The sequence below is a fragment of the Gigantopelta aegis genome, chromosome 7, assembly GCF_016097555.1.
Source record: "Gigantopelta aegis isolate Gae_Host chromosome 7, Gae_host_genome, whole genome shotgun sequence".
NCBI lineage: Eukaryota > Metazoa > Mollusca > Gastropoda > Neomphalida > Peltospiridae > Gigantopelta > Gigantopelta aegis.
This window is the reverse complement of record NC_054705.1, coordinates 25,853,152-25,919,546: the sequence shown is the minus strand read 5'-3', so window position 1 is coordinate 25,919,546 and position 66,395 is coordinate 25,853,152. Positions and strand designations below refer to the sequence as shown.

At 37.5% G+C, this 66,395-nt stretch overlaps 1 protein-coding gene across 3 annotated transcripts; it reads left to right on the top strand.

The window, feature by feature from the left end:
• The first annotated feature begins 22,119 nt into the window (after positions 1-22,119).
• On the top strand, positions 22,120-52,210 carry LOC121377476 (E3 ubiquitin-protein ligase RNF19A-like). 3 transcript variants are annotated; one of them, XM_041505485.1, is made up of 14 exons: positions 22,120-22,814; positions 25,713-25,906; positions 27,229-27,373; positions 29,431-29,593; positions 29,954-30,065; positions 31,477-31,638; positions 41,019-41,265; positions 42,293-42,454; positions 43,027-43,188; positions 43,864-44,025; positions 44,703-44,864; positions 45,534-45,695; positions 46,378-46,542; positions 51,195-52,210. In XM_041505485.1, exons 1-14 carry the CDS (start codon positions 22,165-22,167, stop codon positions 51,880-51,882), a joined length of 3,336 nt encoding a protein of 1,111 aa, XP_041361419.1. In that variant the 5' UTR covers positions 22,120-22,164; the 3' UTR covers positions 51,883-52,210. The 3 variants fall into 3 exon arrangements, with proteins under 3 accessions (XP_041361419.1, XP_041361420.1, XP_041361421.1); XM_041505486.1 differs by lacking the exon at positions 45,534-45,695; XM_041505487.1 differs by lacking the exons at positions 43,864-44,025; positions 44,703-44,864; positions 45,534-45,695.
• Positions 52,211-66,395: the final 14,185 nt, after the last annotated feature.

Below are 66,395 nucleotides of genomic sequence, written 5' to 3'. Positions count from 1 at the left end.
AGATCATTATTTTGAGATAATGGCCGCCGAAGATAAGGTCCTGGAGTTTGGTCACTGGTATCAAAACACCATAGCAACAATATACTTAAAATATAGGTACAGCTATCAAATTTTGCACACATTAAGTTTAAATCATAAACTATATGAATAAAAAGGTTGTGTAGGTTTAGGGTGGTTAAATACGATAAAATTAAATAATTTAATACATAGTAATTTTTTTAATTTTTTATTTGGTGAAAATCATTTTGCAAATTTATGAGCTATATAAGCTCCAAATTATAAATTAAGCAGTAAAATCCAGTAGATAGTAAATTTCTAAAATATCCAGTAGATAGTAAATTTCTAAAATAATAAGTCAAACACAATATACAGAGTGAAACTATTATTATTATAACTTTTAGCTGGTTTTAACATTCCGATTCCAGAGAAAATCCATGGAAGGTTGTGGGGTTTTTTTTTATCGGTTATTTTTTTCCTCTCTTTTTTTTCCTTTATTTTTTTGGTCTTGTTTTGTTTTTTTCCTTGAAAATAACTAACGTCATTTTCCTAAAGTCACATCCTGGGTCACCCAGGAACAAATTTTGGTTTCGAATTCCGTCCCCGTCATCGTGATCGTCCACATCCCAGGAATAATCGGAAGATTACAAAAATCCACTCATTAACCAAATTGCCTCCACTTAAATATAGATTGTTCAGCTCACTGAAAGCTCTAGCAAGAAGGGCGTCTTTTTTACTCACTTTAAGATCATCACAAAGTAAAATAACTGATTGGAATGGTACATAAATTCACATTTAAAAATTGCTCTTCCAACAAAAACCGTAGGCGCAGCCATCTTTGTTTTCTTCCTTTGTGTTTTCCTTCGATGAACCACTGTAAGCTTGAATACTTCGATTACCCAGAAAGCCGCATTGACCTTGTCGGTGACCAATCAAAAGGCGTATATCACTTAGCTAAGATGTCTGCCTAGTAACAAACTAGTTTGTGTATGGTCAGTTTTCGATTCCTATTGGCTTACAGCTAAGTCATTCCAACACGTCACTGAAAGCATGGTGTAGAGGAATTATTTTGGCGCAATTTGATACTAAATATGAAGCTATTCACCAAACGGCTACCGCAATTCAAAGTGGTGAAAATGAACAAAGAACAGCCTAACTCGGACCATTGTTTCGATTCTCTGAATAATAACCTCAACTACAAATCGTAATAAAAAGTATTTAGACATTATTAAATTAAACGAGGGTAGTTTGAAATGATAACTTAAACATGTATGTACTGTTTTCTGTCAAAATCGCAATTTTCACCAGGTAGTGTATTTCTTCACTAATTGCCTCATTACGCAAAATCGACAACTGCGACATGCGACTGATTTCGCCAGAGCGGGTCACATATGGTCATTCTGACACTGTTTTTAGAGGAAACCCGCTGTCACCACATAGGCTACTCTTTTTACGACAGGCAGCAAGGGATCTTTTATTTGCGCTTCCCACAGGCAGGATAGCACAAACCATGGCCTTTGTTGAACCAGTTATGGATCACTGGTCGGTGCAAGTGGTTTACACCTACCCATTGAGCCTTGCGGAGCACTCACTCAGGGTTTGGAGTCGGTATCTCGATTAAAAATCCCATGCCTCGACTGGGATCCGAACCCAGTACCTACCAGCCTGTAGACCGATGGCCTGCCACGACGCCACCGAGGCCGGTTGCCTTGACAAAGACAGAAACTCGATACATATGCGCAAACAGAAAAAAGAAATGTTGGCTATTGTTTTCTTGTTGGAGAAATTCCACCAGTATACATTTGGTCGACACACAAATGTTGAAAGTGACCACAAGCCTTTGGAAGCAATTCTATAGAAACCTCTTTCTGCAGCCTAAGACGTCTGCAAGGTATGAAGCTACGTATTCAAGGCTATGACATTACTGTCAGATATAAGAGGGGTTAGGAGATATACCTAGCTGACACTTTCTCCAGAGCCTACCTGACCACCTCACAAAATATGCAAGAAGACTTAGAGCATGTGAATATGGTGAGTTTCTTACCAATCAGAGATGAAAGACTTCTAAAACTCAAGAGAGACTCACAAAGATGATTGTCTTCAGAAGGTGGAGTCTGTAATCGTACATGGATGGCCTGATGACAAACAAAAGTTAGCTGCTAAACTTAGACCATACTACAGTTTCCGTGATGAGATGTCTGTTGAAGATGGTCTGATTTTCAAAGGAGAAAGATTTGTTGTGCCTTTTACCATGCGACCAGAAATGAAAACTGCAGTCCACTCGTCCCATGCTGGAAATGAAGGACGTCTGAAAAGAGTCTGAGAATACTTACTTTGGCCTGGCATGTCTGCTGACATTAAGCATTACATCTCGACTTGTGAAACCTGCCGTACATATGAGACCTCACAACCAAAAGAGACACTTATGAGCCATGAACTTCCTTCTCGTCAGTGGGAGAAAATCGGTATAGATCTATTCGAGCATGATGGAAAAGACTTTCTAGTCACTGTAGACTACTTGAGCAGTTACTGGGAAATTGAAAGACTCGAGAACACAAAATCATCAACGGTCATTAGAAAACTTAAATCACACTTTGCTCACTATGGTTGTCCCTGCATCGTTGTAAGTGACAATGGACCCAGGCATTGAAATAAGACGAGAACGGTCGTTCCGGTTACCAGGAGGTTACCACATGTAAGAAAAGTCGAGAACGGTGTTTCGTTCTCGACAAAAATGTCAACGAATTGTAGTTTCGTTTCTGAACGTAAACCAGGCATTGCATTCCGGACTTCAGCGTTTCATTTTCTCGTAAGGAATTGCATTGATGTTCGCACGCACTTGTGCAATTGCAAAGCAATTTCAGCAATCCGCGTTTTCATTTACTTCCAGATTTCGTTTCTCGTACCGATGTTCGCGCGCACCGATACAATTTCAGAACGTCCGCGTTAAAAGTAGTAGTAGTAACAGGAATTAAATTCTAACTTTCATATAGTTGTGGTAACCTACAGGTTACCAGGCTATATTTTCTGGTAACCTGTAAATGGGTTACCAGACACAATGCTTATTTCGATGCCTGTGGACCTCAGTTCATCTCTACATCATTTGCAAACTTCTCCAAAGAATGGGATTTTGAACATTGAACCACTAGTCCCTACAACAGCAGAGCTAATGGAAAAGCAGAGTCTGCTGTCAAGACTGCAAAATCTCTTCTGAGAAAGAACAAAGAACAAGACCAGTTTCTTGCATTGCTGAACTACTGCAACACTCCTACCCAGGCGACAGGAACAAGTCCTGTACAACGATTCTTCAACAGAAGAACCAGAACTTTCTACCTCACAGAATCTTCTCAAACCATTAATCAACATGGAAAACGAAAGAATGAAGCTACATGATCAGCAGAAAAAACAAGCAAGACTGTAGAACAAAAACATTCGAGTGCTAGATGGACATTTGGGCGGTTATGATCCATTGTCTGCTGTCAGAGATAACTATCCACCGATTACTAGTTTCCGAACAGATAAGCGTAGATAGCAGATTTCGTGAAATATACCAAACGAAACTTAAAATTGTTGTTCTTACCTGTAAATTGAGTATTTAATCCATGAAATAAACACAGTTCCTTACGAAAACAAAGTCTCGGCAACACGTATGGCCGTCATTACGGGGGTTTTCTGGAATGTCACGACCATGTATGGTGCCCTGTTCACACCAGAAATAGGGCAGTTAACTATCAAACAGTCCAGTGTTGGCACATGGGATGTGTACATTGTGCCCAAGTGACAAAGATAATCGAGGCACTCTCCTTGATTTCAACAGGTTGGAAGAGATTGCAGTGGCAACTCACCTCATCATCATCAGTGTTTGAATCCGAGTCTGTATCCACCTGAGTGGGTGGTAACTTAGCAGTACCGGATGTTGATGGTTTGGGAGAATCTTGGGACGATCTTTTCACCACAGATGACTTTTTCTGAATCTGTTTCTTTGGGGGCGGGTGTGATTTCTGGTGGTCCTTCATCTTTTCGAGGGTACTGTCATCGGTTATTGCTCTACCACCTACAATAGCACTCATTACTGTTCTTTTCTTTGTGGGCTTTGCAACGCTGAACATAGTCTCATCAAGTTGCAAGAAGAATCCTGTTGCAGATGATGGCAAAGTGACATCGGTGACTTACGATGATTTCCTTTTGTTCATGTTGTTGGATTCTTCTGGTTATACTAGCCAAACATTTTCCACCTCCAATTTTTTTATATGTTGTAGATAACATGTTGGGCTATAATTTTAATCAAAGGTCATCTCAAGGTCACGTGTCCCACAAGGTCAATTTAAAGGTCAAAATATAGGTGAAAAGGTAAACGGCCCAAAAGTATTGGCCTCAATAACTCTATATACCAAATTTCATTGAAATTGGAGATGGTAGGGTTTAAATTTCCTTTTTTGGGGGGTGATTTGACACGGAATGACCCCTTCCACAACAGCTACATATATGCCTTGGACACTGTCTCATCCAAATATGATCTTTATCTTGACTTTTCTGGCCGTGGAATAGTCTAAAACACAAAAATAAAAACATATTAAAAAATCACAAACTGCATACATCATAATTCTACATAAGAAATGGCCTGGATGGGCTTCCATACTTTTAAAAATTTGACAGCAGTTCCCTCCCTTTTTGTATTGTAAACCGCTAGTATAGATAGTAAACAAAGCAGACGACGCTTCCTCGTGAGTACTGAACTTTTCGTTTGTGTGTTACTGGTGACTTTTTAATGATGATGCATTTACAAAAAGTGTCACAAAGCAAAATGACATAAGATTACAAGATATTGATGTCATACTTATCCATGGGAGTTTTATCCGAAGCATTTTTGTAGGGCTAGCGAAAATAGCCTGGCTGTCAACTTGTGACCCTTTATGACGTCACATCTCTATTTATATCACGAGAAATCCCAAACAAAATGGCCGTTCGGAATCTAATGATGTTCAAAAACTAATGACCGGACGATATAGTGAAAACACGGAATTGCTGGCTAGAATGAGAAAACCCCAATGGGCCCACCAACGGGGATCGATCCTAGACAGACTGTGCATTAATCGAGTGCTTTATCACGGTATGTCAAGATAACAGATACCTGTTTTCATTTTGTTCTAGATTAAAAAATCTTCCCATAGTGAATGCCATTACACTAATTAACATTAATACATATATATACTCCACAATCACATCCACTTTCTAATATAATATTACACTGCTTTGGCATTAAATGAGTTGAGATTTAAAAAAAAAAAAAAAAATCTAATTTTTTTTGTTCTCTCCATTGTTAACCAGCTGTCGTGGTCCGGTGGCACTTAGCTGTGACAACCTTGATTTTGTGTGTTTCTTGTTTCTGCTAATTGAGGCAAGCCAGCCACCATTAGGCCAGGGCCCTAAACATGTATACAGGGTGTACATGTGTACCAGTGGATTGGTGTTTTTTATGTGGGTGTGTTGACGGCCAGTCGACTGTGCGTAAATTTGATTACTTCTGATCTTCGACATCTGGCGTCGCGTCAAGATCCTGTTGTTCAAATTAACCGCTTAAAGGGACATTCCTGAGTTTGCTGCAATGTTTAAGATGTTATTCACTAACAGACATTTTAACGATTGCAATTAAATATTAAATGTATTTTTTTGCATAAAATATTAATGGCTGTGTATTAAACATGTTTCTGATCGTTCTAATATTTGTACTGGGTTACATTTCGTTTTATTTCCGAAAATATGTTTTTTTCGTACGTACAAAATTATTTGAAGACGAAATCCACTTTGGGCTTCTTACAAATATTAAGACGACCAGAAACACATTAAATTTACAGACACTGATATGCTAAAAAAGAAAATATATTTAATATGTAAGTTTAATCGTAGAAATATTTCATTAGTTGAAAACATATTACAATGTAGCAAACTCGGGAATGTCTCTTTAATAATATCAAACGTTATTGAAGTTTCTGGCAGTCTATTTGAATAGGTGTTGTTATTTTTAGGTGTGTTGTAGTAAGGTATGTAGTGCTTATAAATACATAGAATATTTAAAAGTATTTATATATATATATTATGTAGTAGTTTAGCATTGTCCTGTGTAATAAAAAAAAGTACTGGTACAATACATTAATGTGCATTGTGGGTTTGTGGGATTTAAAAAACAGAAAAGAAAAATGTTTGTTTTGTTCAATGACAGCACTAGAACAGATTGATTTATTAACCATCGGCTATTGGATGTAAAACATTTGGTAATTTTGACATATGGTCTTTGTTATTTTTGTTTTGTTTAACAACGATTTATTATTAATGATTACATCATCGGCTCTTTAATGTCAAACATTTGGTAATTTTGACTTAGAGAGGAAATCTGCTACATGTTCCCATTAGTAGCAAGAGATCTTTTATATGCACCATCCCATAGACAGGATAGCACAAACCACAGCTTTTGCTATACCAGTCTTGTTTCACTGGCTAGAGTGAGAAATAGCCCAATGGGCTCAATGGGATTTTTAGTGCTAGCAAACATTATATTTTGAAAAGGTTAACTTTATGATTTAAAGTAAAGTTAAAACCAGACAATTTGTTTGTTTTTTAGCAAATAAAGTTGTAGTCGAAGATCAGTGTTCAAAATAAGCACTTGTCCGTTTGTCTTGACAAGTGAAAACCTGCTCGGACAAGCAATCAAAAATAAATTTCTTGAGCTTGATTGGACAAGTGAAAATGCAACAAAGCTCTTCTTCAAGAGCTTTCAAAAACACAGTATTTTTTTACTCCAGGGTTCCCGGGGGGGCGTGCTTTGTTAGAACTAATCAGGACGCCCCCTTCGCGGCCCTGGGGCCAACTATGAAAATCCGTCCCTTCCCCGAATGCGCAGACGAAGTGGTGGTTATTTTCAAGAGCTGTTATAAAGAACCCAACGGGGGGGACAATGTAGATATCTGCAATGATCTGTCAGTGGACAGCTACATTGAGACTTTCGGACCCGGCCCTAGCCAAACTATGGCTCTGGCAGTCAATACATGAAAGGATAAATAACAGTATTAGTCCCCGGCTCAAGGCCACCGTCTCAGAAAGAATTGAGATAGGAGTCGAGTCGGGGATTCAAATTGAAGAAACTCACGCTGGAGACGTTCGTAAGGTGTCCTACGACGTCCGCGTGAATTCAAATACAGCTGATTTCAATTCCTTTTCTAAAACAGCACGTAGGCGACTGGCGACCGTTGTCAGCGGTTCGGGGTCGCGGGAATTCACGAAGCGGGCCTCGGAGGTGTCCGGTAATGAGTCGAAGGAAGAGCTTAGTAGCTCTACACCCGACAAACCGGACAACCTGCCGAGTACCCCCAAGGCAGTGGGTGTTGGTTACTGGTTAGCTGAGGTAGTCACCTTCCATCCCTGCGGCCAGTCAACCGATGAGTTCACTGAAGTGATACAAAAAAAGAGGAAACGCCGGTTTGCTAACACTTCAGGTTCTAACTATGCCGACTCTCCTACCGCGGGGGATTTCTTGATAGACAAAAAACAAGTACTAACCCCCGGGATTAAAAGAATTAAGTCTAATAAAGGGAGGGTGGAATTACCCTCTACTAAGGCCAATACCAGTCTACCGACAAGACTGAATCCTTCTGGTATGGAGGTGGACCCTTTTCCTCCCCTGGAAAACTGGGGAAAAAACCCGCCAGGGGCAGAAGGGGGGCTGGGCCTCCCCCCCCCCCCCCTTTTTATAAACAAATCAAACCAGTGAGAGAGGGGGGCGCCCAAACACAAATAAAGCGCCCCTACAGCTCTCAACCAAATGGGGAACCCTTTAAGGAGGTACTAAGGAGGGGGCTCTTCACAGAGGGATGGAGGAGGTAATCCACCCCTCTCCCTACGTAGAATTATTAAAACTGATCTCAAGGGAGCTAATGGCCCAGCCATCTTCTCTTCGGTCAGGACGGACAATCCGGATATACCTGTCTCGAACGTAACGGTTTGGGGTAATGGGTATCTGGATGTCCTACTGGCCGAACCCACGGCGGCGGAAACCATACGGGTTAAGGGGGTGGAACATCGACTACACCCATATCAGGCTAAACCCGTTAAATGCGCCAGGTGCCGAAAGTGGGAACATTTAACAAAAAAAGTGTAGAGCAACCAGAGAATTCCCTGTCTGTTTTCGATGTGGGGCCGCCCACCCCAGGAGGTCCCCGGACAATCCTTGTACAAGACCGCTGTCTTGTCCAAATTGTAGGGGAGCTCATTACACCCACGACAAGGGGTGTCCTGATTACAGGAGGGCGGTCCGCATCATGACGGACAGGATGCCCATTCCAAAAAAATCTCGGGAAGGTAACATGGCGGGGCCCTACCCCCCAGGTTTGGTAGCTGGCGCAAAATATACTAGCAAGACTGAGTCTGGTAACAAATTTAGCCGACCAGTCTCTGCTCTTAACTCATACGCCGGCGTAACCTCAGGGACCAATCAATTAAAGTCAGACCACATAATAACAGCTCTCGATTTAGTTAGGATACTTTCTGGACTATTTTTGACCCGAGAGAATAAAAAGGTCCCGACTTCTAAATTCTCTGTAGATGACATCCGGATGGCCTCAAGTGACACCTGTGAGTTGCTTAACATAAATTTAGCTATCGAGGTTGACCCTGGTGCCATTGAAGCACGTAATGTTGCTTGGTACAGGGCCAGAGACCTGGTAGCACCGGAGCCACGGAACAATGATAACGTGGACTAAACTGTTAGATAAAGTTAGTCCCCGGGAAATTAGAATTGCTCTGTGCCTCATCATGCAGATAGGCCCTATAGGCATAAATACTATAACTAACAATATTAATAATAATAATAATAAACTTATCAACCAAAATGGTTTGAATATATTACAGTGGAACGCTCGTGGTCTGCGCACCAATGGCCCTGAATTAAAAAATTATATTGACCATAATAAATTTATTGATATTATTGCCATTCAGGAGTCCCTCTTGCCGAATAATTCATTAAAAAATAAAAAAGTTAAATTATTTACAGAATAAAAAATTCCGGGATATACAGGACTCTTTTTCAATAGTGGCAATAAATCCACGGGGGGAGTAGCTACCTTTGTCAGAAATGGAATTTCCCACTCTCAACTTACTGTGTTTAAGACGAAGCCAGAGATTGAGGTGTTGGGGGTGTCAATTCATACTAAAAATAATAATATTAATATTTTTAATTATTATGTTCACACTAGATTACCAGGTAAAAAATTAAGTATAGATGATTTTGTAAAACCAATAGGAATTAATAATACAAATTTAATAGTAGTGGGGGATTTTAATTGTAAAAATATTTTATGGGGGTCAGACAACTAATAGAACAATTTATGGATAATTTAAATATGGCGTGTTTAAATGATGGAAGTTCCACATACTTATCAGACACCCACCATACCTGGTCTTGTTTGGACGTATCGTTTGTTTCAAAAAATCTAGCAGCCAAATGTGAGTGGGAGATTCTTGATGACCTGGGTAGCGACCACCTACCCGTAAAAATTAAATTTTATATTTTAGATAGTTGGAATAACGGAAATAATAATATTTAAAAAAAATGGAATTTAGATAAAGCTAATTGGGTGGACTTTGGTCACATGTGTGGTCTCCTGGATCATGAGCAGATTAAAGACAAGAATATAAATAAATTTAATGATAATTTGATAAAAGCAATTATAGAAATAGCTAATAAAACAATACCAGTTTTTAGTAAAAAAGGTAGTCGCTCTTCCGTCCCGTGGTGGAATGAGGAACTATCAAAACAAAAAGCTAAAAGAAATAAATGTAGACGTAAATTAAAGAAACATAAAACTTTAGAGAATATACAGAAATTTAAAGAAAGTAAACATAAATTAAAATTAAATATTATTAAAACTAGAAATGCCTCATGGCACCAGTTCTGTAGTTCGCTAAACAAGGATTCAGATGTAAAAGAAGTATGGTCGAGGATTAAAAGGATTCAGGGGAGGTCTACAAAAAATAATAGTATACTTAAAAACAGTAAAGTTTATACTAATGATCAATTAAAAGCTAATGTTTTAGGAGCAACATTTAGACAAAATTCAGCTACAACTAATTATTCAATGTTTTTTCAAACTAGAAAAATTAAAATGGAAAGAGATAGTCCTATCCCCCTTGAAGATCATAGCCCAGATTCTGACAGACCTTATAATGCAGCCTTTAAAATCTGGGAACTGAAAGAGGCTTTTGGTAACCGTAAAGGCTCAGCTCCAGGGCCAGATAGATTTAGTTATATATTTTTCAAACATATGCCTGCCAGAACCCTCGGACTGTTCCTAGAATTATTTAACATAATATGGCTTGAGGGGGCCCTTCCCCTCAGCTGGAAACATGCAGAGGTCTTTGGACTCCCAAAACAGGGTAAGGACCCCCTCGACCCGTCTAATTACAGGCCAACATCCTTAACATCCAGCGTCTGTAAGACCATGGAGTGTATGGTTAATCAACGCCTTATCCACTTTCTGGAGACCAACAAATTATTGTCGGTTTTCCAGAGTGGTTTTAGGAGACACCACTCAACTACCGACCACCTGGTTAGGCTTCAAACCGAGGTTAAAGATGCCTTTTGGAATGGCCTCAGGGTGGCGGGAGTTTTTGTGGACATTGAAAAGGCTTACGACATGGTCTGGAGACGTGGGCTGTTGTTCAAAATTTATCAAATGGGGATTAAAGGGGCAATGTTCACATTTATAGTAAAAATTTTAGAAGAAAGAACATTTGCCGTAAATGTAAATGGAAGTTTTTCCCCCATTTTGGACTTGGAGAATGGTATTCCACAAGGCTCAGTGATAGCGCCCACATTGTTTGGAATCTTTATTAACGACCTAGATACAGCACTAATCACTTCAAACAAAAGCACTAAAACATCTTTAAGTGTTGGACTTTTTGCTGACGACACAGCATTCTGGAGGATAGGTAAATCCTATGATGATATCAAAACAGACCTCCAGAATGATTTAGATAATCTACTTAGATGGTCAGCAGCCTGGGGGGTTACCATCTCCAAAGCCAAAACTAATAGTATAGTTTTTCAAAAATGCAGAGAATTTAAAAAAAGATGTAACCTAGAGTTGAAATTTAAAAATATCATTATTAAACAAGTGCAATCTGTCAAATTTCTGGGTGTAATCTTCGACCATGCCCTTAGTTTTGGCGAACACATTGCTGGAATTACCGGTAATTGTGTCTTTTATTTAAATCTTTTGAGGATACTCTCCGGTACGTCATGGGGCGCAGATAGAAAAACTCTGCTTATGGTCTTCGAGGCCTTCATAGTGTCCAGACTCCAGTATGGGGCAATGGCCTTCGCGTGTGCAACTCAAACACACCTAAAAAAACTTGATGGAGTATATGGTAGGGCCCTCAAGATAATTATTGGGGGAGCTATCTGTACTCCATATGATAGTATAATGGTTGAACTTGAGTACTGCCTCTAACCTTGAGGAGAATCAGGCAGGGTTTCAGATATGTAAGTAAAATAAGGAACCAGATGCCTGACTCTCCTATAAATAGTTTAGCTCCTCAAAAGGTTAAAACAGTCGGTGACAGGGACATATCCATCATTTCTTATCTTAATAAATTTGCCACTGACTTTGGTGTTTCTGGACTAGCCATTGGCGATGCTAGTGATCGCCTTGATTATCCATGGCAGTTCGAACGCCCAGTGGTAAACTTCCACATTAGAAATGAAATAACTAAATATGATAACCCATATATTAAAAAAAATATTTTTCAATCAGTGGTGGAAAAATTCTATCCAGACTGTGTACAAGTGTACACAGATGGATCGAAAGACCCCGCCACTGGGAAAACAGGTATGGCCTTCGTTATTAAAAATAATAAAAATTTAAAACCGATAGCCATTAGGGCCAGGCTTACTGATAATGTTTCGGTTTATACATCAGAACTTATTGCCATACTTTATGGGTTAATGTGGATTCAAAATGATAATTTAAAGAGAAATGGTCCTGGTGGATATGTGCTTTTCACCGATAGTTTAAGTTCATTACAGGCTATCATAGGATGTGGGGGTGTTAGACCCGAAATTGTTAATAAAATTTTCAAATGTTACAACAGTATTATCACCGGTGGAACTAGGGTTGTTCTTGAATGGGTGCCGGCACATGTCGGCATTCCAGGAAACGAACTTGCTGACACGAACGCCAGAAATAGCCTGCGTGATAATAGAGTGGGAGTTGAGATTAAACATAATTATAAAGAATTTAACTCTATTCTAGAGCCACACCTTGGTAAACTATGGCAGTCCAAATGGGACCACCATACCAGGGCGTGGCATGCATATATTAAGCCGAAGGCAGCGGGACCCAGCCCCATATCCTTCAACATTAAGGCCACCAAAATAATTTCGAGACTTAGAATGGGAGTATGTTATGGCCTTAATGGAAATAAATTTAAAATAAAAAAATCTCCCACCCCTAATTGTCTGGTGTGTAACAGGGTGGAAGACGTGAAACATTTCCTACTTGAATGCACCAGACATACACAAAAACGTAAGAATTTAGAAAAATGTTTTAAGAGAAATAATTTAGTGCTCAACGGTTTAAATTTATTGAACCCCCCGATTGAGCACAAGAAGGGTATTGATAGGCTCCTGATGGCCTTCGTGCTTGGAACTAAAGTAAACATTTAATTAATATAAGTAATTATACATTTAATAATAGCAGTTAATCTCGTGTGGCTGCCCATGACCGGCTATATCTTAGTCCCCCTCCGCGGGAGTAACTAATTAAATTTTAGATATATTAATTTAATTATTGGCAATCTATTATAAGACATACCTGGTTCGTCTCCCCATTTGTGTACTATCCTCATGGTGGATAACGAACCAGGGAGTCGTAGGTTAATATAAAGGGAGGAGCCTCCACCCCGGATGGTTTTATCCGTAGGGGGGGGGGGGGGGGGGGGGGGTTGTAAATAATTAAAATGGGGAATAAATATAATAAAGAAATACTAGTTTTCTCAACTAATTAATTATAATATAGTTCTCTTTCCGATCGCGCCTGGCGAGCTTATGGACGAGGGGACACTTTAATCATACATAATTTATAAATTCACCGGTTTTTAACTTTATAAAATATAATGTATATTAATTTTAATTATTAATTTTACATTAATATCTAATTTTAACCAATAAGGTAGGTGGCTTTTTCTCCTCCTTATTAAATTTAGGAAAGAATGTGATGAATGAATGGAGTGAATGAAAGATCAGCTTGGGTGTTTAATACTGAGGTGTCTAACCTGGCAGTTAGACATTTCGTGATTACTCACCGGCTACTGTATATTTGTTAATTTCCTTTTTTTTAAATTATATTTGTATAAATGTTTACAAGCGTGCTCTGTATTTTATTATTATGATATTATATTTTATTATATATTTTTAACTATTTGTTTAATAAACTAAGAGAGGGAGAAAGAAATTTCTTCCTTCTCTAATTAAATGGGACTTTGTACCCATGCCGTCTAGAGGTCCTTGGTACTATTGCCCTGGACCTCTCTTCGGTTTTTACAGATTAAAGGGTGATGGCGTCTGTGAATGACATAACTTTCAGATTCTCTTGGACTGCTGAGAGCCGCCCGGAACCAAGTTATCACCAGAGATGCGTTTCCGCTCCGCCGACAGGCCAGACACAAAACTTATTCCTCAGTGATTGCAGACCTGATTCTGTCACTCTAAAAGTGACATCCACTCTCCTAGTGGATTTAAAAAAAAAAAAATAAATTAAAGAAACTAGGAAATAAATAAATAAATAAATAACCATATGAGGGCCGCGCTGGTGGAGGGCATCGCGGTTGGGACGGCGGGGGGGTGGGGGGGGGGGGGGGGGGGGGAGACCACCGGAGGATGGTAGGTAGGCGGTTTGGCAGTAGGGGAGCTAGGTTTGTCCGGGGGGCTCCCCTGGGCCTCGGCCCCCTCCTGTCTGCCACACTTAGATTCCCAATACCGACGTGGCACCTCCCATAAACAACGAAACTTCCTGTGAGGCGGACTCGCCTAGTATAAGAACCTCACCTCCAATTCCCCTAGGGTTAAATAAGTACATATAGACCTAGAGACATTTTAAGTTTAGATCACCCGGCCAAAATTGTGCAAAAAAAATTTCTTTAAGAAATAGGTATTTTATATTTGGAGTGCACAAATAAATATTGTAATGTCCCCTAATAATTTTGGCTTAAATTTCAAAATTGCCCCTATATTTCTGTCCCGGACCACTCCTGCTGGCTATCCAGAGGATGGGCCCGTGACAGACATGCTTGAAACCTTAGTGGTATATGAGCATGTAAATAAATATTGGAATGGAATGGACAAGTGAAAATATTGCTGGACAAGTATATTTCTCCATGTACAAAATTAATGTACTTGTCCGGTGGAAAATTCTGCTTATTTCTGTTGTTGGAATTATGCTTATTTCTATCGCTGGACTAATGAAAAATTCTGCTTATTTCTATCACTGGACTACTGAAAAATTCTGCTTATTTCTATCACTGGACTACTGAAAAATTCTGCTTATTTCTATCGCTGGACTCGTGAAAAATTCTGCTTATTTCTATCGCTGGACTACTGAAAAATTCTGCTTATTTCTATCGCTGGACTACTGAAAAATTCTGCTTATTTCTATCGCTGGACTACTGAAAAATTCTGCTTATATTTCTATCGCTGTCCTGTCCTATTTAGAGCCCAGTTTTATTTATGTATTAAAATGAGATTGTTGAGTCACTGTGTGTTTTTACTTTTAATTATTTTAAATGTTCGATTTATATAATATGGGACCGGCCTCGGTGGCGTCGTGGCAGGCCATCGGTCTACAGGCTGGTAGGTACTGGGTTCGGATCCCAGTCGAGGCATGGGATTTTTAATCGAGATACCGACTCCAAACCCTGAGTGAGTGCTCCGCAAGGCTCAATGGGTAGGTGTAAACCACTTGCACCGACCAGTGATCCATAACTGGTTCAACAAAGGCCATGGTTTGTGCTATCCTGCCTGTGGGAAGCGCAAATAAAAGATCCCTTGCTGCCTGTCGTAAAAAAGAGTAGCCTATGTGGCGACAGCGGGTTTCCTCTTAAAACAGTGTCAGAATGACCATATGTTTGACGTCCAATAGCCGATGATAAGATTAAAAATCAATGTGCTCTAGCGGCGTCGTTAAATAAAACAAACAAACTTTTTTTATATAATATGTGTTATGTTGTGCTCCAGTCGTCTCGTGCTTATCCTGATAACGGGTCCCTCCATGATGACGACTTCTCCAGTCGTGAATGTCGTTTTAATCATGTCAGAAGTCATTTTCTCCAGTGGAGGATGAAAACATGCTTCTATTTTCATGACTCTACTTTAGACGGCTTTAAAGACACAACTATTTACAAAACAGTATAAATTTATGGATTTACAAGGCAGTATGTGATGAACATAAATATTATTTAAACCAAAAGTAAGGTAGCTGATTCGTAGCTACTAGTAACAAATTGAAGCCTGGTAGATATTATCTTTGCTTATCAATGCTTTTATTTAACTTTTAATGAGTACTACAATTTAAATGCATATCTTAGCAGTGCCATTAAAATATTAATTCACTTAATTTCGTTTAATAAAATTATTGTGTATGGAATTTGCTAATGATAGTTAATAGTCGTTCACTGTTTTAGTGGAACCAGACACAAACAGTTGTAATAACTATTTTACCATGTCGGTAAAATCATGGAACCGAAATTCCGTTTTCCCATTATTATTATTATTATATCGAGTACAACTATTCAATGAAAATAATATATACAGTTTCTGATGAGTTCCCATGATTACAAGGCATGGAACCGAAAAAGTGTTTCTCATGAAATTATAAATCACATGGCCTGCACCTGAGGCGATTGCTCTGCGAGACCATCCCTTCATGTCTTCATGCACGTCAGTGTGTATCCGGGAAAGGTGCAGAATAATATTAATGTAATGTTACACACAGACTGTTATCACCTCATCTCGTATATAATTACTAGTATACACACTACTTTTAATAGTGTTAGGCAGTATGACAGCTGGTACAAACACTGACACAGGGCATCTAAATTATGGTAGCCCAACTTCGATGGTTAGTGATATTCAATATTGGGCTAGTAAATAACTACTGTTGCCATGCCCGACGGCTAGTGAATTTTTTCGTAGTGAAATGTTGCAGTTAAATTTATTTTATAAATGTATATCCTGCCCCCACCCCAAACCCCCAATGTTATTGTTTTGAAGCTCTGTCTCCCTCTTTAGGTGACATATCTGATTATTTATTACTATTATTTAGTCAAATTGCATTAACGTAAAGTAAAGTACTGTAGGAATAGTGAATTATTAATTGTGGCTAGTAAATTTTGTTAATCACTGATCCCATGGCTAGTGGATTTTATAAAAATTATAGAAACCCTGCTGACACAGCTTGAACAAAACAAAAATTAAAAACATGTAAGTTATAGTCGGGATATTTTTTTAACTAGTGATTATAATTTTTAAAGTGACAGTCTAGTTTTAAACACTCCAGTGTATTTTTCACTATTAGAACTGTCTCTTGCTAGTTTTAATCAGACATTACTTACAGATGATAAAAACCAGATATAATAATGTTTAAAGTGACAGACCCTAGATCGTAAACACTGGTGTATTTTTCACTATTAGAACTGTCTTTTGCTAGTTTTAATCAGACATTACTTACAGATGATAAAAACCAGATATAATAATGTTTAAAATGACAGACCCTAGATAGTAAACACTGGTGTATTTTTCACTATTAGAACTGTCTCTTGCTAGTTTTAATCAGACATTACTTACAGATGATAAAAACCAGATATAATAATGTTTAAAGTGACAGACCCTAGATAGTAAACACTGGTGTATTTTTCACTATTAGAACTGTCTCTTGCTAGTTTTAATCAGACATTACTTACAGATGATAAAAACCAGATATAATAATGTTTAAAATGACAGACCCTAGATAGTAAACACTGGTGTATTTTTCACTATTAGAACTGTCTTTTGCTAGTTTTAATCAGACATTACTTACAGATGATAAAAACCAGATATAATAATGTTTAAAGTGACAGACCCTAGATAGTAAACACTGGTGTATTTTTCACTATTAGAACTGTCTCTTGCTAGTTTTAATCAGACATTACTTACAGATGATAAAAACCAGATATAATAATGTTTAAAATGACAGACCCTAGATAGTAAACACTGGTGTATTTTTCACTATTAGAACTGTCTCTTGCTAGTTTTAATCAGACATTACTTACAGATGATAAAAACCAGATATAATAATGTTTAAAATGACAGACCCTAGATAGTAAACACTGGTGTATTTTTCACTATTAGAACTGTCTTTTGCTAGTTTTAATCAGACATTACTTACAGATGATAAAAACCAGATATAATAATGTTTAAAGTGACAGACCCTAGATAGTAAACACTGGTGTATTTTTCACTATTAGAACTGTCTTTTGCTAGTTTTAATCAGACATTACTTACAGATGATAAAAACCAGATATAATAATGTTTAAAATGACAGACCCTAGATAGTAAACACTGGTGTATTTTTCACTATTAGAACTGTCTCTTGCTAGTTTTAATCAGACATTACTTACAGATGATAAAAACCAGATATAATAATGTTTAAAGTGACAGACCCTAGATAGTAAACACTGGTGTATTTTTCACTATTAGAACTGTCTTTTGCTAGTTTTAATCAGACATTACTTACAGATGATAAAAACCAGATATAATAATGTTTAAAGTGACAGACCCTAGATAGTAAACACTGGTGTATTTTTCACTATTAGAACTGTCTCTTGCTAGTTTTAATCAGACATTACTTACAGATGATAAAAACCAGATATAATAATGTTTAAAGTGACAGACCCTAGATAGTAAACACTGGTGTATTTTTCACTATTAGAACTGTCTCTTGCTAGTTTTAATCAGACATTACTTACAGATGATAAAAACCAGATATAATAATGTTTAAAGTGACAGACCCTAGATAGTAAACACTGGTGTATTTTTCACTATTAGAACTGTCTCTTGCTAGTTTTAATCAGACATTACTTACAGATGATAAAAACCAGATATAATAATGTTTAAAATGACAGACCCTAGATAGTAAACACTGGTGTATTTTTCACTATTAGAACTGTCTCTTGCTAGTTTTAATCAGACATTACTTACAGATGATAAAAACCAGATATAATAATGTTTAAAGTGACAGACCCTAGATAGTAAACACTGGTGTATTTTTCACTATTAGAACTGTCTTTTGCTAGTTTTAATCAGACATTACTTACAGATGATAAAAACCAGATATAATAATGTTTAAAGTGACAGACCCTAGATAGTAAACACTGGTGTATTTTTCACTATTAGAACTGTCTTTTGCTAGTTTTAATCAGACATTACTTACAGATGATAAAAACCAGATATAATAATGTTTAAAATGACAGACCCTAGATAGTAAACACTGGTGTATTTTTCACTATTAGAACTGTCTCTTGCTAGTTTTAATCAGACATTACTTACAGATGATAAAAACCAGATATAATAATGTTTAAAGTGACAGACCCAAGATAGTAAACACTGGTGTATTTTTCACTATTAGAACTGTCTTTTGCTAGTTTTAATCAGACATTACTTACAGATGATAAAAACCAGATATAATAATGTTTAAAATGACAGACCCTAGATAGTAAACACTGGTGTATTTTTCACTATTAGAACTGTCTCTTGCTAGTTTTAATCAGACATTACTTACAGATGATAAAAACCAGATATAATAATGTTTAAAGTGACAGACCCAAGATAGTAAACACTGGTGTATTTTTCACTATTAGAACTGTCTTTTGCTAGTTTTAATCAGACATTACTTACAGATGATAAAAACCAGATATAATAATGTTTAAAATGACAGACCCTAGATAGTAAACACTGGTGTATTTTTCACTATTAGAACTGTCTCTTGCTAGTTTTAATCAGACATTACTTACAGATGATAAAAACCAGATATAATAATGTTTAAAATGACAGACCCTAGATAGTAAACACTGGTGTATTTTTCACTATTAGAACTGTCTCTTGCTAGTTTTAATCAGACATTACTTACAGATGATAAAAACCAGATATAATAATGTTTAAAGTGACAGACCCAAGATAGTAAACACTGGTGTATTTTTCACTATTAGAACTGTCTCTTGCTAGTTTTAATCAGACATTACTTACAGATGATAAAAACCAGATATAATAATGTTTAAAATGACAGACCCTAGATAGTAAACACTGGTGTATTTTTCACTATTAGAACTGTCTTTTGCTAGTTTTAATCAGACATTACTTACAGATGATAAAAACCAGATATAATAATGTTTAAAATGACAGACCCTAGATAGTAAATACTGGTGTATTTTTCACTATTAGAACTGTCTCTTGCTAGTTTTAATCAGACATTACTTACAGATGATAAAAACCAGATATAATAATGTTTAAAATGACAGACCCTAGATAGTAAACACTGGTGTATTTTTCACTATTAGAACTGTCTCTTGCTAGTTTTAATCAGACATTACTTACAGATGATAAAAACCAGATATAATAATGTTTAAAGTGACAGACCCTAGATAGTAAACACTGGTGTATTTTTCACTATTAGAACTGTCTCTTGCTAGTTTTAATCAGACATTACTTACAGATGATAAAAACCAGATATAATAATGTTTAAAGTGACAGACCCTAGATAGTAAACACTGGTGTATTTTTCACTATTAGAACTGTCTCTTGCTAGTTTTAATCAGACATTACTTACAGATGATAAAAACCAGATATAATAATGTTTAAAATGACAGACCCTAGATAGTAAACACTGGTGTATTTTTCACTATTAGAACTGTCTCTTGCTAGTTTTAATCAGACATTACTTACAGATGATAAAAACCAGATATAATAATGTTTAAAGTGACAGACCCAAGATAGTAAACACTGGTGTATTTTTCACTATTAGAACTGTCTTTTGCTAGTTTTAATCAGACATTACTTACAGATGATAAAAACCAGATATAATAATGTTTAAAGTGACAGACCCAAGATAGTAAACACTGATGTATTTTTCACTATTAGAACTGTCTTTTGCTAGTTTTAATCAGACATTACTTACAGATGATAACCAGATATAATAATGTTTAAAATGACAGACCCTAGATAGTAAACACTGGTGTATTTTTCACTATTAGAACTGTCTTTTGCTAGTTTTAATCAGACATTACTTACAGATGATAACCAGATATAATAATGTTTAAAATGACAGACCCTAGATCGTAAACACTGGTGTATTTTTCACTATTAGAACTGTCTTTTGATCAAAAACTTCTGGGTTTTTTCATGTACACGTGTATGGTCCATTAATTAGCAGGGTTTCTGCCAGAGGGTAAAACGGGTATGATGCCATACCCAAAATTTAATTTTTTAAGTTAACTTTTTGACTGGTTGCATTCAATTCCATAGCACCATACCATTCTGGCAGAAACACTGATTAGTAATTACAAAATGTATTAATAGGTACATGTATTGTGTAGCAGTGCTCACTCCCATTCCCCTCCACAATCACCTGAAAAGTTTTTGGAGAACTTCAACTTGGTCGCCTTGCAGTGCAAATTTTAATGAGGCCAAACAAAAAAATATTTGTGTTTCCGATTGCATCCCCCAAAAAATTAGTGTAGGTAGGTAGGTGGGTTTTTTTTTTTTTTTTTTCTTGGTTTTTTTTTTAATTGAATACTATCATAATAATAATCATAATAATTATTATTATTATTATTTATCATCATTATCATTATTGTTATTGTTATTGTTGTTGTCATTGTTGTAGTAGTAGTATTGGTATGCACTGTTTGTGTATTTCCTTAAATTAATGGGACATTTGTATTAATTTTGTTGTTCTTAATTTAAATACTTTCTGCAAACATTTGAGATGCATTAATAATAAGACCTGTTGATTTAAGTGAAGACGAGAATTAAGCTGAATTGATACGATTATATTTAATCAAAATAACCTGTACCAAGGCTATGTTCGTACATTCGGTTACTTCTGTGACCGACTAAGCTGTTCGGTGGTAGCTAATTTTATTCTTGTTTTGTTCTTTAGCTTTTTGTCACGGGGATTCTATAATTCCCGTAACTGAATAGAACACGATTATGAAAATATCTCTCCTAACTGTATATCTATTAGATCTCTCTGTAACAGGCTGTTAAACCCTAGTATGGCAAAATACAGCCACAAGGCTTACCATTAAACATACATATTGTTTTAATTCTTCACCATTTCCTAGAAGTGAATATGTGAACCATAACATGTGTCACAGTTAGGAACTATAGTGGACCGTGATGAATGAACTCTCTCCCGGAAGTGATCTGTGTAGTGAGACCTAACATGTCACAGACTAGCTGCAGATATGTTCCCATGAAACTTTAAATTGTATTTACTGTGACTGAGTCCATGGCAAATATTCAAGAAACCCCTAAAAATATTAAGGCACACTATAGTTTGGTTCCCATAAAATATGTAACATGTCACACACTAGCTGCAGATGTGTTCCCATAAAACTTAACTGTATTTACTGAGATTAACTACTGTGATCTGTCTTCCATACAAATTGTTATTTGTCTGAGACATAAATTGCAAAGGTGTGTAGTTGCGGAAAAAAAAAAGCCATGTCAGAATCTTAATCAGGCTAGGATTTTCTTAGCAATCTTAGCACTATGATATTGTAAATCTATCTTGGCTATGATATCACTATAGCTCACACCATAGTTGTGTCATAGTTTACGATGGTTTTACGATTTCAGAGTGCTAAGATACCTAAGAAAATATTGGCCCTGGGCCCCATTCCACAAAGTGATCTTAGTTGTAAGATCACCTTAAGTGAGTGCGGTCGTTAGGCACGTATGGTGATTGTATGGCTAAGATCACTTTTATGGAACGGGTCCCTGGTTCACAGTATGGAAAAGTTTTCTCGTTTGCTTTCAGGTTTGTCACATCTGTGGCAAAGCTACCTATAAAGACATACAAAAAAAAGATGAAGAGAGGTAATAGTGAGGTCATCTCCACGTTGTCGGGTGCCTCCCGCAACTCCGGCTACCGCAGAGGCTCCACCTTCAACTTAAACTTCAGCCTGCGACACCGGTTCCGGTTCCGGCATTCTTGCAAATACTCCAAGTCTCAAGTCAGCCTCGACTCGGACTCGGACTCTAGTCACTCTGAGATGAGCTTCAACATCGCCAAAGCCAATACCAGCAGCCTGAGTTCAGACCAGTTGAACTTGTCGTCGAGTATCACCCTGCAGGTGCCCAATCAGACCGTGTGCTACATCTCCCCCCGTCGACAGCCGCGTTTGAGGCAGCCGAGTGGCAGTGTGGGGGGCGGAGGAGGGGTGCCCCGCGAGTGTCCCGTGTGTCTGGTCGAGCAGGATGCCGACCAGTTTCCCGAGGTGATGACCAACTGCGATCACCGCACGTGCCGCGATTGTCTCCAGCGCTACCTGCAGATCGAGATATCGGAGAGCCGCATCAAAGTCATGTGCACCGAGTGCCCCGAACTGCTGCACCCGAACGACGTGCACGCCATCCTGGAGGACAGAGCCGTGAAGACCATGTATGAGGAGTTCATGCTTCGTCGCGTACTCGCCACCGATCCCGATGTGAGGTGGTGTCCGGCACCAGACTGCGGGTGAGTAGTACTTTTTTAAACTGTACCAGCCGGACTCCACATAGATGGGACTCAGGCTAGTTCTGGGTCAGCAGGAAATTTCTCCAAATTATCTACTAAGCTTAGAGAAACCCAGTTATTTTGTAACAAAATGTCAATTAATACTTGAAATTATTTCGCCAAATTATCTACTAAGCTTAGAGAAACCCAGTTATTTTGTAACAAAATGTCAATTAATACTTGAAATTATTTCGCCAAATTAAAATAAAATTCTCCAATTGTTTTTAAAATTCGCAATTGGCGAATTTGGCAAGTGCTAGAGCTAGCCTTGGAACTTCACATACGTTGTTTAATTTGCGCAAGAATATATACATAAAACGATAACAAATATTAGGATTTGTATCTTTTCCCCAAAAATGTGGAACATGACAAAATGCTACAATATACCAATAAATATTCACTTCATCCATTTTGATCAAATGTCTCCCTTTTTGTCTGTGCAGGGAGAAGTCATTTCTACTTTTGGCAACCCTATATGTAGGCATCGCATGATTGAACCACCTTGGTGGATCCATTCAGCTGATTGGGGTTTTTCTCGTTCAACCAGTGCACCACAAAAGGCTGTGGTATGTGCTGTCCTGTCTGGGAAAGTGCATGTAAAAGATCCCTTTACTGCATTAGGAAAACATTTAGTGGGTCTCCTCTGATGAGTCAGAATTAACAAATGTTTCACGTCCAATAGCCGATGATTAATGAATCAATGTGCTCCAGTGGTGTCGTTAAACAAAGCAAACTTCTTCCTACATGTAGACGAGTGCTTGCATTGCTACAGAGAAAATACCCAAGTCCACTGAGCAATTTGTGTGAAAATAAAATGTAACCTACCTGTATCATTTTGAACAACTTCAGAACTGTGATGTAAAAAAATCAATGGGATTGGATGACATAGGACCACACTTTGTTAAATTGGCTTCAGCTGTTATAACCCCATCACTTGTAACCATCATCAACAACAGCATAACATCAGGGATATTTCCTGAGCAATGGAAACATGCAAAAATAACTCCATTATTTAAAACTGGGGATAGACAAAAGTGTGAAAACTTTAGACCAATTTCTATATTGCCAATAATGTCTAAAATAATGGAAAAACATGTGCATAAAGCATTATCTGAATTCTTCGAAGAATACAAACTCCTTTATGAATACCAATCTGGATTTAGAACCAAACATTCCTGTGAAACAGCTCTACTTAGAATTGTTAATAATTGGCAAAAGTCAGTAGATGATGGTAAATTTGTCTCAGCTACATTCATTGATTTTAAAAAAGCATTTGACATGATAGATCATGATATACTCATGAAGAAACTAAGCATCTATCACTTTGATTCAAAATCTCTAAAATGGTTTGAATCATATCTCTCGGGTAGAAAACAAACTGTTGTTCTTGGCAAAGCCCGATCTGATCCTCTTAATCTCTCATATGGCATCCCACAGGGATCAGTACTTGGCCCCACTTTGTTTGCATTATATATCAATGATCTGCCACTCTATGCAAAGCATTGTGTCATGGATCTGTTTGCTGATGATGTAAGCTCCACATCTGTAGCTGATGACATATCTCTGTTAGAAAAACATGTCCAGTTAGATTTGAATGAGGTGAGTCTTTGGTGCAACCATAATAAGATGTCTCTTAACTTAAATAAAACTAAAATCATGCTTATTGGTTCTTCTAAAAAACTGACCTCGATTGCAGAAACCTCAACAACATTGACTGTATATGTAGATCACATACCAGTGCAATGTTCCACTTCTGAAAAACTTCTTGGTGTACACATTGACCCAACACTGACATGGGCTAACCACATAAATGCCATTATTAAAAAATCTTCTTATTTATTATACATTTTTCGACAAAACAGAAAATATCTTGACCAAAAGACCAGATTAATATTCTACAGCTCTTACATATTACCTCACTTAGACTATTGCTCCACAATTTGGGGAACCTGTTCAAAACATTCTATAGGAAAACTTCAAAAAATCCAAAATCAAGCTGCAAGACTTATTACTGAAAAAAGCAAAGAAATGTCCACTGCAGAAATAATTAGCTCTCTCAAATGGCTTAAAATCAAAGAGAGAATTGACTTTAGAACCTGCCAGTTTGTCTACAAAGTCCTCAACAAACTATCTCCATCATATCTAGAAACAATGTTTCAAACAACTTCAGAAATTCACTCCTTAAATCTGAGGTCAACTCAACATAATCACCTTTATGAATTAAAACCAAGAACAGAATTTTATTGCCATAGTTTTTCATGCAGGGGAGCTAAACTGTGGAACACACTACCTTCAAAGATAAAATATTCTCAATCCCTCGCCTCATTCAAATCCAGTTATTTTAAGCACTATTCAAATAATAATCAATTTTAAGATATACCTTTGTTGTTGATTTTGTGTTTGTTAAAATAATTATGATGTATTGAGTTATCATGTATTGAGTTATCACTGACTCAAGTTTCTTAACAAATTGATTTAAATATTATTTATATATTCATAATATCTGCTATTGTTCCTCATGCTATACATATTACATGTATGTTGATGTTGTTTCTTTGAATGTATGTATGTATAATATCATGTATAGATTAGAGAGGGCCTCATGGGAGACCAGTCACCTTGTACTGAATGTGTTTACCCTCTGAAAATAAAGAATTTTTTATTATTATTATTATTATTATTATCATTGACACATGTAGTGGGTTTCGTCTGAAGACTGTCAGAATTATCAAGTGATGTGTGTAATTATTGGCTACATGAGTAATTTGGCTACTGATAAGGGCTAATTCTATTTTAATATATTATAGTAATTTATACAACTGAAGTACATCAATTGGTTTGTGTTGGGTGTTTTTTCAGATATGCTGTGATAACAGCCGATTGCGCAGGATGTCCCAAACTGAAGTGCGAGAAACCCGGCTGTGATACATTCTTCTGCTACCATTGTAAACAGCAGTGGCATCCTAACCAGACCTGTAATGCAGCTCGCACGAAGCGGTTTCCAAACATGCGATCAGGGTCGCTTAGTTACAGTACTGAATCATGCTCAAAGAGTAAGTCCACTTCATTTTATTGCCCTCGCTTAGTTACAGCATTGAGTCAGGCTCACAGAGTAAGTCCACTTCGATTTATTGCCCTCGCTTAGTTACAGCACAGAATCATGCTCACAGAGTAAGTCCACTTCGATTTATTGCCCTCGCTTAGTTACAGCACAGAATCATGCTCACAGAGTAAGTCCACTTCGTTTTATTGCTCTCGCTTAGTTACAGCACTGAGTTGTGGTCACGAGGTAAGTCCACTTCACTTTATTGTCCTTGTTTAGTTACAGTACTGATTCATACTCACAGAGTAAGTCCACTTCGATTTATTGCCCTCGCTTAGTTACAGCGTTGAGTCAGGCTCACAGAGTAAGTCCACTTCGTTTTATTGCCCTCGCTTAGTTACAGCGTTGAGTCAGGCTCACAGAGTAAGTCCACTTCGTTTTATTGCCCTCGCTTAATTACAGCGTTGAGTCAGGCTCACAGAGTAAGTCCACTTCGTTTTATTGCCCTCGCTTAGTTACAGCGTTGAGTCAGGCTCACAGAGTAAGTCCACTTCGTTTTATTGCCCTCGCTTAGTTACAGCGTTGAGTCACAGCGTAAGTGACTTCGTTTCATTGCCCTCGCTTAGTTACAGAGTAAGTCAGGCCACAGAGTAAGTCGTTTTATTGCCCTCGCTTAGTTACAGCGTTGAGTCAGGCTCACAGAGTAAGTCCACTTCGTTTTATTGCCCTCGCTTAGTTACAGCGTTGAGTCAGGCTCACAGAGTAAGTCCACTTCGTTTTATTGCCCTCGCTTAGTTACAGCACAGTGTATGCTGGACTTTGAAATCGTGATCTCAAATATAAGCAATAACAAAGTTGTTTGTTATTATAAAAATAGTTTATCTTTTATCTTTGTGTTTGAATTTATCATTGTATATACATGTATCACTTCCAAATTTAGTACATTTTTCATTTCCACTTATTTCTGTGCTTATATCTAAGTGCGCTGTCCTGGGCACACACCTCAGCTATCAGGGCTGTCTGTACAGGATAATGAGTTAGTTGTTAGTGGTTAGTCAGAGACGAGAGGTTGTAGTGGTCTTACACCTACCCACTGAGTCGTTAAAACTCACTCTGGGTGAGAGTAGGTACCGGGTGCGATCCCAGTACCTACCGGCCTTATGTCCAAGCTAGGGCTTACCACCGAGACGTATTTAGTATAAAGTTGTTTTGCTGTGCCAGACTCTACAGTTATATAAAGTATTTTGACTGTTAATTAATTATACATTGATAATTAAATTCCCCAAACCGCGGCAACAAATTAGTTTTCGCTTTAATGACTTTTTTTTCCAGGAGACGACATCAAGCCGTGCCCATGCTGCGGCGCTCTGTTCGTCAAGATGAACGGCGGTTCGTGTAACCACATGTCCTGCATGCTCTGTGGAGCGGAGTTCTGCTGGCTCTGTATGAAGGAGATTACAGACCTACATTATTTAAGGTGGATACATGCAGGGATCGAAATTACATAACTTCACATAAAGGTTTCATTAAAAGTGGTGGGGCAGGGTCTAGGTCGGTCCATAGAGTACTCCCCTAAGGTGACACCACGACTGGGTACATCAAAGGCCGTGGTATGTGCTATCCTGTCTATGGGATGGTGCATATAAAAGATGTCTTGTTGCTAATTGAAAAGAATAGCCCACGAAGTGGCGACAGCGGGTTTCCTCCCTCAATATTTGTGTGGTCCTTAACTATATGTCCGACAGCATATAACCGAAAATAAAATATGTTGAGTGCGTCGTTAAAGAAAACATTTCCTTCCTTCCCCTAAGGTGCTTGAGTCATGAGATCAAGCAAGCCCTTGTGGTGTTTGTTCCCCCCATTTCAACCAATTCCCCATCACCAGTATATCAAAGTTCATGGTGTGTACTGTCCTGTCTGTAAAAAAAATGCACATTAAAGATCCCTTGCTGTTTTTTCAGTAGTGACACAGAAGCAGTAAATTCCTGTCTCATGTTTGACCATTTTTCTCGTTACAACCAGTGCACCACAAGCAGTGTGCTCTAGTGGTGTCGTTAAACAAAACAGAATATTGTTTGACCAGGGGTATGTCTAGCTCAGTCGGTAGAGCACTCGCCCGAGGTGCTTGCATCATAGGATCGAACCACCGCAGTGGACCCATTCTCTGATTGGGGGTTTTCCTGGCCCAACCCATGTTCCACGACTAGTACATGTATATCAAAATAGCTAAATTGTATATGGTGTTCTATCTGTGACAAAGTGCATATAATTTGTGAGTAAAAAAGTTGCCAAATGTTTGACATTCAGTAGCTGATCATTATTGAGTCGATGTGCTCTTGTGGTGTAGTTAATCAAAAACAAATGTTATTATATATATATAACTTAACTTTAATTTGTTTTGACCAAGAGTCACATTAACCACATGTTAACACCAAATAACTTTTGCTTAGAAAAAAAGAGAGTAAACTTTAACAACGGCACTAGAGCACATTGATTTTTTATCTTATCAATTGGACGTCATTCTGACACTGTTTTTTAGAGGAAACCCGCTGTTGCCACATAGGCTACTCTTTTATGACAGGCAGCAAGGGATCTTTTATTTGCGATTCCCACATGCAGGATAGCACAAACCATGGCCTTTGTTGAACCAGTTATGGATCACTGGTCGGTGCCAGTGGTTTACACCTACCCATTGAGCCTTGCGGAGCACTCACTCAGGGTTTGGAGTCGGTATCTGGATTAAAAATCCTATGCCTTGACTGGGATCCAAACCCAGTACCTACCAGCCTGTAGACCGATGGCCTAACTACAACGCCACCGAGGCCGGTCTATTGTTTAGTATGCACTGAAATGTTGTGAAACAAAACTTCCATTTCCTGATCCAACCAGTGCCGTGTGACTGCACTGTCTATGGAATAGAGCATATAAAACATACGTACTGTATAGCAGGGCTTACGATTGTCCTGGACAGAGGAGCCGGCATGGGCCAACACGTGCCCATGACAGGCGTGCACTACAGCCAGGGCTCACACTGGAAACATTTTTGGTTCAGCCAATTTTCAGAAATGTAGAGTATTTTCTTTAAATTTGTTAAAAATGTGGTTAATTTGAGGAATATTTGATTAACCAAAGACTAAATTTTGTAGCCATTTTGTATAAAAATGAGCAATTGGCTAATTTGGCAATGTACAGGGTGAGCCCTGTACAACAGCTTGCTCTGAAAGTGTTTGTTAAGCCCTATGATATGACCCGACCCGGCCCGACCCGACCCGACCTGACCCGGGCTCACACTGGAAAGAATTTTAGTTTTAGCCAAATTTTAGATATATGTAATGTGTTCCTTGAAAATTATTAAAAAGTGGCCAATTTCAACACCATTTTATTCGCCAAATAGTAAATGTTGTAGCCACTTTGTATAAAAAGCTTTTTGGTAGGGCGAGTCCTGCTGTAGGTGTAGGCAATGCAGCAACAAGTAGCCTTAGTTTAAGATGTGCTGAGGTGTCGTTAAACATACATTCCTTTCCTTTCTGCCAGTCCATCGGGCTGCACATTCTGGGGAAAGAAGCCATGGAGTCGAAAGAAGAAAATCCTATGGCAGCTTGGAACGCTGGTCGGTGCGCCCGTCGGAATCACCCTGGTTGCCAGCATTGCAATCCCCGCCATGATCATCGGCATTCCGGTCTGGGTCGGCAGAAAGGTAATTATAGTCCTTCCCATCAGGGATGCGGGAGGTGGGGGTTAGACGTAGCCCAGTGATGAAGCGCTCACTCGTTACAGTCAGTGCACCACGACTGGTATATCAAAGGCCATGGTATGTCCTGTCCTGTCTGTGCTACTAATGAAAAAATGTAGCTCAGTGACTGCCATTGGAAAAGCCCCTGACATTTGGCAATTCGACCCACAGCTGTGGCAATTGGTGTCAGTGCCACCATTAATTTCGAGCCCTGCTTAAACACACTGGCTTGAATGAATGGGGGTGATTTGGGGGTGGTTTGAGGCCATTTGATATTGGTTATGCATTTCAACTGAAATGACATGGTTTGTGCTTTATTTCCAGATTCATGCCCGCTACGAGGACAAGCCGTCGCGACACAGGCGCAACCTCGCAATCACGGGTGGAGTTGTCGCTTCCATTATTGTCGCGCCTGTCATCGCCGGTCTCGCTGTCGGTAAGTGGCTGGTTTCACTGGTGTAGCCGGGGCGGGATGTAGCCCTGTGGTACAGTGCTCGCTCGATGTGGGATCGATCCCCGTTGGTGGGCCCATTGGGCTATTTCTCGCTCCAGCCAGTGCACCACGACTGGGTATATCAAAGGCTGTGGTATGTACAACCCTGTCTGTGGGATGGTGCATATAAAAGATCCCTTGCTGCTAATCGAAAAGAGTAGCCCATTAAGTGGCAATAGCGGGTTTCCTCTCTCAATATCTGTGTGGTCCTTAACCATATGTCTGATGCCATATAAGCGTAACTAAAATGTGTTGAGTGCATCGTTAAATAAAGCATTTCTTTCTGCATCAAGTATCTAAGGGAGGAGACCAGGGGGGTACCTGTCAAGCACACATACCCCCCTAATTTTTACTCCTTTGAGAAATTTGTATACAATTTCCATTTTACAATCGTCGAAAATTTCATTGAAGTGCCTCTTTCATGAGTTTGTCCATGCACCCTTTTGTCCTTGGTCCCGTCTCTAAAATATTCACTGGATCTGCCCTTGTATATTTAATACAAAATTGAAATGTGAGATTAAATGTTGTATATAGGGATGAGAATTTTCCACGGATTTTGGACCCCTAGGGTCGATTCTGTGAAGCGTGTAAATTTGAGAAAATTGTGTGTGTGTGTGTGTGTGTTTAGAATATAGGTATATGCCTTGCACTCGTGGAAATATCAGTTAAAGTTGAGGTCGTTGTGCAGCTGCTACAGTAATGTAGCGGCCGCCATGTTTATTTCGACGCACTGTGTGTATACGAAAATAAAACAAAACTAGCTTTGTGTGTATATATTTAGTACTGTTTACTATGACCACTGTGATTGGCTAAAATTGAGACATCGGAGATATTGAGACCAATCAGTGTAGCCCTTACAGTTCTAGGCCGTTATGTGCAAAACAACCGCCATTTTCGACTGTAGTGGTGATCGAGCGCTTTTATATGTGATTTTTCCGTTCAAAAATGGTTTCATAATTATTGACAGGAGTTTATGCATTATAATAATCCTTTCTATGGTATATAAGTTATTCTGTAATTCTGTGATGTATGTGTCTCCTGATGCAGATTTTTGCCTTGCAATTGTAAAAACCCCTATAGCTCTGCCCTGGACCTGGCCAGGGACCTGCTGCCCCCTGGACCCCGTCTAATTTCAGCTGAAAATACAAATTGTCATTCTCATCCCTGTGTATATTGTGCGTAATCAACTTTTAAAAATCATTGAAAGGCAGTTCAATCAGGTGTATGTGGTGGGGTTATTGGACCCCAGTGACACTCTCCCCCCCCCCCCCCCCCCCCCCCTCTCAAATCCACCAATGAATGATCCATACATTGTCGGTAGAGATTTAATAATCTTTTTCTTTTTTTCTTCTAGGTACTGGTGTGCCAATTCTCCTTGCCTATGTCTATGGAGTTGTACCTGTGTCACTGTGCCGCAGCTGTGTTGGCTGTGGCATCACGAAAAACACTGGCGGTGTAAGGTTCGACTTCGATGAAAACATCAACAGCAATCATCCATGCCGATCTCCGTACAGAGGTAACTGCATTCGTATTATTAGTCCCCCCCCCCCCCCCCCTCCCCACATCAGTCCAACAGGAGGGGGAAAAAGGTTCTCGTGTTACAATGTCAATTTTTGCTGGGCTTTTTTTGCTAAGACGTAAAAACGGCATTTGGAGCCAAAATGTCATCACGCATGAACTACAATGTGCATTTTGATTTCAATTTAAATATGCTCCTTATTTTGATATTAACCCTTATCGTGCCGTTGACGTGTATACACGTCAAGCGTCATCACAATGACGTCACTTTGCATTGTTTTCATTTAAAAATCGTTTTCTAAATTAATTGTTGACATTTTTGTCAAAAACAAAGTAAAAAAATGTCAATAAATAGTCTTAGAATGACATATCCAAATATTTGCTAAATTGCTGTTGTGCATCATATGTTTTTTTTAAAAACAAAAATGACCCGTCAAATGGCGCGTGCTATTGTTTGTTATTGTTTCTTGTTTTTTTGGTAGCGGTTTCTTTTATCTCTACAAAGTTGTCATAATATACTATTATATATGAACTACATTATGACAGTTGCATTAAATTAGAAAAAGTGTCACTTTTAATGCCTAAAAAAGGTACAAACACAATCAAATAATTGTAATCCGACGGCATAAACAGTCGTCGAAAAGCGCCATTTCCCTGTTTCTATTTATAAACAACAGGTCATGTGACGGCACATTTCCCGCCATACAATTTGACAGCAGTATTACACATTGCTTGCATGTGCGGCTAACTGTTTTCATTAATAATTACAACGTGGTTACTTATACTACAGCAGACGATATTCTAACTAACTATGTTTACTTGAACAGTTACGTCGACTATATGATCGAATACGCACATGTGCTCGGTGTTCGTCGTTGTTTTGTTGTGTGTTGTTTTTCTGCCAGTTTTTCCTTTTCAACATTCACATTAGTATTAATCACTACTGAGTAGATATATATTTGTTCTCATTTTTTAAAAATGAATTACAAACGATAGGTTACGAATATCTGCTGAAGTAGTCTGCAGAATACCGTGACCTACATTATTTTCAATAACCAATCACAAAACATTCTCGTTGCGTATCACATATAATTATGTGGCGCCACCGTTTTTTTTTTTTTATTACTATACCAGTCGCGGATCCAAGGATTTGGTGTGTGTGTGTGGGGTGGGGGGGGGGGGGGGTGCCGTGCATGGCTTTTATGAATAAGCGTATATAAGCAGTGAATGTTTTGTAATAATGTTGTATGGTGGATGACAATCTTTTAAAAATCAGGCATGTGTGCTGGGATTTTAGGTAGGGGTGTCTGGAGGGAGTCCGGCGATTTCGCCACCGGGTGATCTCGCCACGGGCGAGATAGCCGTAAATTCCATATACTGCTGGGCGAAATCGCCGTACTCTATATACATATAAGCAGACGGGAATGTCACTGTTTATTACAATAAATTGGTTATTATAATAATATTGCTTATTAGCATTTCACGATTTCAGTTTTATTACAGGGAAATTATAATTCATTGTAACAGTTTATGTCTATATGTTGATTAGAGTTCACTATTATTAGTGTTAATCGTCTTTAAAACGGTATGCAGTGGTCACTGCGAGAAAACTATACTCACAAGAAACACTTTAACAGGCAAAGACAGAAAAAAAGGACACATCACATTTGATTTGAACATTGTTCGTATCATTTCATGCAGTAAATGATAGTAATACAAACATTTTAAATAATAAAATTCCTCTTTAGTTAGATATATATAGTACGGCGATTTCGCCCAGCAGTATATGGAATTTACGGCGATCTCACCGTGGCGAGATCGACCGGTGGCGAGATCGCCCTACTTCGTCTGGAGAGCGAAGTTTATAGGGGATTTCTGTAATGCTCCGCCGGAATATGTATTGAATTTTTTTTTTTTTTTAATCTGCTCGAGCAGGGACCGGAAAGGGGGTTGACCCATTCCCTGCACACATATCTGCAAATGTTATAAAGATAAATTAATCATCATGAGGTAAACTGTAGTTGTGTTGCACTGTTGGATCTATTGTATTTTGATAAATTTATTAGTACCAAAATCTAAAATTTGGGCGAATACGACAGAGACATTCGGGCAAATTGAGCTGGCCTGAAACCTTTTCATCATGTACTAGTAGTTCCAACATTTCTCCCACAATACTAGTTGTAATTAAATCCATGTAAAATTGTGTAGCGCTTCGTTTGAAACCCTATATTATATATAGCTGGTTGGCAATAACGCTAAAACTAATAAATGTTTTTTTAGTTGGTGGTATTTTCGTTTAATTCGGGCACAAATTAGCCTGCCCTTCTCCCTCTCCCACCCCTACAAAACAAAACGGGATCCCGTACGCTTATGATTAGTACATCAGGCCTGTACGGTACCAATTGGTGTGGATGCGTCGGGGGTATATACACCCTTACCGCGAGGTCCAATTTTTTTTCCATGCAACAGTTATCGACCGTTTTTTAGAACATCGACACGGTCCTTTTTCGTGTTACGCAACACCCCCAAAAAATTCGTGCGGTAACTATATGGACCTATATAAAATGTGAAAATTACAGTAGGATAATGGTTTGCAATAGATTCAGAGTAAGTAATCACGTTTTTTATTTTAAAAATATGGTGATAACTAAATTTTTTAAAATAACAATTAAAAAGAAAAAACATTCCACGTACTTTAGCAGGGCGGACACTGTTGTGTAGGCAACGACCCGAAACATTGTTTTTGCCTCAAAAATCGTTAAACAAATTATTTAATGCAATTAAAATGTTGTATTCTGGATGTAATAATCACAAATCATAAAACGATCCTATATTGTTGATAAAAATATCAAAGAAAAATCGCAAAAACTTCGAAGTGTAGTTGACCTATATTATCGACCCTTGACCCAGATACAATACTTCGCGGGACCAACTGCCAGTGATTTCTTCTTCTTTCACTCCGTCAATAAACATGTAAGAAGAAGTTGCACAAATATAAATTCATGATTCCGATAATAATGTTTTTAAACATTTACTTGTGTGACCTATTGCGGTAGGGAGCACATTTTCTACGTCCGATCGGACTACTGTGCGTCACGCGTTTCACGTTTTTGACTTCTCAATTGTTTTTTAATCAGTTCCAACTACATTTTGTGCCACACATAAACACATTCTGACCTCCCTCTCCAAGGGCCTAAGCGACAGGGCCCAAAATTAAAAAAAAATTAAAATATGAAGCGGCATAGGCCTAAGCGTACAGGCTCTCATTTTTGTTGGGCATGCAGGCACATTTCTGCCAGAGTTGAACGAAAATCCCTGAATCTAGATAACAACAATTATTATTCATATTAGCTTTACTGCCAAACAGCAGGGTCTCAGCTAACGGGTAGAGGCAATGGTGTGTGTGTGTGTGTGTTTTATTTTTTATTTAACGACACCACTAGAGCACACTTATTAATCATCGGCTATTGGATGTCAAACATTTGGTAATTTTGACATACTAGTAGTCTTAGAGAGAAAACCCCCAACAATTTTCCATTAGTAGCAAGGCATCTTTTATATACACCATCCCAAAGACAGGATAGTACATACCACAGCCTTTGATATACCAGTCATGGAGCACTGGCTGGAACGAGAAATAGCCCAGTGAGCCCGCCGATGGGAATCAATCCCAAACCAACTGTGCTTTACCACTGGGCTGCATCACGCCCCTGGTGTGGGAGGAATGCATTTGGGGGGGGGGGGGGGGGGGGGGGGGGGGGGGGGGGGGGGGGTGTTGTTAAAATAATAGAAAAATAGTTTATTGATACTGATGTTTTAAGTATGTAACCTTCCTGAAATGACTGCAAAATGGTGTCTTGCACCTACCATGCTCATTGGTTCATTGTTTAAATCCTAGTTACAGCCATGAACAGCTATATAGGGTTGCAAATGAATCACTACATATTTTTACATGGATTACAACTAATATTGTGTCAGAGTAAAATGATGGAAATACATGGTTAAAAGGTTTTAGGCCAGCTCATTTACCCGAAATGCTATACCTGGATAGTATTCAAATAATATATAAAGGCAAATAGATGACCAGTGTATATAACTTGTGAATGTCCCCTAGGTGGGGATGGAGATCACAATAGTTATATAGAAATTGCATATTCGTGACCCATTTCCTTGTGAATTTGGTCATTCTACCCCTCTCCTAAAGGTGGGGCACATATAGGGGAAATTAAGCCAATTATCGTGTCCAGGAATACCATACAAATATCAGTTTTGCGAATTTCGTTAATGTCGTGTCCCCTGCCCCCCCAGGTAGGAGACGAATTCATTAAACCATCTATCATATAGACAAATGCATTTAAACTATTATGTTTTCAGAAATACTAGACCATTTCCAACCAAATTTATTTGATAGTTGCTCTCACCCATGGAAAACCCAAAACCATGAATTTGGTCATTTTAATCCCCCTAGGAAAATGGGTGCTCCGCACTCCATGTGTTTGGTAGTTGTGGTCAGCAATTTACTCAGGTGACCGTTTAGATCTATTTTGTATTTTGTATCATGCATAAGTGTTCAACACTGGATACACATTATGTATATGGTACATATTGAATTTTAATTAGGGCTCACATGTTGATGTTTGTTTCTTTGGGTTTAAAACATTTTTTAGATGAATGGACATTTTTCTCTTTTTTTTTACAATTGTGCCCGTGTGAAGCACTATGGCAAGTATCTTGTGTCACAATAAATTATGGAAATGCATAAAATCCTTTTTACTATTTCTATTATTCTAATATCAGTGTCCAGGGTTTCTGCCAGAGGGTATGAAGGGTAAAATTATGTACCCTAAAATCTTGGGAATTAATGGATACGTTTTAATAATTTTTAGAATGATTATAGTAAGATAGCTGCTGCTTAAAGTGTGTACATGAAATACAGTGTCCAATTTAAAAAGATTCCAAACCCCATAACCACCTAGTTGCGGCAGTTATGATGTGGAGTTTTCAAGTACCCTCAAATTATTGATTACTGGTGTCCTTTACTTTTGACCGTATGACCCAAAAGTTGCATGCATACAGCAAATAGTTTCCAGTTTTACATACCTTACCATGGTAACCAATAGTTTGCATTGGTTACCATGGTAACAGTTTCGATCTGGGTACCATGGTAACATATAGTTTTGAACTGGTTACCATGGTAACAGAATTAATAAGCTTCATATATCTTTTCTACAGGCATAGTACAATTATGTCACTATACATTGTTTTTTCTCAGTCCTTGAAAATGATATTTTTTTAGAAATTTTCTGTTTTGCATTGGTTACCGTGGTAACAGAATTCACAATTTTCACCCATCTCTTGTAAACAGCTGGGAGCTTATTATTACATCATTATACAGTGATTTGTATTCAAATAAATTCATTTAAAACATTTCATATGGGAAACGGTTCCTCTTTTTGCATTGGTTACCATGGTAACAGGATTAATTATGTTCATTTGAAAATGACAGGAAGTGAAAGGGCATATACCTTTTTTAAAATCTTGTGTCATTTGACAAAGATATATAAAGTAATAGAGATAGTATACATATTTTTAGTGTCTAGGTAATGTTGGACACAATGTCCACATGCAAGTTACAAAAATGCGTTGATGGTAGTATGTGCATTTGACCCTATTATTCAAAAATAAAATTGGCTGTCTACTTAATTCTTATTCTAAATCGAGTAGTATGGTTAATAGATCACACCATAGACTTAAATTAAAAGCAAAATATTAATTTTTAATTAAAATTTTCATAATTATTAATGAAAATATGGTATATTGAAATTTGCAGGTGTTGCCATGGTAACATAAATAATATAACTGACTATAAAATGTTAGCCTTACGTAGGTGGATATTCTTAGTATATATGTGTGTAATTTCATGCTGAAATGTCAACTGATTTTAATAATATTACCAGAAATGTATAATAGTTAATGTTGGAAATTATGTTCATAATTTACAAAAATGTGTTGATAGCCGAATGCGCATCTGACCCTATTTTTCAGAAAAAACATGGTTGTGAACTTAATTTTTTCTTTACATCAAGCAGTATGGTTAATAAATCACAGCATAGACTTAAATTAAAAGAAAAATATTAGTTGTTTAATTAAAGTTTTCATAATTATTAATGAAAATATGGTATATTGAAATTTGCAGGTGTTGCCATGGTAACATAAATAATATAACTGATTATAAAATGTTAGCCTTACGTAGGTGGATATTCTTAGTATATATGTGTGTAATTTCATGCTGAAATGTCAACTGATTTTAATAATATTACCAGAAATGTATAATAGTTAATGTTGGAAATTGTGTTCATAATTTACAAAAATGTGTTGATAGCCGAATGCGCATCTGACCCTATTTTTCAGAAAAAACGTGGTTGTCAACTTAATTTTTTCTTTACATCAAGCATTATGGTTAATAAATCACAGCATAGACTTAAATTAAAAGAAAAATATTAGATTTTAATTAAAGTTTTCATAATTATTAATGAAAATATGGTATATTGAAATTTGCAGCTGTTGCCATGGTAACATAAATAATATAACTGACTATAAAATGTTAGCGTTACGTAGATGGATATTCTTAGTATATATGTGTATAATTTCATGCTGAAATGTCAACTGATTTTAATAATATTACTAAAAATGTATAATAGTTAATGTTGGACATTATCTTCATAATTTACAAAAAAGCGTTGATGACAGTATGTGCATTGCACCCTATTATTCTGAAAAAAATGGCAGTCTGCTTAATTTTGTCTTTAAATCAATCACTATGCTTAATAAATCACAGCATACACTTAAATTTAAAAAAAAATAGTAGTGTTTTATTCATGTTTTCTTAATTATTAATGAAAAAATTGTATATTGAAATTTGCAGCTGTTGCCATGGTAACATAAATAAAATAACCATCTACAAAATGCTATCATTACGTAGGTGGATCATTATGGTATATATGGGTGTAATTTCATGTTAAAATGCCCATGGATTTTAATAAAATTACTAGAAATGTAGAACAGGTGAAAATTCTTTAAATTTAGCAAAAAGAATGCGGCAGGATAAGGGTTAAATATACCCACTTTTTCTGTGCAATCCATGCTTTAAAAAAAGAAGACATTAGTATTATAATTAATTCTGGAATTTTGGTCTGACCAGAGATCAACATTGTTTTGTTTTGGGCCTTGACCTTCTGACTACTGCAGGCAGGATATCTCACCAGTCGACATACTGTACACTGTATACAGTGCACACGACACTCACCGGAAATGTTGTTTCTTAACAGAGAACAGTTTATTTTACAGCATGGTAGCTTTTGTTTGTTGTTTTTCAATGGAAGATACACGACAACTTAGAACAGGCCCTGTTCATGTGGTTTTCCGATGTTCGATCACAAAACGCCTATGTTACCGATCTAATGCTAACTGAGAAGGCAAAACATTTTGGTGGAGAAATGGGGGTAGATAAAACTTTCCATTATTCAACCGGATGGCTACAGAAATTCAAGAAACGACACAACATTTCCAATCGCGTGGCACATGGCGAAGCGGGCAGTGCTGATCTCGGTGCTGTAGTTGAGGGGCGACAGAAACTTCAGGAAGATCTAACAGATTACGACCCTGAAAACATCTACAATTTGGATGAAACGGGTTTATTTTATAAACTTGGACCAAATTCAACTCGGGCAACTGGGCCCGTGCAAGGTCAGAAAAGGCAAAAAGATCGAATCACAGTGTCACTGTGTGCTAATGCTACTGGAACAGACAAGCTAACACCCCTTGTCATTGGAAAGTCGGCTCGTCCACGTTGTTTCGGGAAAACGTTTGATCCCAGTGTTTACGTCGCATACACCAGCAACAAAAAAGTGTGGATGACCATGATTCTTTTTCAAGATTGGTTGGTGAAATTCGACAGACGGATGAAGAATGAACGCCGGAAAATGATTTTGTTGGTGGATAACGCAACCAGTCATTCCAGTACTGGTGTGGAACTGACAAATGTCAAAGTCAAGTTTTTGCCGCCGAACACGACGTCTCACATCCAGCCCATGGATGCGGGAATTATCCGAAAATTCAAAGGATTCTACAAGAAGTTGCTGGTTAGTTACTTCCTGGATTGCATTGAGGAAAAAAACATACAAACAGTATCCATCAGACATGCTCTGTCATTTGTTAAAGAAGCGTGGATGTCTGTGAAACCATCAACCATTGTGAATTGTTGGCGACATACCGGTATTCTCCCCCCACAGCAGTGTCCCCATGTTAACCCTGACGACGACGACAACATGCCACTGCAGGAACTCCCAAGTTCTGTTGAGATGTATGCCAGGTGAAAACTAAATGGATGCCGTTGCCTCGTTGCCAGCGTCGTTGAAACCGGTGAATCACTGAGTGATGACGCAATTGTTCAAATCATGTCTGATGTTTCTAATGATATTCCAAGTGATGATTGTGGAAATGACTCTGACGACAATACTGAAGATGTGGTCAAGAAATGTGAGGCGAAACAAGGACTTTCTGTTGCAATAAGGTACTTTGAGCAGAACCCTTTGATTGGTTTTGAACATCTTGACTCATTGTGGAACGCAGTACGTGCAGTCGAGCACTACAACGCCGGGCATGTTCAAACATCAATCATGGACTTTGTTGTACGAAAGTGACTTCTGTGAATTCAGCTATTAAATGTTCATTTTGTTATTTGAATTAAAAGCAAATTAAATCTTTTCTTGTTGTCCTTTCATTGTTAGTAAGTTATTACATATTACAGTATTACGTGTTCTAAATTTTCAAAGCTAGCAATGTGAACGAATTAGCTGAGGGAGATAACTCTTCACGAAATCGTTATACCGGTAAACTCTTTATAACAGCAATATAAGCATATGACAAAAGTATTTTTTCTTGACAACAATGGCGGCACGTCACAGTCATTTTCAGGGATCAATTCCTGATTGTGACAGCTAATTTGATAATAAATTTTTAACATTTACCAGCAACCAAAATCACCAAATATTGATCATAAAACCACTGTTATCGAGCATGATTAGACAGCTGGCAACAAATACCCATACCGGTACATAAACACGACTTTTTAGAAAAAAAATTGCCTAATAATTTTAATCAACCTTATCTGATCTAAAATATCCTAACAATTATAAAAATCCATGAAAATAATACTTACCGAATCAGATAGGAACTTTATTTTATGTATTTATAAAACATTTAAGTTAATTTATGTGAGTAAAAATTATAAAACTTGTACCCACTCAACGTGATTTATTTTTCAAAAATTAATCCAGTGGTCTGAAGGTTAAACAAATGTTGTTGTTCTGGTTACAGCTGCAGACAGACAGAGCGTGGACACCACTCACAACGTTGCCAATCCCAGCATTGCTCCGAGCATCGGCGACACATCTCTGGCTATGACCAACAGTCTGAGTGCCAGCGGAAGCCACGTGGACCAGGTGGGGGTCCTACATGACGAGAGCGGCTGCGACTCCACCAGTAACCATGCCATCGCCAGTTCAAGTCTCAACGGCAGCCTCTGTGGCAGTACATACGCTGCAGTCGATGGATATCAAAACAAGTGAGTGTGTGTCTGGTGGGTGGGTAGGGGTGGAGGGTGGGTGTAGAACAGCCCATGTTGCAGCAGTAGGTTCTTGTCTCATATTGTGGGGGAGGGGTTTGGGATCGATCCCCATCAGTGGGCCCATTGTGCTATTTATCGTTCCAGTCAGTGCATCACAACTGGTGTAATAAAGGTCATGGTATGTGCTATTCTGTCTGGAATGGTGCATATAAAATATCACTTGCTACTGATGAAAAAATATATCTGGTGTCCTCTCAAAGACTATATGTAAAAAATACCAAATGTTTGACATCCAACAGCTGATGATTAATAAATCAATGTGCTCTAGTGGTATCGGTAAAAAACTATAAAACAAAACCCCCAGAAACATTGTGGGGCTGGATTTAATTTGGTCAGTAGAGCAGTCATCAGAGGTACTCCGGTTGTAGGAACAAACAACCAATGCTGCATACCTGTCCAAATGCATAGTGTCACAGAGTGCAAGTTTCATTGCTGTCTAGTACTGGATTATAAATACAATTTATATTCACTTACAACATGACTGGACATGCATTCCACAAAAATAATTCCAAGTCAGTACACCTTTTTTTGGTCTGATTTTGTTAGTCTTATAATACATTGGCAAGCTTCAACCGCAGATGATTTCTACATGTTGTTATGTTGTAAGGAAAGAAGGAAGGAAATGTTTTATTTAATGAAGCACTCAACACATTTTATTTACGGTTATATGGTGTCGCACCTATGGTTAAGGACCACACAGATATTGAGGGAAAATAAATGTTTTATTTAATGAAGCACTCAACACATTTTATTTACGGTTATATGGTGTCAGACATATGGTTTAAGAACCACACAGATATTGAGGTAGGAAACCCTCAATATCTGTATGGTCCTTAACCATATGTCCGATGCCATATAACTGTAAATAAAATGTGTTGAGTGCATTGTTAAATAAACCATTTCCTTCCTTCATTTGTTTGTTCATTCGTTCATTTCAGTTTATGACAAATTTTTATTCATTTAGACTTGAAGTGCAGGCCGATGTGTCAACAAGTGCCTCGTTGCACGTGCGAGATAGCTGCAGCAATGAGTCGGCCAACATTAGCCTGAGTGAACGCTCGACAGCTGTTTCCTATGGCGACAACTGCAGCACAAGGGTTCTTGCTGGATCAATCCTTAGTGTGAAGTAAGTCAGGCTGTTGAAACGGGTGAAATATTTTACATTGAAAACATAGATCCCAGTTTAATATCCACATCAGAAGGATGTCTGCCAGAAGCTTTACCACTGAGCAACGCCTTACCCTGTAAACATGTTCGAGTAAATTTTGACCAATATTAACAATGAACAAAGATTCATGCTTTGTAAAATCAAAAACAAATATATCTTGTTGTATAAAGAAAATTACGTAAAATGTCAACTTGTGCTTCATTTGTCAAGCAAAAATTCTTGCCAAAAACCACTTTTTGAACTCAAAATTCCAAGCTATTTTCCACTAAAAAACAACAAACAAAAGCTAGCATGCTGTAAAATAAAGTGTTTCCTGTTAATAAAAAACGTTTCCGGTGAGTGTCGTGTGCAAAATGGCGGGAACTATGATTTGGGGAATGCACTGTATACAGTGTATAGTATGTCGACTGGTGTGACGTCGGGCGAGATATCTCGCCTGCAGTAGTCAGAAGATTAAATAAACTATTTCCTTCCTTCATTTGTTTGTTAATTCGTTCATTTCAGTTAATGACTCGTTTTCATTCATTTAGGCATCAAGTTCCGGCTGGTGTCTCATCGAATATCTCATTGATCTCGCGCGATAGCTTCAGCACTGAGTCGGCCAACGCTAGGATAACTGAACACTTGGGAACCGTGTCCTACAGTGATGATTGTTCCACAAGGGCTACTGCTGGCTCAATCCTCAGTTTCGAGTAAGTCAGGCTGTTGAAACGGGTGAAATATTTTACTTTGAAAACAGATCCCAGTTTACTATCCACATCAGAAGGATGTCTGCCAGAAGGTAAGAAGGAAGGGAAGAATGATTTATTTAACAACGCACTCAACACATTTTATTTACGGTTATATAATGTCGGACATATGGTTAAGGACCACACAGATATTGAGGGAAAAGCAATGTTTTATTTAACGACACACTCATAACATTTTATTTACGGTTGTATGGTATAGCACATATGGTTAAGAACCACACAGATATTGAGGTAGGAAACCTGCTGTCGCCACTTCATGGGCTACTCTTCGATTGTTGTCAAGTGAAAATTCTTGCCAAAAACCACTTTTTGAACTTAAAATTCCAAGCTATTTTCCACTGAAAAACAACAAACAAAAGCTAGCATGCTGTAAAATAAAGTGTTTCCTGTTAATAAAAAACATTTCCGGTGAGTGTCGTGGGCAAAATGGCGGGAACTATGATTTGGGGAATGCACTGTATACAGTGTATAGAATGTCGACTGGTCTGACGTCGGGCGAGATATCTCGCCTGCAGTAGTCAGAAGGTTAAATAAACTATTTCCTTCCTTCATTTGTTTGTTAATTCGTTCATTTCAGTTAATGACTCATTTTCATTCATTTAATCATTCCTTCGTTAGGCATCAAGTTCCGGCTGGTGTCCCATCGAATATCTCATTGATCTCGCGCGATAGCTTCAGCACTGAGTCGGCCAACGCTAGGATAACTGAACACTTGGGATCCGTGTCCTACAGTGACGATTGTTCCACAAGGGCTACTGCTGGCTCAATCCTCAGTTTCGAGTAAGTCAGGCTGTTGAAACGGGTGAAATATTTTACTTTGAAAACAGATCCCAGTTTAATATCCACATCAGAAGGATGTCTGCCAGAAGGTACGAAGGAAGGGAAGAATGATTTATTTAACAATGTACTCAACACATTTTATTGATGGTTATATAGTGTCGGACATATGGTTAAGGACCACACACAATTGAGGAAAAAGAAATGTTTTATTTAACAACACACTCAAAACATTTTATTTACGGTTATATGGTGTCGGAAATATGATTAAGAACCACACAGATATTGAGGTAGGAAACCTGCTGTCGCCACTTCATGGACTACTCTTCGATTTTTGTCAAAGTAAACATTCTTGCCAAAAACCCACTTTTTGAACTCAACATTCCAAGCTATTTTCCACTAAAAAACAACAAACAAAAGCTAGCATGCTGTAAAATAAAGTGTTTCCTGTTAATAAAAAACGTTTCCGGTGAGTGTCATGTGCAAAATGGCGGGAACTATGATTTGGGGAATGCACTGTATACAGTGTATAGTATGTCGACTGGTGCGACGTCTGGCGAAATATCTCGCCTGCAGTAGTCAGAAGGTTAAATAAACCATTTCCTTCCTTCATTTGTTTGTTAATTCGTTCATTTCAGTTAATGACTAATTTTTATTCATTTAATCATTCATTCATTTAGGCATCAAGTTCCGGCTGGTGTCCCATCGAATATCTCATTGATCTCGCGCGATAGCTTCAGCACTGAGTCGGCCAACGCTAGGATAACTGAACACTTGGGATCCGTGTCCTACAGTGACGATTGTTCCACAAGGGCTACTGCTGGCTCAATCCTCAGTTTCGAGTAAGTCGGGCTGTTGAAACGGGTGAAATATTTTACTTTGAAAACAGATCCCAGTTTAATATCCACATCAGAAGGATGTCTGCCAGAAGGTAAGAAGGAAGGGAAGAATGATTTATTTAACAACGCACTCAACACATTTTATTTATGGTTATATAAATTATAATGTCGGACATATGGTTAAGGACCACACAGATATTAAGGGAAAAGCAATGTTTTATTTAACGACACACTCGTAACATTTTATTTACGGTTATATGGTTAAGAACCACACAGATATTGAGGTAGGAAACCTGCTGTCGCCACTTCATGGGCTACTCTTCGATTGTTGTCAAGTGAAAATTCTTGCCAAAAACCACTTTTTGAACTCAAAATTCCAAGCTATTTTCCACTGAAAAACAACAAACAAAAGCTAGCATGCTGTAAAATAAAGTGTTTCCTGTTAATAAAAAACGTTTCCGGTGAGTGTCGTGGGCAAAATGGCGGGAAATATGATTTGGGGAATGCACTGTATACAGTGTATAGAATGTCAATTGGTGTGACGTCGGGCGAGATATCTCGCCTGCAGTAGTCAGAAGATTAAATAAACCATTTCCTTCCTTCATTTGTTTGTTAATTCGTTCATTTCAGTTAATGACTCATTTTCATTCATTTAATCATTCATTCATTTAGGCATCAAGTTCCGGCTGGTGTCTCATCGAATATCTCATTGATCTCGCGCGATAGCTTCAGCACTGAGTCGGCCAACGCTAGGATAACTGAACACTTGGGATCCGTGTCCTACAGTGATGATTGTTCCACAAGGGCTACTGCTGGCTCAATCCTCAGTTTCGAGTAAGTCAGGCTGTTGAAACGGGTGAAATATTTTATATTAAAAACAGAGATCCCAGTTTAATATCCACATCAGAAGGATGTCTGCGAGAAGGTACAAAGGAAGGGAAGAATGATTTATTTAACAACATACTCAACACATTTTATTGATGGTTATATAGAGTCGGACATATGGTTAAGGACCACACAAATATTGAGGGAAAAGAAATGTTTTATTTAACGACACACTCAAAAGATTTTATTTACGGTTATATGGTGTCGGAAATATGATTAAGAACCACACAGATATTGAGGTAGGAAACCTGCTGCAGCCACTTCATGGACTACTCTTCGATTTTTGTCAAGTAAAAATTCTTGCCAAAAACCACTTTTTTAACTCAAAATTCCAAGCTATTTTCCACTAAAAAAAAAGAAAAAAAAAAAAGTTAGCATGCTGTAAAATAAAGTGTTTCCTGTTAATAAAAAACGTTTCCGGTGAGTGTCGTGTGCAAAATGGCGGGAACTATGATTTGGGGAATGCACTGTATACAGTGTATAGAATGTCGACTGGTGTGACGTCGGGCGAGATATCTCGCCTGCAGTAGTCAGAAGGTTAAATAAACCATTTCCTTCCTTCATTTGTTTGTTAATTCGTTCATTTCAGTTAATGACTCATTTTCATTCATTTAATCATTCATTCATTTAGGCATGATGTTCAGGCCGATGTGTCGACAACAAACGTCTCCTTGCACGTGCGAGATAGCTTCAGCAATGAGTCGACCAACACTAGCCTGAGTGAACGCTCGACAGCTGTTTCCTGTGGCGACAACTGTAACACAAGGGCTCTTGCTGGCTCAGTGCTTAGTTTCGAGTAAGTTAGGCTGTTGAAAGGGGTGAAATATTTTTACATTGAAAACATAGATCCCAGTTTAATATCCACATCAGAAGTATATCTGCCAGAAGGTATGAAGGAAGGAAGGAAATGGTTTATTTAACGATGCACTCAACACATTTTATTTATGATTATATGGCGTCGGACATATGGTTAAGAACCACACAGATATTGAGGGAGAAGAAATGTTCTATTTAACGACGCACTCCAGACATTATATTTACTGTTATATGGCACCGGACATATGGTTAAGAACCACACAGATATAGAGAGGGGAAACCCGCTGTTGCTACTTGTAGGACTCGCCCGGGATCAAAAATACCAGTAGCCAAAATATTAGCCAAATGGAATTTTTATTAGCCATATTGAAAATGTTTTAGCTAAAATTGTTTTACACAGTACTGTAGAGTATTTATATATGAATATGAAAATGCATCTTTTTCAGCTAATTGTGTACAAACTGGAATAAATCTGAATAACAAAACCGTATTACCTGATCAAAATCAAAGACAGCAATGGGGATAGGGCAGTTAATATATTACTTTGATTTTTCAGCACCCCCAAAAATTTCATAACTTGCGCCATGTTGTTGCTGTTGATTTCAGCGTCATGTTAAATGTTTGTTGTGATTTCTGCATGTAAATACCTAGGCTAAGAATGGTGACTTCACTATTCCATTTATATATATATATAAAACGTTAATAAACCTCACAGTCTTACAAATTGATATCTAACATTATCTAACAAATATGATTATTGTAAACTAATTTTAATCAGTGTATGTTTAACTGCAATTTGTATAAATACTGCATGTTCATTTCCCGCGATCGCGATCTGCATGCGTGCTCTCAACCATGGGTACAAAAGTAACAAAGACAAAGGAAATAAATGAAACTGCAGTTAAGTATTCATTGATGCGAACAACTATTGGTTTTGTTTTTTTTCAAATTTACATCAAGTTCAAGTTTTTTATTGTTTTGTTTTGCAACTTATCAGCATTATAACAATAAAATACAATATTATGTACAATAGTGTGGAACAATGGTGGAGAATGACTTACATAAATTGATACACATATACTGACAAAAACAAAATTCATACACATATACCGACAAAAACAAAATTCATACACATATACCGACAAAAACAATCTATATCTATATATAAACAATCAACAATATAGGTCACACAAATATAGATATATTAAGTTGTTTGTAGTAATAGCATATCCTTCATTTTGTTCGCCTGTAGTAAGTAAGTATTTAGCCAAGGTTATTTATCTACTAATCTCAAGATTTACTTGTGTAATCGTATTCTTTGATGGCCGCAACAATGTCTCTTGACACGTGGGTCACAGCTGACTGTGAAGCTTGACCAGGGTTCGTACGGAGTCTGGAAAACCTTGAAAAGTATGGAATATTAAAAATCCATTTTTCAGACCTGGAAAAAGTATGGAAAAATACCTTTTATTGCGAGTTAGTTTGGAAAAAGTATGGAAATTCGTCTTTAGGACTCATGTTGAAAATTTTGGTTGCGTGAAACCGGCGGAATCTGACGACGTTTTCCGATCTCGTCACTAACGGACATTTGGGAAATCGAGACTAACAATTGCCGACATTTACCGAAGATTTGAAGTACACGCTTGCGCAATGCATATGACAAAAAGATTGTCCATTTTGTCAGATTTTCCGAAAATATGGGGAGATGTATTTACTGATTATTAAGTAACGTGAGTCTTGAAAAATATTTTTTTGTCTTGGAAAAAGTCTGGAAAAGGTCTGGAATTTGTTTGTTTCCAAGGTGTATGAACCCTGCTTGATGTATATTCGCGCAGAGAGCTGTCCTCAGTTCAGCCAATGAACGTTCTTCCTAACATTCGCAAACTATTTGATTGGTGTCCGACGTGTCCATTTGGTTTTAACATGAAGCGCATAAACCTGTATAGAGGACGTTTTTATTTTTGCTCGGTCTGGCTGAACTCGGACCTTGGGATAGCCTACGTCTTTTGGCCCTGAACTGGCATGTGTATTCAAATTGACACGCATTGTTGGTCTGTTTTATTACTTTGGTTCAAAACAAAGTTAAAATAACAAGTTACAGATCTTCCAGACTGTTGAATGCATGCCATTAAAATTAATAACAGTGATTATTAAAATAAGCAAACATCATTTGGCCTACGCTGTATTCTGGATGGCACCGTTTCTCGTTACCGGTCGCGAGATCACTATTACACAAATTGAATATTTGGTATTATTATTATGTTTGAGGTTTTGAATAGATTATGTAATCGTTTGTTCAAAAGATAGAATATGGCTTAGCCAATATTTTAGCCACTTGCAAATTTTATTAGCCATTTTTTGTAAAAATTAGCCAATGGCTAATTTGGCTACCGACAGCGCGAGCCCCGACTTCATGGGTTACTCTTTTAGGTTAGCAGCAAGGGATCTTTTATATGCACCATCCCATAGCACATATACCACAGCCTTTGATATACCAGCAATGGGCCCACTGACGGGGATCGATCCCAGACTGACCGTGCATCGAGCGAGTGCTGTACCACTGCCTTAAATCCAGCCCCTATGAAATACAGCGTCCCACTTTCAGAAGATTTCGGGGCGCATATTTTTGAAGCTATCTTAGTGATAAATACCAAATTGTGAAAACCATCGTAAGCTGTGACGTCACTATACAGAATAGCACGGTGCATATAAAAGATCCCTTGCTGCTAATGAAAAAGAGTAGCCCATGAAGTGGCAACAGCGGGTTTCCTCCCTTAGTATCTGTGTGGTTCTTAACCATATAACCGTAAATAAAATGTGTTGAGTGCATCGTTAAATAAACCATTTCCTTGTAAGCATGAAAAGTAGGCAACAGTGAAGGCTGCCATAGCGACTTAATACCCCAAATACCACCTTCTGCATGTGGTTAACACTTAATAGAAAGCATTTCGGTTTCTTAGCGTTTTACACACTTCATGGGTCATTTATGATATCAAATGGCAGTATATCACACGTGTTATCGATTTAAAGTTATATGATTGGCTGTGCCTAGGTGATGACCCAGTCGCCATACAGCCAATGAAATAAGCATGGTTGAAATTGCTTGCTTTGTTGTGTATAAGATAATAAATTTTAGTTGGAAAAGATGTTTTAAACTTATTATAAACCTTTTTGAGTATATGTAAGAAATAGAATACTACATTTGTATGCATTAGATATTATTTATCTTTAAAGTTGTTTTAAAATGTATTCAGTTTGCTTTCATTCATTACATATTATCTTTTATTTATGTAATTTATGTACGATAAATTATATCTAATGGCTACTCATACAGTATACATATAGGTATTAACTATTAGACTACTGGATAAATTTTTGGCAGAAAACACGTTGAGTGGGTACATGTTTATAATTTTTACTCACATATATTACCTTATATGTTTTATAAGTACATAAAATAAAGTTCATATTTGAAGTATTATTTTAGATCAGTTAATGTTGATTAAAATTAGAAAAAGTCGCGTTTACTTACAGGCATTTGTGGCCAGCTGTCCAGTATTTATGTCCATTATTCCCAATGACTGGTTTTCTCACCAGAATTTTTTTTTTTTTTTTTTTTAAACGAACTCCGATTCATATCCCAATATTTGGTGATTTTCATTGTTGGTAAAATGATCATATTTATTATCAAATTAGCTGTCACAATCAGCTATTGATCCTTAAAAATGACCGCGATGTGCCACCATTGTTGTCAAGCGAAAATACTTGCTGAAAACCGAGGTATTTTCCATTGAAAAACCAAAATCAAAAGACACAGGAAGCAGAGTTGTCTTCCGTTTTCTAATAATAAATTGTTTCCGGTGAGTGTCGTGTGCAAAAGGGTGGGAAATGTGAATTGGGCAGGGTTCGTACGTGCCTGGAAAACCCTTGAAAATAAACTAATGTATTCCAGTGCTTGAATACCCTTGAAAATCATCTTGCGGTCTGGAAAACCCTTGAAAATTATAATTTGATGTCAAATAAAATATAAACGCCTAAAATGGAGGCTTTATTTACTTTATTTAACATGTAATTAAATTATTTGTTTCATTTCCGCGGCACAATCAAATGCCAATCGCCCAGCCAATTGATGTTTACCGGCTCAGTTAACGTGTGAATGTTTTGTTTGTTTTTTATCTCGCAATACGAGAATCACGTGGCCATGAGATCCAAGCAACAGCATCGCCACATTGGAAAAGAAAGTTTGTCACTTTTTGCCGCTGGGTATTTAGCAAGATCAGGGAGCATGTCAAGTTAATGAATCTATTGTAAACCCACAAAGATGGTTGGCACTTGCGTGTTTAACGACCTGTTGATATGATGTTTTCTGACAGCGACATTGCCTCAAACTGTGGTTGTGGTGAGCGCAAATGCAAAAGTTTAGTCATAAGTTGTCCACCATTAACTCAGTAAGGTCCTGGAATTTGGTAAACTTGACTTGGAAAGTGCTTGAAAAACCCTGGAATTTTGACTTCCTTTAAGTGTATGAACCCTGATTGGGGAATGCACTGTATACAGTTTACAGTAGTCTGTAGTAGTCAGAAGGTTAATAAAAGAAATATTGTTTTATTTTTCTCTTTTTCGTGGATCTAGTTTTGAGCTAGACGTACCGATGGAAGGAGACCGAAGCGACACCAGCATGTTCGAACGTCTCGAGAGAACAACAAGTGTGTGCATGTGCCCCGAGAAAAGTATGTCGCTCTTCCTGTGGTGTCCGGAAAAGGAAAAACTGCCTGACGTGTCCGCAAGTTGCGATAGCATCAAAGACAATGCCAAGAGTATCGGCCCATGGGCGCATGGAGACATGTCCGTCGACGTGCGAAGAGGTTGCTCAACTTGGCACCAACAGAGAGATCCAGACCAACGGAAATTGGAGAACATTTTTCTAAAAGCTGTGGATTCTGTCGGCGTCAGTGGCACCAGCACCAACACCGCCGCCGCTGCTGATGGCAAAAGAATTCATTACCTCAGTCGGAGCCAGAGCCGCAAGTCCATTCTCTCGGTGTCTGTGAACGCCCGGTCGGGACGACTGGACTTGCTGTCGTCACAGGAGAGAATCGACATTTCGTCCACCATACCGGAAGTGGAAAGCGACAGGCCATCATGCTCCAAGACTCCATCGTCGCGGGCCTTGTCCGAGGCATCCACGATAGATGTCAGCTGCACCTCGGTGCACTCGGACTGCACGTGTTTGCCGGAGAGCCCTGAACTAGCAAAGCGGAGCAGCGACACAGCCTTGAGCTCGCCTACAAAAACGGCCGACTGTCACCGTCAGCTTTAAACTAAATTTTTTTACCAAGATAATGTTGTTGATTATTGCCACTATAGAGTTGGTGCTACACCAAACACCCACAAAGTTTCTTTAAATTAATAATAATAATAATGATGATCATATTACTAATTACATTATGGCTCTGCTACACCAAACACCCAAAATGAATCCATGTACAGTTACTTAGTCGTTTGGCTGGGGGGGAGGGCCCCGTGTTCATACAATGTCACAAAAGGTCATAATAATTGCCTTAGTTTTTTAATGTTTAAGTCATGTCTGTGTCTTTTACAGACCTGTCAACCCTCCCGGATTCCGCGGGAGTCTCCCGGTATTTGATCAAATCTCCTTTCCCCTGTGCGGGAGACAGTTTCTCCTGTTAAATGACATTTTTGTAAGCATAAAAATAAATCGATCCTCTTGTCAAAATAACAGAAGGGAAGTAACTCTGCCTTTTTTTTTCATTCGGAAAATGTCGACTACTTTCGGTTTCCGAGAATGTAACAGGCCGAATTGCCCTGACTGTTTAACCTTTGCCGAAGTGAGAATTGTGGGATAGCCTATTTATATTGTTAAAAAAGCACATGGAGTTTATAAAATGATGTGTTATTATAATGTTTGTTGTCATCATAATGGCTACGAAGCGTGTTGCCGCTAATTAAACAGGCTGTGTATTGACATTCAGTGTTGCCATATAAAAAAAAAAAAACTATCCAATTTAGTTCTAATAACACCTCTGAATTGTAAAATGTCTTTCCACTGGATTACATAATGCAACTATGACAAATCTGAACTGCCAGACTCCCGAGTTGACAGCGATACACACGATGCATGTTAAAATCACATGTCACAGCAAGACAACGAAAAGACCAATTAGCTGTATAAACATACTTGTGTCAGTTAATTTTGTATGTTTGTGCAGTAAAATGTTGGTTATAAGGGTACACTTCAAGAAATTATTTTTGTACAATTAAAAAATGTTGTGTTTGACATTGACATAAAGTTACTCACGGAAATGGGTATAATTCCGGTATATTTCACACGATGTCCGTAATGAGGTTTTACTTATGATTAATGAAAATACAATGTTTATTGCATCATTATAATGATTTTAAATCAGTACCACGCCACCGTTCCTCATTATAGTAAAAACTGAATATTAATTTATAAGATTTATATAAATTTGTCTTCGGTACTTAGATATTTCTATAGGTACACTAACCACAAATGATAATGTAACGCAACCTGTAAGGCAGTAAGTGTAATACCGTAAATGTACTAATTAAATTTTTTATTTCTTGTTCACGTTCTTAACATTTTTGGATAAAATATTATTATTTTTTTAAATATGTATTAAATCATAATAATATTTAAACTTAAAAAAAAAAAAAAAAGAACTTTTTTTTATATTTTTTTTTAATGCCAAGATCTAAAGTTAAGAAGTATATATGACATTATAAAGTATTCATATAACTTATTGTAATAATGTTTTTTTAAAATCTTGCGATTTTGGGTTAAATTGTGTGAATTTAAAAAATCTCCTGCTTTTTGACCAAATCTCCTGCTTTTTCAACACACACCTCCTGCTTTCTCTTGACTAAAGGTTGACAGGTCTGGTCTTTTATGACATTTGATCACGCTTGATGTTTAGATTTATCACCTGAATTGTGATGAAGCAACGACATCTGAATATCACGTGTGGTCACATGTAAGAATATGCTAATCAAACATTCTCTTTTGTCATTTCTGTCAGTATTATTAATATTTCTAATATGACTTAGTTCTTGTTGATGTTTAGATTTATCACCTGAATTGTGATAAAGCGACAACATCTGAATATCACGCGTGGTCACATGTCAAAATTTGCTAATCAAACATTCTCTTTTGTCATTTCTGTCAGTATTATTAATATTTCTAATATGACTTAGTTCATGTTGATGTTTAGATTTATCTTGTGAATTGTGATAAAGCGACAACATCTGAATATCACGCGTGGTCACATGTCAAAATATGCTAATCAAACGTTCTCTTTTGTCATTTCTGTCAGTATTATTAATATTTCTAATATGACTTAGTTCATGTTGATGTTTAGATTTATTATATGAATTGTGATAAAGCGACGACATCTGAATATCACGCGTGGTCACATGTCAAAATATGCTAATCAAACGTTCTCTTTTGTCATTTCTGTCAGTATTATTAATATTTCTAATATGACTTAGTTCATGTTGATGTTTAGATTTATCTTGTGAATTGTGATAAAGCGACAACATCTGAATATCACGCGTGGTCACATGTCAAAATATGCTAATCAAACGTTCTCTTTTGTCATTTCTGTCAGTATTATTAATATTTCTAATATGACTTAGTTCATGTTGATGTTTAGATTTATTATATGAATTGTGATAAAGCGACAACATCTGAATATCACGTGTGGTCACATGTCAGAATATGCTAATCAAACATTCTCTTTTGTCATTTCTGTCAGTATTATTAATATTTCTAATATGACTTAGTTCATGTTGATGTTTAGATTTATTATATGAATTGTGATAAAGCGACAACATCTGAATATCACGTGTGGTCACATGTCAGAATATGCTAATCAAACATTCTCTTTTGTCATTTCTGTCAGTATTATTAATATTTCTAATATGACTTAGTTCATGTTGATGTTTAGATTTATCTTGTGAATTGTGATAAAGCGACAACATCTGAATATCACGTGTGGTCACATGTCAGAATATGCTAATCAAACGTTCTCTTTTGTCATTTCTGTCAGTATTATTAATATTTCTAATATGACTTAGTTCATGTTGATGTTTAGATTTATCTTGTGAATTGTGATAAAGCGACAACATCTGAATATCACGTGTGGTCACATGTCAGAATATGCTAATCAAACGTTCTCTTTTGTCATTTCTGTCAGTATTATTAATATTTCTAATATGACTTAGTTCATGTTGATGTTTAGATTTATCTTGTGAATTGTGATAAAGCGACAACATCTGAATATCACGTGTGGTCACATGTCAGAATATGCTAATCAAACGTTCTCTTTTGTCATTTCTGTCAGTATTATTAATATTTCTAATATGACTTAGTTCATGTTGATGTTTAGATTTATCTTGTGAATTGTGATAAAGCGACAACATCTGAATATCACGTGTGGTCACATGTCAGAATATGCTAATCAAACATTCTCTTTTGTCATTTCTGTCAGTATTATTAATATTTCTAATATGACTTAGTTCATGTTGATGTTTAGATTTATCTTGTGAATTGTGATAAAGCGACAACATCTGAATATCACGTGTGGTCACATGTCAGAATATGCTAATCAAACGTTCTCTTTTGTCATTTCTGTCAGTATTATTAATATTTCTAATATGACTTAGTTCATGTTGATGTTTAGATTTATCTTGTGAATTGTGATAAAGCGACGACATCTGAATATCACGTGTGGTCACATGTCAGAATATGCTAATCAAACGTTCTCTTTTGTCATTTCTGTCAGTATTATTAATATTTCTAATATGACTTAGTTCATGTTGATGTTTAGATTTATCTTGTGAATTGTGATAAAGCGACGACATCTGAATATCATGCATGGTCACATGTCAAAATATGCTAATCAAACGTTCTCTTTTGTCATTTCTGTCAGTATTATTAATATTTCTAATATGACTTAGTTCATGTTGATGTTTAGATTTATCTTGTGAATTGTGATAAAGCGACGACATCTGAATATCATGCATGGTCACATGTCAAAATATGCTAATCAAACGTTCTCTTTTGTCATTTCTGTCAGTATTATTAATATTTCTAATATGACTTAGTTCATGTTGATGTTTAGATTTATCTTGTGAATTGTGATAAAGCGACAACATCTGAATATCACGCATGGTCACATGTCAGAATATGCTAATCAAACGTTCTCTTTTGTCATTTCTGTCAGTATTATTAATATTTCTAATATGACTTAGTTCATGTTGATGTTTAGATTTATTATATGAATTGTGATAAAGCGACAACATCTGAATATCACGTGTGGTCACATGTCAGAATATGCTAATCAAACGTTCTCTTTTGTCATTTCTGTCAGTATTATTAATATTTCTAATATGACTTAGTTCATGTTGATGTTTAGATTTATTATATGAATTGTGATAAAGCGACAACATCTGAATATCACGTGTGGTCACATGTCAGAATATGCTAATCAAACATTCTCTTTTGTCATTTCTGTCAGTATTATTAATATTTCTAATATGACTTAGTTCATGTTGATGTTTAGATTTATCTTGTGAATTGTGATAAAGCGACAACATCTGAATATCACGTGTGGTCACATGTCAGAGTATGCTAATCAAACGTTCTCTTTTGTCATTTCTGTCAGTATTATTAATATTTCTAATATGACTTAGTTCATGTTGATGTTTAGATTTATCTTGTGAATTGTGATAAAGCGACGACATCTGAATATCACGTGTGGTCACATGTCAGAATATGCTAATCAAACATTCTCTTTTGTCATTTCTGTCAGTATTATTAATATTTCTAATATGACTGAGTTCATGTTGATGTTTAGATTTATCTTGTGAATTGTGATAAAGCGACAACATCTGAATATCACGTGTGGTCACATGTCAGAATATGCTAATCAAACGTTCTCTTTTGTCATTTCTGTCAGTATTATTAATATTTCTAATATGACTTAGTTCATGTTGATGTTTAGATTTATCTTGTGAATTGTGATAAAGCGACGACATCTGAATATCACGCATGGTCACGTGTAAGAATATGCTAATCAAACGTTCTCTTTTGTCATTTCTGTCAGTATTATTAATATTTCTAATATGACTTAGTTCATGTTGATGTTTAGATTTATCTTGTGAATTGTGATAAAGCGACGACATCTGAATATCACGCATGGTCACGTGTAAGAATATGCTAATCAAACGTTCTCTTTTGTCATTTCTGTCAGTATTATTAATATTTCTAATATGACTTAGTTCATGTTGATGTTTAGATTTATCTTGTGAATTGTGATAAAGCGACGACATCTGAATATCACGCATGGTCACGTGTAAGAATATGCTAATCAAACGTTCTCTTTTGTCATTTCTGTCAGTATTATTAATATTTCTAATATGACTTAGTTCATGTTGATGTTTAGATTTATCTTGTGAATTGTGATAAAGCGACAACATCTGAATATCACGTGTGGTCACATGTCAGAATATGCTAATCAAACATTCTCTTTTGTCATTTCTGTCAGTATTATTAATATTTCTAATATGACTTAGTTCATGTTGATGTTTAGATTTATCGTGTGAATTGTGATAAAGCGACAACATCTGAATATCACGTGTGGTCACATGTCAGAATATGCTAATCAAACGTTCTCTTTTGTCATTTCTGTCAGTATTATTAATATTTCTAATATGACTTAGTTCATGTTGATGTTTAGATTTATCTTGTGAATTGTGATAAAGCGACAACATCTGAATATCACGTGTGGTCACATGTCAGAATATGCTAATCAAACGTTCTCTTTTGTCATTTCTGTCAGTATTATTAATATTTCTAATATGACTTAGTTCATGTTGATGTTTAGATTTATCTTGTGAATTGTGATAAAGCGACGACATCTGAATATCACGCATGGTCACGTGTAAGAATATGCTAATCAAACGTTCTCTTTTGTCATTTCTGTCAGTATTATTAATATTTCTAATATGACTTAGTTCATGTTGATGTTTAGATTTATCTTGTGAATTGTGATAAAGCGACGACATCTGAATATCACGCATGGTCACGTGTAAGAATATGCTAATCAAACGTTCTCTTTTGTCATTTCTGTCAGTATTATTAATATTTCTAATATGACTTAGTTCATGTTGATGTTTAGATTTATCTTGTGAATTGTGATAAAGCGACGACATCTGAATATCACGCATGGTCACGTGTAAGAATATGCTAATCAAACGTTCTCTTTTGTCATTTCTGTCAGTATTATTAATATTTCTAATATGACTTAGTTCATGTTGATGTTTAGATTTATCTTGTGAATTGTGATAAAGCGACGACATCTGAATATCACGCATGGTCACGTGTAAGAATATGCTAATCAAACGTTCTCTTTTGTCATTTCTGTCAGTATTATTAATATTTCTAATATGACTTAGTTCATGTTGATGTTTAGATTTATCTTGTGAATTGTGATAAAGCGACAACATCTGAATATCACGTGTGGTCACATGTCAGAATATGCTAATCAAACATTCTCTTTTGTCATTTCTGTCAGTATTATTAATATTTCTAATATGACTTAGTTCATGTTGATGTTTAGATTTATCTTGTGAATTGTGATAAAGCGACAACATCTGAATATCACGTGTGGTCACATGTCAGAATATGCTAATCAAACGTTCTCTTTTGTCATTTCTGTCAGTATTATTAATATTTCTAATATGACTTAGTTCATGTTGATGTTTAGATTTATCTTGTGAATTGTGATAAAGCGACAACATCTGAATATCACGTGTGGTCACATGTCAGAATATGCTAATCAAACGTTCTCTTTTGTCATTTCTGTCAGTATTATTAATATTTCTAATATGACTTAGTTCATGTTGATGTTTAGATTTATCTTGTGAATTGTGATAAAGCGACGACATCTGAATATCACGCATGGTCACGTGTAAGAATATGCTAATCAAACGTTCTCTTTTGTCATTTCTGTCAGTATTATTAATATTTCTAATATGACTTAGTTCATGTTGATGTTTAGATTTATCTTGTGAATTGTGATAAAGCGACGACATCTGAATATCACGCATGGTCACGTGTAAGAATATGCTAATCAAACGTTCTCTTTTGTCATTTCTGTCAGTATTATTAATATTTCTAATATGACTTAGTTCATGTTGATGTTTAGATTTATCTTGTGAATTGTGATAAAGCGACGACATCTGAATATCACGCATGGTCACGTGTAAGAATATGCTAATCAAACGTTCTCTTTTGTCATTTCTGTCAGTATTATTAATATTTCTAATATGACTTAGTTCATGTTGATGTTTAGATTTATCTTGTGAATTGTGATAAAGCGACGACATCTGAATATCACGCGTGGTCACATGTCAGAATATGCTAATCAAACGTTCTCTTTTGTCATTTCTGTCAGTATTATTAATATTTCTAATATGACTTAGTTCATGTTGATGTTTAGATTTATCTTGTGAATTGTGATAAAGCGACGACATCTGAATATCACGCGTGGTCACATGTCAGAATATGCTAATCAAACATTCTCTTTTGTCATTTCGGACTTAGACCTAAGGCAGTAATATTATCTATTGATCATTTACTAGTCTGAAATTCAACTATATTGGAGTAATACAAAAATTTTCATATTTGTTCAATTCTCTTGACCTTTTGTGACCTCATTAAATAACGTATTTGCATAATGCTTACAAACAATTTGAGGGATCTTTGAAGGTCATTTTCTCAGTTATTGCCAGGCTTCCAAGCACATAGCATGGGACATTATTGGGGGGGGGGGGGGGGTGTGTGTGTTATAGTTGAGTTATTTGAGGGGGTCCGGGGGCATGATTCAAAGGTTACTGTAACTCAAACCGTATTTGGTGTAGCACCAACATTAGTGTAGCTTTGGCGGGTCTCGATATTCCAGATTATTTTGCAAGGAATATTTTTTGTAAAAAACCCAACATTTTTAAATGTTCAATAATAACAATAAAATATGCTGTTCCAAATAAAACATTCTTTTAATCCATTATTCTATGAAAGACAGAGCCAGTTCCCTAAGCAATTCCATCTTTATTAGGACTCAAAACCAGCCCTCCATCTGTGTCCATATATGTGGGACAGGGCTATTCCACCCGAGGGTACATAATTTGTTGTCGTGGACAAGGCTTGCAGAGTCCCTGACATATTATGTACCCGAGTGTGGAATAGCCCTGTCCCACATGGATACATAATGGAGGATTATTTTTCTCCTATCCAGTAGATGAAAAACAAGCATTTTGTGAAAACGTGAAGAACCTACATTTTTTTTTTTTTATCTTACAATGAAATAATCATAATCATTGCAAAGATCGTACCCAAAAATGGTTTATACTTAAAGTATAAACCGAAAATGATAGTATAATTTCATTATGACAGCAGGTTTCCTTGTTTTTCTGAAATATAAAAAGTACTTCTTGAGTTTTTTTCCCGTTTATGTGACATCACCCAATGTTAATATCAGCTCAAACACAGAAGTCACGTCGTCATGCAAGACCGATTTATTCCGCATGGGCTGACCTCATGGAATATGCCTGTCTTATTGCATGGGAGAAAATTATATCCTAGAATGGGCGGCTGTAGTCATCGGCTTTAAAATTAAAAACTGATAGCATAGGATACCTTTTATTAAAATTACAGATAATAATAAGTCAGTATTTCGTACAGAGCTTGGTGTTTGCTTTTATAAAATTATTAATAACACTAGTACATGTATCTGTGACTTGTAAACCGACCTCGGTGGCGTCATGGTTAGGCCATCGGTCTACAGGCTGGTAGGTAATGGGTTCGGATCCCAGTCGAGGCATGGGATTTTTAATCCAGATACCGACTTCAAACCCTGAGTGAATGCTCCGCAAGACTCAATGGGTAGGTGTAAATCACTTGCACCGACCAGTGATCCATAACTGGTTCAACAAAGGCCATGGTTTGTGCTATCCTGCCTGTGGGAAGCGCAAATAAAAGATCACTTGCTGCTAATCAGAAAGAGTAGCCCATGTAGCGGCGACAGCGGGATTCCTCTCAAAATCTGTGTGGTCCTTAACCATATGTCTGACGCCATATCACTGTAAATAAAATGTTTTGAGTGCGTCGTTAAATAAAACATTTCTTTCTTTCTGTGACTTGTAAATGAAAAACAAATGATGATCTTAAATAACTTTCTTTTACAAAATAGTGAATACTGATAATTGTTTTATATATAATGCAAATAATCATTTAGTTCCATAAATCAGTTGATAAGTGCCAGCAAATAATGTTGTAGTTTGACATGTCAGTTAAGAAGTGGAAAGAAACATTTGTTTGGTATCATTTGACATATTGCTGTAAAATATTATAAAATACATGGCATACACTGGCGTAGCCAGAATTCAGGGCTTCTAGATTATGGTAGCCCCATTCCCGTGTTGGGCTAGTAAATAACTACATTTGCCATGCCCGACGGCTAGGGAAACAAAATTGTCAAATGTTGCAGTTAAGTCTATTTTGTAAATATGAATATACTGACCCCACTTCAATCCCTAATATGTCAGTGTTTTTAAGCTCTACATGTATGTTCCTCTTTAGGTGACAAATATGATTATTACTATTATTTAGTAAAATTGTATTAACTTAAAGTAGGGCTAGTGGATTTTTTATCATGGCTAGTAAATGTTTTTAATTATTGATCCAATGACTAGTGGATTTAAAAATACTTGTAGAAGCCCTGCAGAATTGTATACTGGAGGGGACCACCCAAGCTGTCTATAAATCTGTTAGGAGTTACTTTTATGGGGGTTGTGAAATAATTCGGGGGAGGGGGATTGTAAATAATTCGAACTTGATTACTTTATTTAAATTGCATAAAATGAAAACCATCTAATAGGTGCTATTAGAATGGCAAAGTCTGTGAATTATACAGGCCAGTCGGCCTAGCAGGTGTCATAATATACGAGGTATATAATATTAATCTTATATGTAAACTCACCTGCCCACATAATATACGAGGTATATAATATTAATCTTATATGTAAACTCGGCTGCCCACATAATATACGAGGTATATAATATTAATCTTATATGTAAACTCACCTGCCCACATAATATACGAGGTATATAATATTAATCTTATATGTAAACTCACCTGCCCACATAGCTAACACAAGGTGAGGCCTGAAGGAACAAAGCTTGTGATGGGCACGGCTTTCGAAGGAGTCTTCAAACCATAGTTTTGGGGTTCCCGAAAAAACATTGATTATTTTGATCTGAACGACACAACATTCTAATTTTGTTAGAGATAATTTACATTGATCCGATGAGCGGTTCAGTGACAGGGTTAAATATTGTGTTCTGAAAGTAATGATTGTGTTGCTAGTGTCCATATGAATATATAACATTGCTTGAATTTATACAATATATATTTTTATCATTAAGTTACTTTTCAAGCCACCCCTAGCCACCCAGTTCCAGTAGCTACATTACTATAAATTACAAAATCGCTCATTTGACCTCTAGATCAATGTAGCTGAAATAACAGAAATGATAGGTTTCCCCATTAATTTTTATGATCTGTAGGACAAATGTCGGATTTATCCTGTGAAGATAAGAATGGGAAATTTCTCGTTCTCCCTAAATAGGATAAAGCCGATATCCGACGTCATTAACTAGTTATTGTAAACTGATGGCGAGTGTGTTCTGTATTGTGATTGGTTAATTACATTCTTTTTCCGGGATCAAATGAAAATAACACCCGGAAAGCTAATGACGTCATTAACAATTGGAACAGGCCAAGTTGACGGTTCAAGGGTCTACAGTTAGATTGTAGCCAGGTATTTTTTTCAAGAAATACCAAATATAGTTAGTTCCGAAGAAAAACGATTCAGTTTTATTGTGGAATATTTTTCTCCATCGTATTCGTTGTCTTTATTGCTTCTTTTGGCGTGTTTCAATTGGTTTTTACCAGTGGTTTTTTTTTCTCCAAAATTGAGATGTTTTTTGTGTGCAAAATGGCGTCTTTTTGTTTACCGGCTCTGTGCTTTTTCATTGTTGTTTTTTCTTTCTATTTCACAGATAGAAATTATTATCATGTCAGATATTAGTTCTCAGTGTCTTGTGCATTCGTATTTACGTTGCAAGAAGTTCACTGCAGGCGATGACCCACACGACTTGTGCCCGGGATGTCGGGTTCCGTGTTCCATCAATACTAGATGTGAAAATTGTTCGGGACTTTCTGCCTACCTGAAGGTGGTGTCAGTGAGGGCTAAGACGTCCATGCCTTCCATCGCAGACTCAGTGGTGGATGTTCTTCGTTCACTTTTGCCTTCCATGCTTCAGGAAACTATGGCTTCCATGGCGGGTATACTTCTGAACCGGCAAATCCGTGGTCAGGGCCAGTTCTAGTCCCTTCAACTGGCGGGTCGGTTCATTTGACTCCAACTGCTGTGAATTGTGATGACAAGCATCCTGCAGTCTCCACCCTTCCTTCTAAGAAGCCTACACATTCCGGTAGACGTTCTACGGATTCATCGGTTCGTCCATCTTCGCAACCATCACAGGACAAAGCAAAGGCTACATCTTCACATCGGAGCCGTGACCGTAGCCGATCCCCACTGCCTCCCACGGGCCATCATCGCCGATCTTCTGCTGAAGCGACTACCAAAGCCTCTGAGGGTTCTAGACGTCCACAGTCCGGATCACCTGCGGCTTACACTACTGCAGATCGGCTTGCCTGTGCATGAGTTATGAGAGACTTCCCAGATGAGGAATTTTGAGGTCAAATATAGGAGTTTTATAGGAAAATTTGGACCGATGATTATGGGCATTTTACACGGATTTCTAAAGATATTTACATTACTAATGGTATGTTCTTACCTTGCCCATGTCCACAAGATACCATTTACTACCTCAACAAATATATACCAAGGCTTGCCAGCAGTCCATGCCAATATCTAAGATACATTAAAAGTTGGTGCATCTTGTATCAGTAATACATCCTCCTCACCTCATCAGGTGAGCAGAATCTTGATTGGCATTTGATACAGATCTCCCACATTCAAAGCATCTTCTAAATTTCTGACAGGCTGGCTGCCTTTCACTGCGAATATAACTCGGTAACATATTTTGTTTATCGACATTTTGGCACAGCAGTTAAGTCAAATATAGGAAATGAATCTCAATATAGGAGTTTTATAGGATCCTGTAAAAAAAAGGAGGAAATATAGGTCTGGGAGGCCTGAACTTTGTAGCAAAGAACCAGCTACCTGACCAAGCGCCTCGTTAGTATGTGGTTCAAGCCCTCTCCTCCATTTTTGGTCCAGCAGATGTTGAGGGCTTATCTTTGTGCCCTGTCGGAGCTCTACACCACTACAATGAGAGGACAAGATCTTTTCGTCAACATCGCAAGAGACTTTTCCTCTCCTGTAACCAGAGTCATTTGAAGGATATTACGAAAAATACAGTGGCCACCTGGATTCGTTCTACTATTCTGAGTGCCTATCAGAAGGACGGTTTGCTTGCTCCTTTCGCTACTAACCTGCATGAGTTACATGCCTTGGCTGCCACGATGTCCCTGCTCTGAAACACACCCATTCAGCACATTATCACTGGTTGTTTTTGGGCGACGGACTCCATCTTTGCCAGCTACTATCGGAGGGACGTCTCCACGGAAGAAGGATGTCATCATCTGGGTTCTGTTGTTGCTGCGCGGACTCTGGTGAATACAAGCCGTCCTCGTCATCGTTCAAGTGTCTGTCAGATTCAAGGCTGCACACCGAGATGTCCATCGAATCGACAGGTGAGGACTGCTTAGACTATAGTTCTTTTGCACGGTTTCAAGCACTTGTGCCGGAATTTTTTTCTAGATATCATTTACCCTTCACTGCATGTGGTCATATGTTGTTTCTATTGGGCTAACAGTTTCTTGGTGGTACTAGACAGAAAACACTTGGGGGGGGGGGGGGGGGGGGGGGTGCTTGTTTAGTTCAGTGTTCTGATGGATGCACCCCATCATGTTGTCACTTGTTATTACTAACACTTCAATACCGTGGGAGGTTAGTAACTTACCTAACACCTCCATCCCTGGTGGCTACGTCTTCCCACCCTGTCAGAACCAGCATAAGATGTGGCTTACAGACTCCAGTTCCATGTGTTTCTAGGAGCCGTACCTGCCACTGCTGACGGATGCCACCATTCTTCTTGTTGTTACTAACATCACTTGCATTGGTCTGTTACGGGCATCCCTTGGAGGGGGGCTTACCATGGTTGGCCTATTCTTCCACTTGTCAGACTCAGATATCAGGGCCCGTGCTTATAAAACTTAAAGTCTAGACTTTAATAAAGTCCAGACTTTAATGTAATACTATTTGAATGGCGTTGCCATAACGTTACAGTCTGGACTTTTAACTCTAGACTTTAGGGTTTATAAGCACGGGGCCAGGTGCATCTATGGATCTCGGAACTTATCGCCTTCTGTTGAATGCTGCACTTGTTTTGAGGACAGGTAATGTGAAAAGAAATGGAGAAAACTTGGAGTTTTTTCTCTTTTGCGGATACATTATCTGTCCTCAAGGATTTATTCCTGCCCGAGCATCCCCGCTTCCTGTTCTCAGTGCTATGCGCTCAGGGAAAACGAATGAAGTTAGTCACGTGACCGGAACTAGAGGGAGTATGCAGTAGAAGAATTTAGGCCATCCCATTGTCTGTTGGGATGTTCGGACCAGACTACTAGCCGTAGGATGGCAGTGTACTTGTTTTGAGGACAGGTAATATATCCATAAAAGAAAGAAAGAAATGTTTTATTTAACGACGCACTCAACACATTTTATTTACGGTTATATGGCATCAGACATATGGTTAAGAACCACACAGATTTTTGAGAGGAAACCCGCTGTCGCCACTACATGGGCTACTCTTCCGATTAGCAGCAAGGGATCTTTTATTTGCGCTTCCCACAGGCAGGATAGCACAAACCATGGCCTTTGTTGAACCAGTTATGGATCACTGGTCGGTGCAAGTGGTTTACACCTACCCATTGAGCCTTGCGGAGCACTCACTCAGGGTTTGGAGTCGGTATCTGGATTAAAAATCCCATGCCTCGACTGGGATCCGAACCCAGTACCTACCAGCCTATAGACCGATGGCCATATCCATAAAAGAGGAAACACTCCAAGATTTCTCCATTGTGTTATTTCTGTACATTGTACGATGACCTAGAGGTCAAATGAGCGATTTTGTAATGTAGCTATGTGTGTGACGTCACATGCGTGATGTCAAAAGTCACATCCTGCTACTATATATATATATATATATATGACTGCTTTTTTCATTGTATTAATCTATCAATAGAAACAGTGGTTGCAGGATAAAAAATGTTTGGGGGGGGGGGGGGGGGGGGTGAAGAAATTTGATTAGTCGGTGATGGCATAGCATGACGATACACGTTTGTTTTACATGTATCTCATGAATGTCACTAATCAGAATTTCTAAAACGGATCATTACCAAGTCCAATAATAAAAATGTCCATGGACCGTAGATATTAAAAGTTAACAACATCAAAATTATTTTTTAAAATATAATATAAAAATCAAATATATTTTGGCCCGAGGCGAGCCATGAGATGCTCTGTTTTCACTTAGGCCACATAAAAAAAATATATACTTGTTTAGCGTCCCCGCCCGACCTGAGAAATGCTCCCGACCTCCAAATATATATCTTTTTTAATTTTAAAAAACCCACTTCA

Bases quoted from the DNA above. Each gene is read 5' to 3' on its own strand.
- LOC121377476 (XM_041505485.1), top strand. From the start codon at position 22,165: ATGAAGAGAGGTAATAGTGAGGTCATCTCCACGTTGTCGGGTGCCTCC. The intron at 31,639-41,018 runs GTAACTGCATTC...TTCTGGTTACAG, and splicing joins ATGCCGATCTCCGTACAGAG to CTGCAGACAGACAGAGCGTG. The intron at 46,543-51,194 runs GTAAGTTAGGCT...TCGTGGATCTAG, and splicing joins GGCTCAGTGCTTAGTTTCGA to TTTTGAGCTAGACGTACCGA.